Source organism: Populus alba, chromosome 15 (genome assembly GCF_005239225.2).
Source record: "Populus alba chromosome 15, ASM523922v2, whole genome shotgun sequence".
NCBI classification, from domain to species: domain Eukaryota; kingdom Viridiplantae; phylum Streptophyta; class Magnoliopsida; order Malpighiales; family Salicaceae; genus Populus; species Populus alba.
In genome coordinates this window covers 9,992,318-10,063,508 of record NC_133298.1, presented here as the reverse complement: position 1 = coordinate 10,063,508, position 71,191 = coordinate 9,992,318, and the positions used below count along the sequence as shown (strand labels likewise).

At 32.0% G+C, this 71,191-nt stretch overlaps 5 protein-coding genes across 12 annotated transcripts; 2 read left to right on the top strand and 3 right to left on the bottom strand.

The window, feature by feature from the left end:
• Nucleotides 1–920: 920 nt before the first annotated feature.
• Nucleotides 921–18,712, bottom strand: LOC118037325 (DENN domain and WD repeat-containing protein SCD1). 2 transcript variants are annotated; one of them, XM_035043278.2, is made up of 31 exons: nt 18,343–18,712; nt 18,164–18,257; nt 17,438–17,639; nt 17,049–17,190; nt 16,821–16,921; nt 15,731–15,794; nt 15,401–15,514; nt 13,732–13,952; nt 12,842–12,896; nt 12,649–12,732; nt 12,284–12,479; nt 12,053–12,179; nt 11,889–11,940; nt 11,757–11,801; nt 10,983–11,058; nt 10,770–10,843; nt 10,638–10,688; nt 10,212–10,369; nt 9,891–9,938; nt 9,298–9,355; nt 9,116–9,199; nt 6,991–7,246; nt 6,676–6,872; nt 6,247–6,311; nt 6,010–6,133; nt 5,385–5,566; nt 5,216–5,287; nt 4,972–5,132; nt 4,750–4,791; nt 3,718–3,923; nt 921–1,408 (listed from the first exon to the last, which is right to left on the bottom strand). In XM_035043278.2, the coding sequence occupies exons 1-31, from the start codon at nt 18,514–18,516 to the stop codon at nt 1,313–1,315; spliced, it is 3,621 nt and encodes a 1,206-aa protein (XP_034899169.1). In that variant the 5' UTR covers nt 18,517–18,712; the 3' UTR covers nt 921–1,312. The 2 variants fall into 2 exon arrangements, with proteins under 2 accessions (XP_034899169.1, XP_034899167.1); XM_035043276.2 differs by having other exon boundaries at nt 3,718–3,926; nt 18,343–18,711.
• A 12,333-nt stretch (nt 18,713–31,045) lies between these two features.
• Nucleotides 31,046–36,629, top strand: LOC118037326 (heparanase-like protein 1). Of its 3 annotated transcripts, none has more exons than XM_035043280.2 (10): nt 31,046–31,260; nt 31,856–32,155; nt 32,267–32,303; nt 32,422–32,605; nt 33,324–33,472; nt 33,553–33,786; nt 34,274–34,463; nt 34,590–34,715; nt 34,868–34,967; nt 36,046–36,629. In XM_035043280.2, exons 2-10 carry the CDS (start codon nt 31,928–31,930, stop codon nt 36,433–36,435), a joined length of 1,638 nt encoding a protein of 545 aa, XP_034899171.1. In that variant the 5' UTR covers nt 31,046–31,260; nt 31,856–31,927; the 3' UTR covers nt 36,436–36,629. The 3 variants fall into 3 exon arrangements, with proteins under 3 accessions (XP_034899171.1, XP_034899172.1, XP_034899170.1); XM_035043279.2 differs by lacking the exon at nt 31,046–31,260 and adding an exon at nt 31,314–31,583; XM_035043281.2 differs by lacking the exon at nt 32,422–32,605 and having other exon boundaries at nt 31,047–31,260.
• A 1,881-nt stretch (nt 36,630–38,510) lies between these two features.
• Nucleotides 38,511–42,123, bottom strand: LOC118037327 (SNAP25 homologous protein SNAP33). Of its 2 annotated transcripts, XM_073404750.1 has the most exons (7): nt 41,929–42,123; nt 40,830–41,385; nt 40,159–40,252; nt 39,620–39,750; nt 38,962–39,059; nt 38,659–38,766; nt 38,511–38,624 (listed from the first exon to the last, which is right to left on the bottom strand). In XM_073404750.1, exons 2-6 carry the CDS (start codon nt 41,322–41,324, stop codon nt 38,667–38,669), a joined length of 918 nt encoding a protein of 305 aa, XP_073260851.1. In that variant the 5' UTR covers nt 41,325–41,385; nt 41,929–42,123; the 3' UTR covers nt 38,511–38,624; nt 38,659–38,666. The 2 variants fall into 2 exon arrangements, with proteins under 2 accessions (XP_073260851.1, XP_034899173.1); XM_035043282.2 differs by having other exon boundaries at nt 38,511–38,766; nt 41,929–42,122.
• A 1,498-nt stretch (nt 42,124–43,621) lies between these two features.
• LOC118037328 (uncharacterized) lies at nt 43,622–49,861 on the bottom strand. 2 transcript variants are annotated; one of them, XR_012167982.1, is made up of 10 exons: nt 49,718–49,861; nt 48,983–49,077; nt 48,832–48,891; nt 47,441–47,543; nt 46,409–47,003; nt 45,922–46,048; nt 45,597–45,764; nt 45,411–45,512; nt 44,738–45,004; nt 43,622–44,013 (listed from the first exon to the last, which is right to left on the bottom strand). XR_012167982.1 is itself a non-coding variant. In XM_035043283.2 (9 exons), the coding sequence occupies exons 2-8, from the start codon at nt 49,061–49,063 to the stop codon at nt 45,456–45,458; spliced, it is 1,191 nt and encodes a 396-aa protein (XP_034899174.1). In that variant the 5' UTR covers nt 49,064–49,077; nt 49,718–49,861; the 3' UTR covers nt 43,622–44,013; nt 45,411–45,455. The 2 variants fall into 2 exon arrangements, 1 of the variants encoding a protein (XP_034899174.1); XM_035043283.2 differs by lacking the exon at nt 44,738–45,004.
• A 6,342-nt stretch (nt 49,862–56,203) lies between these two features.
• On the top strand, nt 56,204–61,853 carry LOC118037329 (plant intracellular Ras-group-related LRR protein 7). Of its 3 annotated transcripts, XM_035043284.2 has the most exons (11): nt 56,205–56,359; nt 56,479–56,611; nt 57,216–57,285; nt 57,428–57,474; nt 57,990–58,098; nt 58,263–58,348; nt 58,703–58,793; nt 59,902–59,987; nt 60,807–60,893; nt 61,011–61,151; nt 61,667–61,853. In XM_035043284.2, the coding sequence occupies exons 2-10, from the start codon at nt 56,513–56,515 to the stop codon at nt 61,119–61,121; spliced, it is 786 nt and encodes a 261-aa protein (XP_034899175.1). In that variant the 5' UTR covers nt 56,205–56,359; nt 56,479–56,512; the 3' UTR covers nt 61,122–61,151; nt 61,667–61,853. The 3 variants fall into 3 exon arrangements, with proteins under 3 accessions (XP_073260828.1, XP_034899175.1, XP_073260829.1); XM_073404727.1 differs by having other exon boundaries at nt 56,204–56,611; XM_073404728.1 differs by lacking the exons at nt 56,205–56,359; nt 56,479–56,611 and adding an exon at nt 56,636–57,134.
• The last annotated feature ends 9,338 nt before the right edge of the window (nt 61,854–71,191 follow it).

Sequence of the window (71,191 nt, the reverse complement as noted above, 5' to 3'; positions counted from 1 at the left end):
ATTGGCTCTCATATTTCCTTATATAAAAATATATATATATATAATATATTGCTAATAGTTACACTTTTTTTAGCTTTAGTATGTACTCATTGGAGAGCGTGTCTAATAGACTAGTTTCATAAGTCATAATTAAAGCTTGGTGTACCTCTCTATATAGAGGCAGAACAAGTCTAATGAGCCATGGCACTTGTAAAAGTTTAACAAAATTTTCACTTTGGTCCTAAATTTAAGTTTTATTTTAAAACATATCCTTGAATTTAAGGTTGGTTTTATAGAAAATATGCATCTCCCAATAAAATAAAATAAAACCTATTATCATAACTTTATGTTACTTGTTAATGTATCCTGAAATATTTTATATTGGAACCCCTACAGCTACAATCAATCATAGTTCCATTATGGATGATAAGAGTTTCTACCAAGTCATGTTTATATGACGCAATTCTAACCTCAATATACTACCATGAGCTATCTTAAACATTGAACCGATGTGTTATTAGCTACTGAAACATAAGTTAATGAATCAAGTATTAACGCAATTGAACTTTAAAAGATGTAGCTTAGCTAGTTAGATTCTGGATTTGCTTTATAGAGATTACCAGTTCAAATACTATAAACTTCAAGGCTACTAAAAGCTTATATAGTCATTAATTTCAAAGCTTCAGGAGATTAATCGAGATGTATATAAACTAGCCGAACACCCACGGTTACCCCAAAAAGAAAAAGTACAAACCAATTGTTGATGATAAAATTAATGAATGAATAAACTACAGGATTGCATCTCTAATTCCCTAGGCACTCGGGGGAACGATAAAAGAATATGATCATAACATCTGCTTCTGAAGTGAAGTGGAATCGTTTCACCTTACAATGGTAGCAAAGTGGCGGGGGGGCTAGATAAGGTTTGCACAAGGAGCACATAAAGAGGAAAACACATACATGGAAAACATTGATATAAACCAATCGTCATATACAAGTGGTTGAGGTCTATTATTGGAGCCTAGCAAACTCCATCGTGTGTTTTCATAGCACCTCTTGATCAATTTCCTCTTGCCACAAAATAAATCCACTTCCCAACTGATTGTTTTTTGTACAAAGCTGATGTCTTTAGAAAGAACAATGAGATACAAGCACCCTGTGTGATTGTTCATTTTGATACAACAGATTACGGCAGCAAAGAATTGTCCGAGGCAAAATTCATACAATTTATTTACTACAAGGTTGATGTCAGATTGGATAGCGCGATCAACATGCAAGCACTTCTCGCCACAACCTTCAATGGTTCAAACTTCAGCAAATGATATAATACAAATCAAATATTGATGGTCGCTTCCCATAACCTAAGAACTCCATTACGACCACCGCTGCATATCCTTTTCCTTTCAAGGTCAGAAGCCACACATCTAACCTGTATATCACAAACAACGCCAGAAACAGAACAGGTGAAACAAGTTAGATGATGGTACCTATGTTCCTCTAAAAAATTATTATTTCCAAGGACAATAGAAACAAATGCCTATAAATATATCCAAACAAATATTCGGTTTTCTATCATTATGATTTATCTGACTCCAAAGCCTGTTTCATCTTCATTTATTTTCATTAGAGCCACACAGAGAAGGCAGAATCTAAGAGCAAACAAGTTCATATAAAGCAAATATCAAAAGATGCAGAGTAGCCCCATGAACTGCAGCCTTAAAATGCCCTCAGACTGCAGGCCTCAACCAATTGCTATTGTATAGGTGATTCCATTGAATGAAGGCTGCCTTTTGCTTATTTAGCTTAAGAATCGGCTGGCAGTAAATCCCTGACGGAGGAGCAATTTAACTGGATTTGAGCTTGCATCAAATATTCCTATTAATATGCAAAAAAAAAAAAAAAAAGATGCTACACACCAGCTCCAGCTGCAAAATCAACTACTAGTGCTGCTTGTTAAGAAATCAAGGTTATGGAGAAAAATTAACCACATAAACAATGCTGGAATCAATCAACAAACTACCAGAACAGCACATCTGCTTTCTGGGTTTGTGGGAGATCATTTATTAATAGGGCAAAATATGAGATGAGACAAGGCCAAATGAGATATCAACAGGCATAAGGGAAAGCCGAAGGATTGCTAGATTACACCTACCAGGCAAAGGAATTGTTGGATTAAGAAGCAGGCCTAAGAATAGCTTGGAGGTATAAAATATCTTATTATGGCCAATCACTGGATAGAAACTTCGACAATAGAGCAAGTTGAATGAAAATCTTTAGATTGAAGAGAACATTTAATTCCCTTGCAAGATAATATCTAGAAATATTAGATAAGGACAAAACAACAGCTGAATAAGAAGTAGGCTCTACATTATCAAGGGTTCCATTCCACCTGGGCATTAACGGGACACAAGTTTACCTAAGCAAACAACAGTTCAGACAGAAAGTGATCTAGTGCAAAAAGGGCAATGAATAAGCAAATGTTAACATGTCAGTTTAGACATGGAAAACTTCAATAACTGAATTTATCATTCTGAGATAAATTCATGCACACCATCCTCCCATTTTTCAACCTTTGAAGGAAAACAATTAATCTCTAAGGTTATGGGTGGATTGAGGTTAAGTGCAGTTATGTGTTATGGAGTTAACATTTGACCCCCTTTAACCATGTTCAGTATATTTTTTAAGGTGAAGGTAAAAAAGAACATAACAGTTCACCCTAAAAAGGGGGTCAAGTGTTAAGCTAGTGGAGAAGATTTTGGAGCTTGTGCAAAAAAATATTTTTGTTCTTTTTTCTCATATTCATACTTTATTTCCCTCTATTTTCCTCATACCCACCAATTAGGTTCCACCATTATACATTAATTATTATTTTTTATTATAATTAGTTTCAATATTAATTTTAAAAATTCTTGAGCCCCACAATTACACATAATTTCTACACACCATACATTTACCATTCAACCATTATTTTTACACCCTTGACTTCAACCTTAACACTTAATCAACCCATGCAAAAACACTAATCCCCAATCCAAATTACTGCGAGTTTGGAGTCAAAATGCGTGCAAAAACACTAATCCCCAATCCAAAACTACACACCGTCAAAATGAGTTTGGAGTCAATTACTGCGAGTTCAGAGTCAAAATCCCAATCGGACAGGATGCAAACTATTTAAACTTGCCCAACATCTAAACATGTTTTTAGTGGCTCTAGGTGAGTTCATAAGGCTAAGGTTGTGTTTGGTTTGGGGTACAAAGTTGAAGATTAAATGTTATTGAGTCAAGTGTTAAGGGGGTGTAAGAAGGAGATTGAAGAACAGTGTTAAGAATGCCTGCTAGGTGGGTAAAAATTATTTGTAATGGTGGAGACCAATAGTATTTTAATCAATATTAAATTAGAATATAATAAATAAATGAAAAATAACGTGTAATGGTGGGACCCAATCACAGGGTGTGAATGAGAGGGTAAATAAATATTGAATTTGAAAAAAACAATAATAGCCTCCCCCCCCCCCCCCAATTTGGGGATTGGAGGCCCTCGGGAGGACATATTAGTTTTGAAATTGGGAATGCTACCATTTGAATGGGGTTGAGAGGGTTTATGGGATGAGAGAGAAATTCTTGTTGTAGAACACAAGGTCCAGTGTGTGTTTCAATGAACATATGCATGCAAGCTGCAGAATTAACAGTAGTAACTAGGAACAAAGGGACAGTTTGATAGAACTAATACAATTCATACCATAGCAACTGTCCTTTGAGGTGTTCTGTAAAGTTGCCACCCAGACATTTTTGATCCCGTGCTAGAGAAGCCACCAAGTCTCTCTTGGGGCTGGTGAAAGAGGGACATAGAATTGTCAGCTGCTCCAATTCCCAGCCAGTGTTCCCCAGCATTGATGGATAATATAGGAGCAGTATGAATAGTAACATTCTTCACGCATCTTATGCCTTCTGCATACATTATGTAAAAAATGCTATCAGGACATCACAAAAGACACTGAAAGCAGGCCATGACACCACGCTGAAATGATATTCATGAGCAAAGAAACTGTTAAATTTTACAGGAAGAAAGATGATCAAAATGCATTTTTCAGTTGTGTGACTTCCAACCATTTACCAAGGTAAGACTAAAGATAAACTATGTTGCAATCCCATATAAAAATCACACACCTAAGGTTGGCATGCATTATGCTTTTTCCATGTACTGGCACCAAATTATTTTGGTTGACCGCTCAATGTTAGTAAATAAAAGCATTCACATATATGTAGTATATTGGGGGGGGGGGGGGGAATCAATGGAGAGAAGTCCTCTTAAATTAAGGGTTAAATAGATGTCATCCTTGCATTCACAATCCTGTCAATGACAAATAGAAGGGGATTGAAAAATCAAAAAAGTGAGGGTGAGAGAGAGAGAGAATTCGAAAAGGAAAGAATTAATTGAAACAACAAACATGAATGAAAAGTTAACTTATCAGCTAGTAGGGCTTGGTAAATAAAGTACTCGTAACCACAATTACATTCATTAGGATACATGTGTTCAGAGAGTTAATGAACTGAGAGAAGATACTAAGATTTCATGGAGAAGCACTGTGTTACTTCCTAAATAAAAACGCAGAAGCCAGATAGTATCAGCACAGTACTATCCACCTATGCAAGTTGGATGAGACTGCTCAGGTTTGGAAAAATTGCATCTTGCCAGAGCCAGACATAGAAGAGCTCCAAAAAAAAAAAAAAGATATAAAGTTCAACTTGGCAAGAAAAATACTGCTCTTACCTTCCTCATTTTCCCAAAATCGGAGAAGACCATCAGTTGAACCTGAAAAAAGAAATTGTATTTTAGTACACATTTTAGCGGTTCATGTTGGCACTTGAGACATATTTTAGTATGATCATTAGCATTCATGCTGATACTTAAGATATCATATAAACCTTCCTATTAATAATAAAAGATCTTATGCAATCAAATCACAACAAAGACAAAGTAGCAGATATTTACCTGTTATTATTCCCCTGTCTGACATGGAATACTCAACACATAGTATTGGACCAGCATGGCAGGCTAGAACAGCATCACATGTTCCTCGTGAAACGGACCACACTCTTGCAGTCCAGTCATCACTACCAGTAATCAGTGTGTCTCCAACCATTCTAATTGACCTGCATAATGGATAGACACATGGCTCCATCACAACTATAATTAATAGTTATCATGGATAGGAAAAATACTCCACTCTGCTCACCGAATCCATTTTGTGTGCCCTAAAAGCTTGTGCATCTGCCTACCAGCACGGATGTCCCATATATTCGCAACCCTAGCAATGCAAATGTTAACAGGTTTTTTTTCAGTAGTCAATTATAGAATAAAGACTCAAAAATACACTGTAGCATTTGAAGTTTCAGAGTACATACGCATCTCTACCAGCAGCAGCAAGAATTCCAGTGGAATCATCATACTCCATGCATAGGACTGCACTCGAGCAACGGCCAACCGTTGCAACACAAGTATCAGTTCGGACATCCCACATCTTAACAGTTCCATCATGTGCAGCAGTCAGGACACGTTCACCAGACAGCATACGGACACAGCTAACCTAGAAGAATAAATAAACGAATTATTTTCAAATTCAAATATCTTTTACATATGTTTCATTTGTAATCTCAGTAACATCTAAATTAGTTATAATGTTAGCAAAAACAAAAAATTTAAACAAGCACTTTTGTTTGTGTTGCAAGCTTGCAACATGAAAGAGCAAGCATCGTGTTATAGACAGAATCTCCAGAAAATCAATAAAAAGAAAATCTTTGTTAAATTAAGAAAGACAATAGCATAAGTGTGTGCGCGTGTGTGTGTATTCTAACACATATCCAAGCATGACAAGCACAATTGAAAGAACCTTTCACATGGAATTCAATGCTAGACTGATGCAACTTTCTGACATAAAAATATTGGATTAACAATCATGCAACTCTGCAAAACCTTTCTAGTCCTATTCCTAATATAAAAAACTTGCATAGATGGTCTTAATAGGCAAACCTGTGCATCATGGCCTTTCAGCTCTTCAAGAAGCTGGGATGTTTGCTTATCCCATACAATAACAGACTGATCATCAGATCCTGATACCACTTTTCCTCGATCAGAACTTATTGCTCGAACAGTTCTGCAGCCCACAAATGTTAAGGTCAGTCATAGGAGGAATGACCACTGAAGAAGCAGGGTCATCAGCACATACTGACTTCAATAAATCATCACAAATACATAAAAACAAGACACCTGGTATGCCCTTTCAGAGTTGCACGAAGTTCGGAACCACGAATGCTAGGATCCCAGATTTTAACCTGCATGATCATTCAAAAGAAATAAATGTCACATAATACAATAATGCTGCTAAGACTTCACTGTTGCATCCATCAATTAATCCTAGCATGTGACGTCACAAAGGCTATGATCTACAGGGAAAACAAGCAAGCTGGATTACAGGATTGGCAATTTAACTAATCAGTTACAAGGCATGGTTGTTTCAGAGTGGAAGAAGTTTGAATGCTCCCATCTTGATTCCTTCGATTTAGAGCCAAGAAACAGAAGCTTTAACACATGCAGTAAAGAGTGCTCAGAAGGCATGGCTCTGCAGTTAAACTTCCAGACATGAATTGTGTAAAGGAATTATACAGGAAAGGAAATTAATCTGTTATGCTAAATTACCATGCAGTCTGTGCTTCCACTGATAAAGAAACCAGCATCTTCACGGTCACCAACTAGATCCCAGACCTCTCTTCTGGTAACACAATGTAAGGCAGTAACGGCACCACTATGGCCTCTAAGTATGCGAACATTGGTTTGAAGTTTCTTCTGCCCAGCAGCAGATGAATCTTGTTTTCTAAGGGTTCCATTTTCATTTACTGCTCAAATCAGAAATAAACAGCAGTGTTGTAATCACAGAAGAAAATGAAAAAAGGGTGATATAATGGTAGACAAAATTATTGTAATACAGGTGACCATTGCTATTAAAAAACAAACCTGAAGTGCCATCGGAAGCCCCTTTACGAACACGACCAAAAGAGTTTGCTCTGGATGGATCTCTGCTAAACATGCTTTGGACCCAGCTCCTGCCAATAACAGAAGCTTCTGCAGGTTGCTCATTCTCATCCATAGAATCTTTTGGGCGTGGGGAAGACAATCCAGGAGATCGCATGGATTGGGTTTTTACAGAAGAGATTCCCCAGTAACTGATACGAACTTGCTGGATGTGTGACAAGAATCCTCTGAGTTTTATCTGAACCAAAAAACAAAGCAAATTTCAGTAGCATGAAATCATAAAAGATGCAAGGAAATAGTGACAACAAAAAAATGGAACAAGATATTGACAAAATAACTATGTATCAAACCAATTTAAATCATCACCAAAACTCTGGGTTTCATGAGAAATATGTTGACGACTCGATGAATATTGAAGTGAAAGAAAAGAAAGGATTTCTTAAATGCAGATAAAGTTCATTATCTCATTTAGTGCAAGTCCCTAAGCCCGAAGGATTGAGCAACTCCACAGTGGATAGTGATTATGGGACATGGACAATTGAACATAAGAATTATCATTTAGCACAGCACAGTGTCAGATTACATTCTCCAAATATCAAGATATGAAGACATAGGTCTCTGTGACAGATGTGATCTATGATGCCAAGGATATAAAACCTGACGATATAAAGACATAGGTCTCTGTGACAGATGTAATCTATGATGCCAAGAATATAAAACCTGACCACAATTGAGTGTTCACAATAGGTAATTGTACAATTTCTATCACAAAATGTATGAAATGCTTAGCTTTTACTCATTTCTGATATAAATGAATATGAGTTCTTGTATTTCCAGGACATAAGTGGACAGGATAATCATGCTATTAAAAGTCGAATATACCAAACAACCATGATTGAAGTGTCCTCCAAATCTAGTGAAATGCTTTTACTGATTCCTACCTTCACACTGCTTTATGTGTACAGTTGCTTAATTTTGTTTTTATGTCAAAAGTGAGTTTTTCTAAACTTCCACATAATCTGTTAATAAAAATAAGAACTAAAAAAATAATCAAATTGTTTAATGAATGCACTAAAGCAATGAACAAAGACAAAAGTTTCTTTTCCATATGGAAAGCAAAGAACCATTCCATTTACAAGGAAACCAACATCAGGGGCTCTTTTATTGCAAATCTCTATCAATTACATATTGGGGAAAGCACGCCATGTAAGCAGCCGCTTCAAAACAGTTAACAGAATTCCTCTCCGAAGCTGTAAATGCTAGCTTGTTTCTGATGACTATTTGGGATGGTCTTTCCAAAAAGAAGAGGAAAGGCCTACTAACAAGTATATGACTTCCAGAAAATACACTTCTGATAACTGGTGTGGAAATAGTTGAAACACTCTTTAGATGGGTACTTGAGAAGTAGTATACTCGATTGATTGTTTTTTAAAGATACAAGAGCTCAAATAGAAAAAAATAAAGATAGCTCAAATAGAGATTTTGAAAAAGTACAGCTACTAATATAGCTGGATATCCGACTCTACTACACACGAATAGGAAAAGAATGGCAAAATGAAAATCCCTTACTTGGCTATTTTATCCTATATAAAGATTAGGGAAGCATTGGCAATAATTTCCATCTACTTTGGACACTATAGTTCACCTATGTTACTTCTCTTTTTTCAGAACTATAAGTAGAAGTATCAGGATGACACATGCTTGATACATATTTTGTCTTTGAAGTAAACCTAAATTCATTTTGTTCCGGAATCCCTGTGTTCCAAATAGTTTATTCAACACCCACTCCATTCTGGAAGCTATTCTATTTGCTTTAGGACATGGTATGTCACACATCCATTTGTTGTTCAGTTACAAAAACATTCAAGTAAATCAGAACCAAAGGCATTATTGTATCAAATAGTACATTGTGATTAGAAATTTAAAAGTCATGAAAGCTAAAATCACAGACAGCACTGAACACTGAGGTATGAAGAGGTCCAATCACAATGAAAGTCCTGATAAAAACACCTGCATATAGTGGCCAAAAAAGGGGCCAGGGTGCTATTGTGAAATATGGATCTTAATTAAACCATAGTCAAGCAGCGTACAACAGGAGTTAACTTACAAACTGCTTGTATCCAATATTATTCTTCTCTGCTATTGTTTCAATCATGTGCCAAGCATCAGTATCAAGAAGTCCCAATCCAGCCTTCACAATGACATGAAACATGATCACAGCAAGTAAGTGAAGCCTGAAGGAGGGAATAAAAGTCGTGAAACAAAAGAAATACAGACAAAGAAGACCACCATGTGTAATGCCACAAGAATTAGTTGTGTTGTTACTAAAGCTGAATAATTGGCTGACCTGCAATAAAAATAAAAAAGCATGACACCTCAGAAGCTTGGCATGTCCATTCTAAAAGAAAGTGATTATTATAATCTTTCATCAAGGAAAGAACAGAAAAAGGGTTAAATTTCATGCATCCTAGAAGAACTGAAGAAAGTGCCTCCCAGTACTCAGTAGCTGTATGCTCTTGTTTTCCCCCTTTTCTATATGTATGAGTGTGCAGGAGGGGCAGAGAGCAGAAATTAAACACAAAATGGCTTTATCTATGGATGCTCTTTGCAATTTATTATGGCTCTTTCATCACAAGAACCACCACATACTCTAAGCATTATGTTAGCTAACTTCTCCATATTATTGTCACCAATTACTCATAAAAGACAGAATACTAACTTTACCATTAGCTGAAGCTGGATTTTTGACAGACCAAATTTAATGGATTGATGAGCAGTTTTTATAATTTTTTTTTTTAATCATTGTAACAAATATTAGCAAATAGTTAAACAATGAAAATTAATTAAGATTATCACAATTTGTTGAGAATGTGCAGCCATACTTGCTTGAAGGATGCTCCATTAGATACTCAAAGTACCCCTCCCAGAACCTGCAAGAAAATCAAACAGGCCATCTAAAATTTCCATTTCTATGTTCTTTTTGACAATTAACAATTCATTAAAGCAACACCACAACAGGATTACAAGAGCTGCTCTAAAGAAAAAAGAACAGGGAGTTGAGATAAGATAAGATCAAAATATGATGGGAAAGATAGAATGAAAACAAATCCTAGTTTGAAGCAATAGGGAGTCATTTTACAAGAAACTGTAAAATGAAGTAATGACAATAAATGAAATCCAGCAGAAAATGACTAAATGCATACCGTAGCTCCTCCCATATAGACAGAGAAATAAGATGACGCTGGACATAGTCAGAAACATTATTAGCATCTCTTTTATACATCTCAGCAGATACTTCAAGGGCATCTCTAATGGTTGACACATCATTCCGGGAGGTTGCGCGACTAATTGCTGTTTTAAGCTGAATTTACACGGATAAAATATAGGGAATTAGGTAACATGAAAGGTCGTACAGGGAGAGGCAGAGTCAGGGAGGGTAAAAGAAGTTAGATTCTGAAGCAACAATTTACATGTAAGTGGTAAACCATCATGGATATTCAACAAAGAACTTAATCATCAAATCCACTATGATTTAATTTTGTAATGTAATTCAGAGATACATTTAAGAAATTTCAACCAATAGCAATTCTCTCATGCTAAAAGAAAGCCTTGATGCATCTTCTACATACCAGTTCTTTCACAGCAATAAATTGCTCATCAGTCAATTGACAGTGCCATCCCTACAAGAATAAAATCCAGCAAAAAGTTAGCTTAATCATAAGCACAGAAAACATTAAATAAATTTATTCTCTCCTACGTACTGAGTGTATATGCTCCCTTATACATTCAACAAATCCACTACCACCAATCCCCTCCGCATCAGACTCAATCAGTGCTGCAAAGCCAGTAAACAAAACACCAATCAATATGCAGAACTCTTTTGAACTATAAAGCAAATAAAATTGAGAATTGAAAGGCATAAAATGTTGTCTAAAAAATGTCAATGAAAGGTTTGACCTCTTGTAGAAGCATACCAAGGATAGTGCCATATTCAAAAGATGAAAGTGGATCATCAGTTGCTCTTAGTTTAAGAAGACGCAGCCACAAACCCTGTATAGAAGTAAAAATAATACTTCAAACCAGAAGTACACGATTATGGAAAGAAGACCGACATAGTAATTTCAGCATTGTTGTCAGCTTGAAATTCTACCAAATTACATTTTGTCTCTACAACACAGAAGCACAGAAATAGAAATAAGATTGAACACCTAAATTTTACCTATTCTTGCATAGTTTATTCATAATATTATATTGCATGTAAGTTGCATCTTTGAAAAGTGAATTGATGTCTCCTAGCCTCTACAAACTTAAATTAATTGCATAACAGGTTCCATTACAGGCAAGGAATTTCTTTTCCATCAAGAGAAAACAGCAATGACAATACCCATTCCAAACCCATGAATATGGGAGAAAATAAAGACAACAAAAAAGAAACCTTCTCAGATGAAGTTGGACCACAATACAAACACATATTCTAGCAGCTAGGATGATAGGCTGCATTCTAGAGCTATGTCCGGTATTCTGATTGATTACAGTGAAACTCTAAATGGGAAAAAAATCCTTCAACTCCCAATAATCTAAGAAAGGAATGCTTAAAGGTTAAATCAAGTTAATACGAGTTACTACGTTTTAAGATTATAACATGATGAATTGAAATATAAAAAATCTACAAACATTCCTATATGTGTTAAATACTGGAACTACCCAGAAAGTTCATTAGCATTCAAAAAAGAAAAAAAAAATTATACCTGCAGCTTAACTTTAATGTCCAAAACCATGCGCTCCCTTTCTGCCTGTGAAACATAAATATTCACTGTTCAGGATAACCCAACTTCAGAAACAGAGCCACTGCTGCACCATTTATGATATAAAGAACTTACAGCCCTCTCCATGGGACTAAGAGAGTCCTTGCCCACTTGCACAGATGGTGAACTGGTCCGGAAATTAGAGAGATTAGGAATTCACTATTACAAATCAAACTACCATAATGAAAATTAGAATAAAGTTACGTGGAACACACATACAAACTTAGCAAAATACACACCTAGGAGCATGCTTTATGTAATCAAAAGCCCCACTTGCTGCTGCAAGAATTTGCTTCCTCTTCTCCTCATGTTCTTCTGACCTGATGTTTGCGGGAAACCTATCATAAGTAAATTTTGCGCCTGATCCTGAAAGAAACGAGGACATCAATGTTACTATAATGTTATAAAATCACTTGAGATGTATTTGTATCAATTTCACAGATTAATATACATTAAGACCTCAAATTTACCCAATATTCCAACATCTGGATCTGATATGGTTATAATTTCAGGCTCTACCCACGAAGAGGGGAGAACTGAAATGGGATTCTGACCCCTTCCAATTGCGTCTTGTAACTTGTCAAGAAGATTATAATTGTTTTCATCAGAATCAATAACTCTCTCCAAATAATCCAAGAAACCATGGGAGTCTAAGAACTGTGTTATCTGCAAGCAACAACAAAGTAAATACAAGGAGAACCAAATCAACCAATAAAAAAAATCAATGCAAGAATAAAAATAGATTTAAACACAAAATATCAAGTTCAATAATTTTCACAATTTAACAATGCAGATTTTTCTAAGTTGGTAAATGATGATGGGAAAAAAACTTCACCATGGCATCTGGTGGTTGGTTGGTTGATCGAGAGCGCTTCCTCAAAAATGCTTGAGTGTTAAAGGCATGATTTGCAGTGTTTTCCTGCAAATAGTTAACTTTGTAAAATTAATTTGAAGAAGGTCATGGTAAGAATTTTTCAAATTAACTCAATGCGATAATAAGAAAAAGGAAAAAGACAGGAGAGTTGTACAATGAAATTCCGGTATCCACCTAAAATGGATGCAAAGAACTTTAGGAATATTAACCTGCATAGAATGCACAAATCTTACAAGTATTAGAATAAAAATAAGAACAGAAAATAATTAACCTCCCCATGTAAGACTATCCATCCTGAATTTTTGTATAATGGAAGCACCAACATGATACAACACAGGTATTTAAAATCAAGTTCCTGTAAAGAGCAAACAGCAATCGCCAGATTAACCATTATAAATAGCTGGACAAATACAGAGTCATACTACATTGTTATAGAAAAAATATAAACTGTACCACCAGAAAACCTAGGAAACACATTATATCTGATAACATCATAATCAAATGGGAATATTATATGGGATAAATGTATGACTACAAGTAATTATAGAGCATCTTTAGGAGAGTTTTTGTCCTAAACAAACAACGCCAGAAAATTGGAAGCTCCAGGATTCCTGGAATAACCAATACACTGGATTCTCTTTTACCACCAAGAAGGGGAAATAACAAAAAAAGAGGAGACAGGTGGAGTGCTGTACATTATATGTAATTACATGCTTAGCAGTGCAATAAATAAACAAGCATTCAAGCTCAGAACTTAATGGCTGGCAACAAGCATAACCATCATTATTGCATTTTCATAATAATTACATGTCTTTATGCTTCTCCAATTCTCAGTTAAGCAAATAACTGAACATCCATCTCTTATATATAATAAAGACTATACCAATATAACAGAAATGCAGAGCAATTACAAAACCTATCAATTATATATAGAGAATATTGTCAAAAGAGCTTTGATGAACAGTTTATGTAAACACGCAGTAAATTTTAACAAGGAAAACAATGAGTACTTCATAAAGATTTCATGGTGCATCCAAGTATCACCTAAGTTGAAGGTCATGATCTTCTCCCCAAGGCTTGTTGCAGCCTTTAAAATATTGCTCAGATGAGCTAACCAGACCAGCTTTCATTTGATCTATTCCCATGACATTGGGGTACAATAGCTTCAGTATCTCACCCCGCAAGGTACTTAATTCTGGCTCTGGAATAGGGGGTATTTCCTCTGAGGTACAAATTCGGTTGTACTCAAGGTCTACAACCACTACCTGCAATACAATGAAAAAGGGACAGAATAACATAAACCATAGCTCAAGAAAGTGACTTAACAATAAAGCTGAAAGTATTTCAGACAATAAAGATGAAATTCTGACATAAAACAGAAAAGGAAAGAAGATGCGAATTTGATTGAATATCAGTCTGTATAAGCAATAGAAGATCACGTAGCAATACTTAAAGCTAAAATAAACCTCAATCCAAAACTAGTTAGGGTCAACAAAGGGATCTACCTCCACTCAGTTCTGTTCAGGGCTAAAAGACCATGAAGAAATCTGCTAACATGTAATAGTAATGAAAAGTGTATTAATGTACATAGCTGCCTCTCAGTGCCACACATGAAAATGATAATTATACCAGACAATATTTGCACAGCCCCTTAATTGACAAGAGAAACTGCACACCAATCAAAAAGAAAAATAGGAGAATGGGGGAGCCAAGATCCTAAGTACTAGAAGATGAAGATGCAAGGGAAACACCTAATTATGGGCTTTACATGATCCTATAGTCATTTAATTTAATGACTCATGTTGTGTAAGTTCCCAGCATACATCTGAATCAAATAAGATTACATGACAGAATTCTCACAATTATATCACTAACCCAAAATGTGATAAACTTTAATCTTAAACTGTAAAAGTGATCCCAGCCCAGACATGTCATTATATCTTAGGTTGCCAACCAAACAAAAAATTCAAGAGTAATATAAAACTCACTTATGAAGTATTTTAGCAGGTAGATCATACCTGCATTCTGCATTTGAGCTTCTACTTATGCAATGTATGCTGTAAATAACCCTACACTATTTGCACCATTTTCCAGGAGAATCCATCCACAGTTTGCACAACATGGCAATCACAGTTCTATTCATTTCAGGCATCAATTTCAAGTTACATCATATGATGAATGGATCCAGTATTGTTTTGAATTGTGCACACCTTGCTCCTTCACTAGACACTCACTCCTCTTTCCTATCTACTAACAGCAAACAGAAATATCAAACCCTCTACGTAGACCAACTCAACGCTGGCCATGCAGAAGTAAAGGCATGGGATAGAGGCTAAAAAAACATAAATGGTTACAGAACAGGTAACAGTTCATCTGTCAAGGGAGTAACCTGGCAAACAAAAACTCGGCGATCTCTATTGAGTAGAATGTGTATATTAATTGTTCTTTCCAAGAAGTTTAAAACACATGGACCAGTTCATGCTATGCATTCTATAAAGCAAAACCAGAAACCATATCATAGCATTTTCAAATTATTCTACTCAGTTGAGCTGTCCCTGACACAAAAGAGCTGATAGAGAAAATGCTGCCAAATTCCATGCTAAGAAAAATAATATATAAACACAAATATTAAAGAATAAGGCATGATAAAATATTACCAAGAAAGACATAATTTATTTAGCCAAACAACCATAAGTTTAAGCAAAAAACTTACACCATCCATTGCAAGGTAAGATGTATCAACAGCTGAATGGAGACCCATCATATAAGGTGTAGGAGCATCAATATAGTCAACTCCACTGAAAAATAGTAATGGAATGTAGACATGCTTCAGCACAACAAACATAAAAATAATTAGAAGTGAGCTGATAAGAGAATCACATGAAGACATGAATATACCATCAGCCAATCCAGAGAATGAAAAACATTTTAGCTGCAATTTTCATCTATGAAGATGAAAAAGGTTCAGCATTAGAAGGAAAACCTAGAAGTGATATTCTAGTCTGGTAAAAGAAGAGTGAACTTCCAAATAATTAAAACTCACCTGCCACCTAAGGGGATAGATCAAATGACATATGGCCTCTGACGCTAGGGTTAAAAGTGAATACCTGCCTCAGAAGAATATAGTAAAATTAAAAACGCAAAAGATATTAGCAAGTATTATTTGAACTAATGCTTCAATGGTAGATAAATCAAGAATTTGCAGACAAACAGCTGCTTTGGTAAAGAATGCAGACAACATTTTAGTACAGCCTGTGGCCTTGATTAAGAGAGCATGGTAAATATGGAAAGGATTTGCAGCCATTTAATTTCAAAACCAGTCTTCTTAATAATTTTATAGAATTTCTATCTTCAGAAAGACTGCCGACTAGAAATTTCAGATCATGATAATTGAAATCCACTTGCACACTACAAGAACAGATCCATTAAATTGCTAATGTACTTTTCCTTGATTGTATACAAACTCAGGGATTAACAATTGGAAAAGAAGGCAATCAAATAATGGGAGCTAGTGGTTAGAGCAATGCATAAACACATCTAAATGGAGACCACACCAATTATTAATAACATAATTGGATGTTGACTCCCCTAACATTCCCAAAAAAGTTAATTCAAACCATGTCCTGATAGTGGTAAACCAAAGCATACAAGATAGGTTCAACTGAAATAATAATCAAACCAACAATATCACTCACTTTGAAATAATTATCAAACCAACAATATGGATTGGTTATTTACCATGACCTCTAATAATACACACCCATGGAGGCTTGTTGATTATTTCACAAACTGAAGGCATCTCTGCCATTTAAAATGGATTTAAACAGATATTAAGCACCCAACATCACTAGCTGAAATTCACTGTATCATTCTTGTATGCATAACATACCAAAGTTGAAGCAGATTTAAAGGTTATTACTACATAATCGAGAACCTAAAGTTAAACAAATGATGATGCAGAAACTTGACCAATAAAACCAATGCACAAGTTTTAATAAGCATGCAAACATACCCCAGATGACTTCTGAAAATTTTCAGTGTAGTGAGAATAGTAAAGAGAATCAAATCAATGGTGATTAAATTTCATAACTTCTCTTAAACAATTATTATTTCTGTAAGGGTCAGAGAGATACTTGTTGGAACGAAGTAAAATCCTCCTTTCAAGTAACACGGCAGTAAAAAGTTTGAGCAAGTTGTCCACATCCAAACACTGTACCAATGGCTGAAATGATATCTGCATTCAGCAAAATCAAAAGTCATTTACTGTATAATAATGTGAATTTTTGTTAACCCTCCACTACACCACACAATCAGCAAAGGCAGAATCCAGCTAACAAAACCAAAGGGATAGGAAGTCATACCTCAACATGGGGGAGTCCATCTTTGGGTGGAGCCTCCACAGAAAGCAGGCGATTCTCAATGGCAAACAAGACCCGATCCTTTCCAGGAGTAGGCAAAGGTACATTGGAGACCATGTGTGATATAAGATCCCATAATGGCTTGCTGAAATTTTTATAGAGATGAGAACATTAAATGAAAAAGGATACAATGGAATTCCATTTTTTTAATGAACTGATAAACTTAGCCATACTATAAAATCTTATAGCTATTAATTCATATTTTGATATTGTAAAGGTTGAGTCATGTGTGCATGTATACCAGGAAAAAGCCAAAAAGTTGGTAACCGAGCTCCAATTCTCACCTATTGCTAACCATATCAGAGAACCTTCCATAACTAAAAGATACCTACCTACTTCCAGCAGGGGAAAAGCAAAGTGCAAATAACTCCTCCAGTGCAGTTCTAAGAACACCAAAACTAGGAGAGCGGGAAACAAGGCAGATACATTTGTCAGCAAATGAATTTGGAGGTATACGGTAAGCTTCAGCAATATCCTCACTAACTGGATCTCGAAAGGCAATGCAACTAACATAAATTTTGGATCCATCACCCTCTGCAGAAAGATTTTACATTAAAAAGTAAAGTATTTTTGAAAAAATCTCACAAAAAAAATAGAATTACACAAACAAAAAAGACAACACAGAAATAAATCAAGCTTTAAGAAATTCATATACATGAAATAAAACTGAAGCCATTGAGAGGTGAACAGACACTAAAAGTGAATGGCAGTAATGATTTCTGCTGTTCGTCAAACATAATTTCATGAACTAGAGTTGAGTTTTATTGTTTACTTTCTGGCACAGTAGACGCGAATTCCACCCTAGTGCTTACATCTATAGAAATCATAAGAAATTTAAACACTATAAATCTTCAAAACAAACCCAGTGAGATTTATCAAGAAAGACAAAATTCATAAACATAAGGTTGGATCATGTTGCATGCTCTTCATGCATCAAAGTTTCAAGGAAAAGAACAACTTGGAAAAATTCCACCCATTCATAATAAATCTGATTTACAGAAAACTTTAATTGTGAAATAAACAAATAGCTGACAGAATAAAAGGAAAAAAAAGGATACCAGTCAAAACAATGGGGTAACTTTTAGGAAATGTGGAGGAATCATTTGCATCAAATCCTGACGGGTAAAACTCCACACCAGCAGGAAGCACACACTGCCAAACACCAATAATTAAATAATCAAAATCAGATCCACATAACAAAAAAAACAAAAACAAAAACAAAAAAAAAAAAACATACAGTTGGGAGTTGAGGAGGAGGCGGAGGATAAAGAGAGTGATTATCTGGAGGATATTGATCGAGTAGAGAAGGCATATACAACACTCGCATTCCATGATATCCTTTGTTTCCATCCATAGTTCTCATCTCCGGACCCAGCCCACACACTACAAAATACTCGAAGATCCCTCCCATTTTCTTTTCTTCTCTATTCTATTTCAACCAAACTTAAACCTTAGACAGCACCAAACCCACCGCCACCATGGAATCCAAAATCATCACCAGATTGTAAACTCTGACATCATCTTTGGTATTGGAATAACATAACCCCTATCTCTCTCTCTCTTGAAACTCTTCCTTCTCCAGTTGAGGACGGTTTTTCTTTCGATGGTCGGGATCTTTATAGCTATCACACCGTGCCCGGGTCAAGTGGTGGTCGAGTCAACTCTTGAATTAGTGTATCAAACCGGATCTATTATAACAAAAGCTAAATGACGTGGAGAAATTATTATAAATTAAGAGATATTTCATTATGTATTGTAACAGTAGTTATACTTTCAATTTTTCATCTTATCTTTTTGTAAAACCTTACTTTAGTTGTTTACGTTTTTTTCTTTTCTTTTCTCTTTTCTAACAATTAAAATACATAATTATCTGATGTTAATTTATTGTTTGCTTGATTCATGTAAGAGTTGTGAGACCCAAGCACCATGGGTTTGTCTTAAACATGCCAGAACCAAGTTAACTGAGGTGGCATGGCCACCAAACCCAAGGTTTTTGGGTTTGGCTTGGCCGTCAAACTTAAGAGTCTTAAAAAAATTTTTAAAAAAATAATTAGTATTTCTGTTTAGGATACTTTAATAATAGTTTAAATATTTTTTATAATTTGAATACTTAAATGGTAGTTTAAATATTTTTTTATATAAAAAAACAACAACAAAAATTAATTAACATTTTTTTATATAAAAAATAAAAAACATTTATGAAAAAAATTATTTATAATACTTCAAGGATAATTTTAATATTTTTTTTATAAAAAACTAAATGGAGTGAGGAAATCACTGTAGATTAAAAGATATTTCAATGTGGATTGTAATAATAGTTTTACTTTCCATTTCTCATCTTATCTTTTCGCGAGACGTTACTTTAGTTGTTTGTGTTTTTTCTTTTCTTTTCTCTTTTATGACAATTAAAATGTACAATTGTCCTTCATTTGTTTATTGTTTGCTTGGATTTGGCAAAAACACTAGACTCAACACTCTTGCGTTTGGCATGGTATCCAAACCCAAGTCTCTTAGGTCTAGCATGATTTCCAGACCTAAGGCATGGGTTTGGTTTTGCCGCCACACCCAAGAGTCTATAAAAAATATTTTAAAAAAATATATTTGCTAGACCCATGAGCTTATAAAAACATTTTAAAAAAAAAATATTTTAGATACTTCAATGATAGTTTTAATGTTTTTTATATAAAAAAAAAATTAATTAGCATTTCTGTTCATCATACTTTAAGGGTAGTTTAAACTTATTTTTGTAAAAAATAAAAAAATAATAATTAGAATTTATGTTTATGATACTTTAAGGATAGTTGAAATGCTTTTTAATAAAAAAAAACAATTTTTTTTAAAAAAAAATTAATTAAGATTTCTGTTTAGGATACTTCAAGAATAATTTAAAATTTTGTTACATAAAAAAAAAAAGAGAACATTTATAAAAAAAAAATTATTTAGGATTCTTCAAGAGTAATTTAAATGTTTTTTTATAAAAAAATAAAAAATAATAATAATTAGCACTTCTGCTTAGGATATTTTAAGGGTAGTTTAAATATTTGTTTTATAAAAAACAACTATAAAAAGAATTAATTATCATTATTGTTTAAGATACTTCAAAGATAGTTTAAATGATTTTTTTATAACAAATAAAAAAAATAATTAGGATTTATGTTTAGAATACTTTGAAGATAGTTTAAATATGTTTTTTATAAAAGTAAAAAAATTATCAAAAAAATTAATTAGTATTTCTATTTAGGATACTTTAAGAATGATTTTAATTTTTTTATATAAAAAAAAATTAATTAGGCATGGCCGCCAGACCCAATGCTCTTGGGTTTGGCATAGCCGCCTGACCCAAGTCTATTGGGTTTAACGACCTAATTCTCTTTGATCTAGCATGACCACTAGACCCTTTTCTTTGGTCTGATATGACCAATGACCACTAGACCCATAAATTTGATTTGAATAGTAAACTTAAAAACTAAAAGAATTTTGGTTAGGCATGTTTAATATTATAAATATTATTATTTTAATTAATATTAATCTTATTAATATAATTATTAATAAATTTGAAAAAAATATATTATTACTATTGAAAAAAACCATAGATTTGATTTGAAGAATAAAATAATAAATTATTATTATTATTATTATTATTATTCTCTTGGGTCGCTTGGATCTGATATGGCCGCCAAACCCAAGACTCTTAGGTCTGGCTTTGTTATCAAACCCAATTTGCTTGGGTCTGGCATGACTGCGAGACTCAAGGGACTTAAAATACTTTCTATATTTTTAATAATTTTTTTACATTTTAAAAATGAAAATGATATTAAACCGCTGCGGAGCACGGAGCTAATATAATAGTCTATTCTAAAACAAAGACATTTTGAGTTTTATTTTTCAAATAAAACAATATCATTTGGACAAAAAAGCTAAAAAAATATATACAAAGTTTGACTACATCCAAGTTGATTTGTTGGCTCTTCCAAAGTTTATATAGATCATCTCCTTGCTTCTTCAAAAACAAACTAGACCCAAGTTAAACTAAGTCAAATCACTCACTTAATCTCTCGATGGAATCATATTATAAGAAACTCTAAATGTTGGGGGAGAATCATTGTAGCAAAAACATTATTCATGCTCTCACATTTCACTTCAAACTTAACTATTTAAATTTTTTATTTGTTTTATTTTAATCCTCAAACTTTTATTTTAACCTTTTATGATAAAATTAAACGACAATTACTTCAAATTTATTAAGAAATGGCAGGATTGAAAGAAAAAAGACCAAAGTGAAAAGGACATGGGAAATAGAAGGAAATTTTGAGAATAGGTCAAAAAGTTCACTTTGGTTCTTTAACTTTTAAAATTATGAGCTTTTGGCTCCAATATTTTTCAAAAATTTAATTTGTATCCAAAATTTTATTTTTTTTATTTTTTTAGTCTTTGGTTTGATAAATAAGAGATAAATTTGTCGAATTTCATTAATAGAAAAAGAAAATCTCAGTTTACACCGATTTTGACTACAAAATAGGTTACTTTTGGTGTCGGCAGGTTCCATTAAATAAGAAAAGTTTATTCTATATGTTCTTTACCCATCACTTTGCCTCAAATAATAGATTTGGGCCAGAAAATTTCTTAATTTTGGATTTTTAGTTTGTTAGATGTCATATATGAATAATTAGGGTGTTTGGGTTGTTTTTATAGGTGTTGTGGGTAAAAATATGATTTGAAAATGGGTTTCTAGATTAAATAACAATTACCTTTGATTTTTCAAATAAATCATTCTAATTCATCTATAAATTTATATATATAAACTTTGTTTTTTAATAATAAAAAATATTTATTTTTTAATAATATTTTCTAATACATGAAACCTTGCTTAATATTTTTTTCCCTTTAATTTTATTCAATTAATTTCATATCTATGTCTATTTCTATTATCATTTTATTAAATTAAAAAAATTATTTAATAAATAAAGTCATTAAACGTACCGGTTAAAAGGCTCGTGTTCTGAGATCAAATATTCTAATTTACATCTATCTCTTGATTTTTCTATTTTTTATTTTTAGTTATCATTAATATTTTTTTTTATTTATTGACACAGATGATTCTTGATTTATTTAATTAAATATGTATAAGCTTTTTTATTTAAGCTAAAATTTATGTCCAAAAAACATGTTGGAAAAGCCTACATGTTCACTTTTTTAAAAGAATTATCCAATCCATGATGGAGCATAGATATAATAGCTGGTTGATAACTATAACACGGATTTCTTTGTTATATAATGGAAAAAAATGCAAAAGTTTTATGATTTTCAAAAATTAAAATTTTCTGATTAGATAAATCTTATTTTGCTTTTGCAAAAATAAGACAAGGATAACAAATATCAATACATGCTTTGATGAAAAACATTTTTACCAACCAAATAAATAAATAAATATTCTTGATATTTGTTCAATATAAGTATTTTTTTCTATTAATTTATTTATGTATATGGACTTTATTTGTATGTTTGATATTTAGTAACATTAGTTCTATTTCTTTAATTTATATTTTATACAGTGGATGAGGAAATAATTTAGTATAAATTCTTGTAAGGTTTCCTAAAATACATGTACGTAGCAAAAATGATAAATTAAAAAACAAATAGAGTGTCAAGATCCTATTAAGGTTTATACGAAGATTACCTGAAAATCAAATGGTTTTTTTAGCTTTGAATAATTGATTCAAGGTTGGGTTGTTACAAATCACAAGCCGTCTAGATATCCAATCTTTAATGGTAATCCATACGAATCACTAGTGAGAAATCTTCTAAACCCTTTTAGGAATGTCTAGCAACATGTCATGATTCATTAAATATTAGAAAATTCATAAGTGGTTTAACATAATCTTTTAATGACCAGTTTCTCAATATAATTATTATTCCTTCATCAACAATATTTCAATGAAGATACTATAGCATGGAAGGTGTCTATTATGTCAAGTCATGCTTGTTCTTTAACACTATAGTCATTGATTATTTGAATAAGATTTGAAATTCTTTTCAAATCTCATTCCACATTGCGTAGTATTTGAGAGCAAATTGAACATTTTTTCTAATTTATCTAGGGTGACGAATCTTATCTTAATTATTCAAATGCCTTTATATGGTTCATATTATACCCAATATATATTTGTTTGTTAACATTGATTAGGGAAATGACACAATCAAAAGATTGATGCTTTATCCCAAGTGCAAGAGTGTTGAAGTAATAAATAACCCGGCAAGACTGTCGAAGTAATAAATAACCTGGCAAGACTGTGGTCAAACCACATGGAGGTGAATTATATAAAATTATAAATAACTAATAAAAGAAGTTGAAGAGAACTTTTAAGATGTGATATTAATGTGAGTATTAATCAAAGATTAAAGCAATTGTCAAGGTTAAAAGATTCACTAATAGTATTAGAAATAAATATAGTATAAACTCTTCTTATTAATCAACTGGAAACCACACACAAAACAGGTTCCAATCAGATGATTTATCCTTAATAGTTCATTATAAAATTTTTAACATAATCATATTAATCATCTTATTTTAGTAACACTATACTTTTAAATATTATCAGGAATTCATAATGTTAACTTATATTAACAATAAATCAAATTCCTTTTATAGCACAAGTGTCAGTTATACCATACAGTAGGCTATGAAAGTACAAAGTACTTATTGTACTAAGGGTTGTACAACACAAATCTAGATTAATCATTGAACAAGCAAGGTATTAAGAATTAGTAAGATAAAAAGATAAGACATGTTAATAACAAACTTTCTTGGATATAAACATTGAAGTCCATGTTGAGTTTATATTGTACCTATTTTAACACTATTAGTGAAACCTTTTCATCTTAACATAGTAAACTTAGCTAAACATTGTGAAAAAGAGAAACATAAATAAACTAGATAACAACATAGTTATGATGAAAAGCATAAACAAGAGATTAATGAAAGCAAAACTTAAACATTACAAAAATACAAAGAAAGAAAGAAAAATATGATATTGATCTAAAAATCAAGCTGTCTAAATGTATGGCAAATGCCTCTTTTTTATAGACTAAAATTCAAAACTATTGACTTGATGATTAATTATTGAGTGGGTGGCCACCTCTTGATTTGGTAACAACCATTATTTTCTTGTCTGAACAAAACATCATTACCACCATCAGAATTAGAATAGATAGTCTTCATGAAAGTTCTGGAATTTGTCTCAGCTTTCCAAATAAACAAGAATGAGCTCATTTGAACCTTTAAAACTTGATATGTGGGCTGAACACTGAACAGTGTCTGGGCTGCAGAATAGATTCCGACTTCTCTTTTGTTGCTACAATTTGAACTTGAAAACGACCATTTTAAATGTTAGACTCTCCATGAAAGTTTTAGGCTTATGTCTTAGCTTTCCATACATTTATACCAGACCTAAATCCATGTTCTACAACTCTAGTTATGATTCAATAACCAAATGATGTTCTCGTTTGAATTGAACCAACATCTCTTCTTTAAGCTTAGTCATCTCTTTATCTTTTCACTTTCAATAGTTAAACACATCAATCAATCCTTTAAATTGTGAGATATGCTGCATTCAAAATGAGCATTTACCATAAATTAAAGATATCTTACGTTATCAAACTTGTTCTTTTAAAACATGCTTAAGTTAGGAAATTTAATGATACTTTAATTTCAATATGATGATATAAAAGCTTAATAAAAATGCACTTTTAAGTATTAATCAATATGCACCTTCTTATTGTTACTAAATAGGTGACGTGTATTACACTGTAGGTTAGGTCAAATTTTTCCTAACATAAAAAAAAATATTAAGAGAATATCATTATTGTTAAAGAAGCAATAAATATTCAAGACCCATGTCATTGACTTGATTGGATTCAATAAGCTCAATTAATTTAATAATATGATTAAAAAAGGTATCAACAGTAAATAAAATGAATAAGAAAAAATGGCAGTAATGAACTATAAATAATAAACTTTCAATATCACGCTAAAGAGGAGAAAAAATAAAAGATTGTTGGAGACTCACTGTTATTTAGTTATGGATATCAGTTCACCACCAAAAAAAGCTCACTAAGATGATTCTAACACTATAATGAAAGACTAAATGACTAGAAAAAGAGGTTGTACACGCCATTAGATTAGTGACCCAAAAAGCAAGCCAGATAAAGCATAATAAAATAAGCATCTCATGTCTATAATTACTTAATTTAATTTAAAATCAAATTTATTTTTTAAAAAAGATAAATTTAACAAAAAATGATAAATAAAAAGACTCGAGATAACCCATGTCATTTTTAAAATTAATGAGAAATCATATAGAAAGGAAAAAAAAAAAAACAGAACCCCATCTCTAATTAAATAAATACTAAAGGGGGAAGCTAAAAAATATGAGCTTTAAAAAAGTAAAAGAAAAAAAAATCAAACTCGGATGAATCTCCTAAACTAGAGTTAATCTCCCAAATTGCAACCCATTAAATCCTAGACTCGAGCTTAATCAAGAAGCTCAATTCCTAATCAATTTAATGTTGAAGGATGAAACCAGAAAAAAAAATTAATTAAAAAAACTTACCATGGTAAAAAAACAACAATCAAAAGAATAAGAATTAAATCTAATAGAATAAAACTAAATGAGGATGAAATCATAGAAAAAATACAATTTTAAAAATGATCTTAAATAAAATAAATAGCAATAAAAAGAATAAGGACCAAATATGACATATAAAAAAACTAAAGAAAGATGAAATTAAAAAAAAAATTAATTTTATAAATTATTTCATATAAAACAAAGAGTAATTGAGCCATATTAACTGCCCCTTTAAATATATTTGGATGGACCTAGCTAGGTCCTTTTTCAAGAATCATGACTAGGGTGCATTTACTTTCAAAAGCTAAGTGTGGGGGTATTTGATGCAACCATATTATTTGATAGTTTTATCCATATTTACCTGATATTTTCCCTATGTTTTATATATAAAGTGTCTTGATATTTTTTGTTTTATGTTTTGAAGACACTTTTGGATGTAAGATTCAAAAGGAAGTGAGTTGGAGATAATTGACAAATTTGACCTCTAATCGATATTTTGTACAAAACTTGAGCTCTAGAGGTTGAAACGAAGTGATTCTAGTGGCATTAAAAAGATAACATCCATAACTTTCTTTACATATATGGAAAGAAAAATAAAAAGAGAAAGAGCATGGAGATCGCAGCTTTCAAAGAAAAATCTTGTATTCTAACAGTGTTGACCTTTAGTCATTCGAACTTGAATATCTTGAGCTAAAGAAGTCCAATTGATGTAAACTTAATTTTTTTGGATTCATGACTTGAAGACCTATCATCATACAAAATTTCAATAGAAACCAAGTTCATGTGAGAAAGATATGAGTTTTCTAAGATGCCATATGAATTTTACTAACAGACAGGTTTTGTAAAAACAAAAGTCCAAATTACTTTCCTAAACAACATCCAAGTCTTTATTTTGGCAATTTAACTTTTATAAGTCCAAATTCAAAGTTTGAGGATTTTATACACAACTATTTCTCTTTTGTTAGGAAAATAGTTACTTACACGACCAAAAGATTAATGTATTTTCCCAACTGCAGGAGTGTCGAAGTAATAAATAACCCGGCAAGACCGGGGTTGAACCAAAAGAAGGTTAACTATATAAATTATAAACAACAACAACAACAACAACAACGATGATGATAATGCGGTAAAGAGGACTTTGAGATGTAAGATTAATATAAAGATTAAACAAGGATAAAATAATTATCAAGATTAGAGGATCCACTAATAGTATTAAAAATAAGTATAATATAAACTCTTTTTATTAATTAACTGGAAACTACACATAAAAGAGGTTCCAATCGGATGATTTATCCTTAATAGTTCATTATAAATTTTTAACATGATCATATTAATTATCTTATTTTAGTAGCACCATACTTTTAAATATTGTTAGGAATTCATGATGCTAACTTATGTTAACAACAAATCAAGTTCCTTTCATAGCACATGTATAGGTTATACCATATGGTTAGCTATGAAAGTGCCAAGCATTTATTGTACCAAATATTATACAACACAAATCTAGATTAACCATTTAACAAGCAAGGTATTAAGAATTAGTAAGATAAAAAAATAATATATGTTAATAACAAACTTTATTGGATATAAATATTGGAGTCCATGTTGAGTTTATATTATACATATTTTAACACCATTAGTGAAACCTTTTCACCTTGACATAATAAACTTAGCTAAACGTAATGAAGAAGATAAACATAAATAAATAAAATAAGAACATAAGTATAGTAAAGGAAATAAAAGGCATAAACAAGAGATTAAGAAAAATATAACATGAAATAAAACTTAAACATTACAAAAATATAAAGAAATAAATAAAGAGCATGATCTTGATCTAAAAAACCAAGATGCCTAAATGCATGGCAAATACCTCCTTTTATAGGCCAAAATTTGGAACTATTGATTTGATGACTAATTGTTGAGTGGATGACCAACTCTTGACTTGGTGAAAATCCTTATCTTCTTGTCTGAACAAAACATCATTGCTAACATTAAAATTAGAACCATTTGTATCATGAAATTTCTAGAAAATTGTCTTATCTTTCTAGAAAAAAAAAATTGAGGTCATTTGGACTTCTAGAACTCGAGATATGGACTGAACACTGAATAGTGTCTGGGCTGCAGAACAGATTCAGACTTCTCCATTGTTGCTATAATTTGGACTTGAAAACAGCCTTTTTAAATCTTAGACCCCATGAAAGTTATAGGTCTATGTCTTACCTTTTCATCTATATAAAGAAAACCTAAATCCGAGATTTATAGCTCCAGATATGACCCAATTACCGAACAGTGTTCCAGTTTGAACTGCACTAACATCTCTTTTCTAAGTTTGGCCGTCTCTTTGTCCTTTCAATTTTAGTATTTAAACTCATCAATCAATCCTTTTATTTATGTGATAGGCTTGCATTTAAGATGAATATTTACCATAAATTAAAGGTATCTTATATTATTAGATATGTTATTATAAAACATGCTTTAATTAAAGAGTTATTGATACTTTAAGTGCCAAATGATGATATAAAACCTTGATAAAAATGCACTTTTAAGTACTAATCAGTTACTAAACTACTTAAATGTAAATTTTCTATTTAGGTAAGGACTATTTTATAGGAAAGAGATATTAGGGTTTCCTATCAAATAAAAAGAAAGAGAGAAAGGAAGAGGGGGTGGTCAATTAAAAGAGAAAAAACTGCACATTCCTTTAAAAAAACCCAAATCATGCATTCTTTTTTTCTTTTTTATTAGTTGTTTAATAGACATGCAAGGCTAAGCTCTTTTTCTTGGTTGCAAAGACACAAAAAACTTTGGATTTCAATAATTGTGAGATTTATTTTATGCTTTTCTTTTCAGTTTATATGATGAATATGTTTGTTTTTCTAAGCTTATTTTCTATGATTGTTTATTTTAATTGCTAGAGCGGACTCTAAGTTATTATTATGAACAATCTATTGTTAAGTTTGATATCAAAACCAGAGTTGAGGTATATAAACTTGTGAAGCAACTGAGTTTAATAATTATGGTGAATCTATGTTATTAATCTTATAGAGAACATTTGAACAAATCAAACATGAACTATAGACAGTTACATTGTCTAGATTAATCAATTTATCTAGTTCTTAAGGCTTTCATTGAATTAAATTACTAGTGCGGACACTGTGATTGTTTGATGGTTAGGGTTAGTTATACGACAGATCTGTTAACTAACCATTGTTAACAAAAGATAAAGTTCATAATATAAATTGATATTTCGTTTCAATGATCGATTCTGATTTCTGAAGGTGGATGTTTATTTGAAACCAAGATTTATTCTCTTGATAGTTTTTTGATTTATTTAATTTCGCTTAATTGATTATTCTGCTATAACCTAGATAATTTCAATCCCCCCCAATTACATATCATATAGCATAAAAATCTAAACTAAACTTTTCTCGTGGGATTAACCTTTTGCTTGCTCTATACTATTTTATTTATTTAAGTTGGGGTAATTAATTTGTGTGACCACGACATCGCAACAAACCCTAAGAATATAAATATTCAAAAACTCACAATCAAATTGACTTTTTCGAAAGAAGTTAAATTCAGGCTTTTAATTGAGTTTGACACAATGATGACCTAAACCGAAGCACTAAGACTAGAAGTAACTAAACCCTCACCCAAAACATATAAAGAGGCACAAATAAGAGATATAGAATACACCATGAAGCTTGGTTAATTCTTTAGTAAGTCAGAGTAATTCAATAAAGAACCAAAAGGTATAAGCAAAACCTCTCATACACAAAATAATTGCTAATATCAAAATAGGTCAAAAACAACTAAATACAAGCTAAATAATCCTATTTATAATAGGTGAAAAAGATCCTAAACAATGCTATAAAAATAATTAAATAGTTCTAAGTAAAATAGGAAAAAGAATCCTAAATTAATTAGGAGACTAATACAATTCTCATATAATAACTTCTATACCTTATCAAAAGACCTTTCAAATGTCTGATTGCCTTGAAATTTTAATTCAATATAGAACAAAACCTTTAAAAAATGCTAATAAAATTTTAGTATGATCCAATAGTTAGATACAAAATTACTCTTGCTAGAGTAAAATTGTGCATTGGGAGAAATAAGTCTTTTATTGCCGAAATTGATTAGCCCATAAATTAGATGGATTAAGTGGCCCCTCTTGTAATAGATTAAATTAACTAAGGTCTAATCATTACTCATTGAAGATATAGCCTTTTTAAAATTCACCTTGGTCAAAATACCTCGAATAAGCCTATTGAATGGATCTTTAAGCTTTTGCCCCTTATATTTATTTTATTTGGACCAATTAAAACTTGCAATGAATTTTTTAGTGTATTCTTGATCATATTAGTTTCACTCTCTCTTTTTGAATTTTCATTTTTTTCTCTTTCATTTTGTTGCTCTTCTTCTTCTTCTTCTTCTTTTGTTTTTTTTTTGGCTCAAAACATCTTTATTTTCAACTCAAAACTCTTTTTTTTCTCTCTCTCAACATTTTCTTTTTCTAACATTGATCGTTCCTTTCCTTGTTTTTCCCCTCTCTATTTATAGGTAAGATAGAAGCTCCTAGAACTTTTTTTGCTGATATGATCGTGGCCATTGGTTCGTTTGAGTTAATCTTACTCGTTCACCATGGTTGTGCTTTTTGGCCATTGAGTCTGTTAGCCTTTTGTACCACTTTTGCAAGAACTTCATAGGGTCAAAACAATGTTTTATTGGCTAAGCATGTAATAAACATGGAGCGGAAAGGAGTGGTGTTTTGTTTTGCATTTATGGAGAGTGTCGGCGAGAGAAAAGTGAGGCCATAATCTAGCCAAAACCATGAAAAAAAACAAAAGTTTCAAAACAACAATGATGAAATCTAGCCATAATGTCTTTTCTTTTTTTCATCTTTTTCTTGCTTTTTTTTTAAGAGTAAAAAATTAGATTATAATAACACCTATCTTTTTTTTTTTTTTTTTAATTTGGTAGTAAAATTTTACTATTTAATATAATGACTCTTTAATCATTATTTGGAATGTAATAATCATCATGTAGTTATTCCAAACTATCAGCTAGAATGCAAATTATAATTTGAAAATAAAGTGAAATAGCGAGTAAATCACATCATTCATCCAAAGCAACAGCAAAGAAAGGAGGGGAGTGATGTTGAGAATTGACATTTCGTTCGTTCTCCCTTGGCATGAAAGAGAGATCTGGTGGAGGGCATCACTTGCAGCTAAAGCTAAGAAGTTTCCTTGTGAAAATAAATTAAACCGGCCACATGTCGGTAAGACATACCTACCCAGCCAACGACTCATAAAGTTTATGCTTTACACTCAAACCTTAATTTAAACTAAACTAATGGCTACAGACAAAGGAATGAATGACTCCTGTCTCTCAAGACTCAAAAGATAAGACGCCAAATATAAAGGACAGCACTGCACTGCACTGCATGCATTATTGTTTTGCTTTATCTATCTTCATTTAAAAGACTGTTAATTTCCTTCACCGGGTAGATTAGATTTGTTGCTTCTGAGGTCAGTTCTCATCTCCATCTGGGCTGCTTTTTGCTTTTGCTGAATTCTCTAAAGCTAGTATTAGATTTGGTTGTTGATCTAAACTATTTTTGAATTCTCTAAGGCTAGTATTAGAAAATCAAAGCTGCATGCTACCCTTTATTTTATGTAGTGTTGTCTTGTCATATTGAATTCTGACGTATGCTACTCTCTCAAAAATAAAAAAATCAAAATCAAAATCAAAATGTTCTCTTGAGTTTAGAGATCTGATAGTCTTTTTCAGATGGAAACAATGTTGATGTCATTCCTTATCTCTAGTAGATGGAAACGAAGGCACTTGTATGGTGATGATTATTGCTTTCATTCTTTCTGCTTTCTTTTTATGTTATTTGCTTTGCTCTACATCTTTTTCTTTCATTATCAAATCATTGATGCGATGATAATAGCAACAATAATTTCTCATACATGAATTTTTTATCCCCTTGATTCTACATCTGAAACCTGTTACCACTGATTTTTCCCATTGCTTTGTTCTTTTACTGTTTTCAGCATCTTCGATGCTTGATTTATGAATACTTCAGTAACATTAAAATTTCTGATGAGTTGTTAACATCAGATATAGGCAGGCGATGGGGAAAATAAGCTCTTTTGATTACAGTTCATCTGAATAAGTCGGGGTGGTGAGGCTATGATCAATAATCAACCAATGGGATTTAGCTTCTCCCTCCTTTTGTTTTTGGCTTCTTTCCCTGTGATTTTGGCTCAAGAAGGAACACGTGCTACAATTTCTATTGATGGAACTATTGCAGTTGCTGTAATCGATGATAATTTTATTTGTGCTACTCTTGATTGGTGGCCGCATGATAAGTGTAACTACAACCAGTGTCCATGGGGCTATTCATCCGTAACAAACTTGGTAAGTATCTGGAGATTCTAGTTGAAAAGGCTTTTGAAGGATTTAATTTAATTTGCTTTCTTTTTTAGAGGTATATTTAAGAATTGCCTAGTTTTCTTTCTTTATTTTCAGGACTTATCTCATCCTCTTCTTGCCAAAGCCATCCAAGGTTCGTATCATTCTTGATAAGCTTGATGGTGAATAATAAACCTGTATCTTTCAGAATTAGCATTGTGTTGAAATATTGCTAGTCTAAGATGGTACGGCATTCTTTGTGGCTATAATAGCCTTCAGGAATTTGAGAATAAGAATTGGAGGTTCTTTGCAAGACCAAGTATTGTATGATGTTGAAAGTTTGAAAGCTCCTTGCCATCCATTTAGAAAGATGAAAGGTGGGCTCTTTGGTTTTTCAAAGGGCTGTTTACATATGAACCGGTGGGATGAACTGAACCATTTATTCAGTAGAACTGGGTGAGATTTTATGCTTGGCTCCTCCTTTTCCTTTCTTTTTTTTTCTTACATAAATTTTCTCCCATTCTTACCATTACAACTAGGTAGCTAAAATGTCCATTAAACCAATTTCTGTCTAATTAAGGTATAACTTTATCACTCAAATTGTTCATCCTAGCATAACATCTGTCTCATAAAAAATAATAAAAAGAAAAGGCACAACATGTGAAACACAATTATCTAATTCTGAACAGGGTGGTAGATTCTTATTCTTTAATGCTTGACAGCTGTATTCTGAAGCTCAGAGTTTGCTGTTTGGGTAATTTTAAACCTCTAAATTTAAGGCATTGTTGTGGATTTAGATTGCTTCAAGTCTTTCAACTTTTCTCAAGTCTTCAATGTAGAAGTTACTTCAAGCAAGAAGTCCCTCTAATAGATGTGTAAATGCCTTCTTTTGAGCTATGTAGCAGTGCCAGCCACCAGGCTTTCCATTTGTTTATTTCTTTTCAAATTAAGCATTTCAGTCCAGTTTACAAGTTATGTTCTAAACCTTTCTGTCAATCAGATCTATTCTGATAACATGTTATCCCAGTTACTTATAGTCAAGTTTACTTTTTTTAAAGCATTCAAGTTTAATCAAACATTATTTGTTGCCAAGAAATTTTGCCTTTGGAATAGAGTAGGAAAGGCTGAGGTTCTTCATTGTAGGGTACTTAACACTTGAATCATGCATATGCAGGGCCATTGTGACATTTGGTTTGAATGCCCTCTATGGAAGGCACCAGATTAGGAAGGGTGTTTGGGGAGGAGCTTGGGATTCTAGTAATGCTTATGATTTCATGAACTACACTGTCTTGAAAGGATACAAGATAGATTCGTGGGAATATGGTATAAACCTCGACAATGCTCTTTACTGTTTTGATTCCATATGCTTTTCCTCACTGCTGGTATTGCCTTCATTATGATAGGTAATGAGTTGAGTGGAAGTGGTGTAAGTGCAAGTGTAAGTGCTGAGCTTTATGGGAAAGATTTGATCAAACTTAAAGATGTTGTCAACAATTTGTATAAAAACTCTGATCTGAAACCTTCACTAGTAGCACCGGGAGGATTTTTTGACAAGCAGTGGTATGCTAAGCTTCTTCAGGTTACAGGTTCAGGCATAGTCAACTTTGTAACTCATCATATATACAACTTGGGAGCAGGTGGGTTGTCTTGGTTTAATTGTACTGACATATGCTTATAATGTTATTTCCAATTAAAATTTTTAATCAATGACTGTTCTGAAATGATGTGCATGTAATGGATGAACAGTTACACTAAGGCTCTTTCCAAAGTCACCTTCCTTGTCTTCCAGGCCTTTGTTTTCTCCCCTCGTTCCTGTGAAACAAAGAACTGATCCACCTTCTATGTCAGCCGCAAGTAGTTTAAAAAGGCTCACAATCTAATTTCAGTGTGCTATTGCTTCCCTTATGAATTAACCTTGAGAATAAACCTGTTAGTTATGTTTTCAGAACTTCTTACCTCGCTTCTTCCCTTTTATAAAAATTATAATTATCAGATGGTTTAGGTCAGCAATAATAGTAAGAGTCTTCTAGAATCATATCTGACTTGTGTGTGTGTGTGTGAGAGAGAGAGAGAGAGAGAGAGAAACTTCTCTACTTGTATTTACAATTCATTTTCCTATTCCAGGCATGGATCCCAACCTTGTCAATAAGATATTGGATCCCCATTATTTGAGCAAGGTATCAGAAACCTTCAGTAATCTTTCACAAACGATTCAACAGAATGGTCCTTGGGCTTCTGCTTGGGTTGGGGAATCTGGTGGGGCCTATAACAGTGGTGGTCGTCATGTTTCTGATACATTTGTGAACAGTTTCTGGTAATCTTTCTTGCCTATTTGTTCCTTTCTTTTTATTGAATCCCCATTATTTTTATTCTTGTAATTATTGTGCTTTTTTTCAAAGGCGGATCACTCCATTTCCAGAGGTCTTTTTATGAATATCAGGTACTTAGATCAGCTTGGAATGGCATCCAGGTATAATACTAAAGTATACTGCAGGCAGACACTAGTTGGTGGCCACTATGGTCTCCTCAACACAACCACACTTGTCCCCAATCCTGACTACTACAGGCAAGTGCACAAAACTCCTTTTATGTTGTTAGAATAGTAAAATATTTGTCTCGTTGTGGGGAGAGAATTTGAAAGAAAAAAAATGAAGTCATTGCTTCTCTACCAGAGATCTAATCTTAAGTTGCTTTTCTTGGATATTTGGTTTACAACAGCGCCCTTCTATGGCATCGACTAATGGGAAAAGTTGTTGTAGCTGTTGGAAGCAATGCTTCGCCATTTCTACGCTCTTATGCCCATTGTTCGAAAGGAAGAGTAAGCCACATTCTTTTTTTTTAACTTCACAATGAATTGTTAGTTGTGATAAGAGTATTGAGCATTTGTAGTAATTTTAAGACAACTGTGATATGAAGAGTTCCATTTTTTTTTTAAATATGGTCTTCAATGGGGCAAGATAGAGCCTTGACATAAATGTGGTATTAAACACTTCACTTTTGTACAGTTGTGAGTTCTATTAATTACATGTTCACTGGGACTTCGTGAAGCCGCTAAAATCAGTGAATGAATCTTAACTTTCTGAAATAGTTAAATCAGCTCCATGTATCTTTTTTTTTATTCCTGTCCTTGTATTGTGTGATTCTTTGTACTTCTCTAGTGACTTTCCCATGTGTTACAGCTTATTTCTTATGGGTATGTTTTCAATCTCTTGAGATCAAACCTAGATTTGGACAGCGTTCATGGCATGCATCATCGAGCTTGCTTTCCGTGTAATGTTTGTATTACATAGCCTGGAAGGCCTACATAATGTCATGTGCAATATGCATTCTTTTATATAGTGGAAAAAGAAGAAACACGGAGGAGCTTTGTGATCTAGAACTTCTTGTTTCTTCTTTCCTCCATGGCCTTCCTCTTCAACTTCCATTCACTATCTGGATAGGGGAATTTTGTTTATGAAAATTTACCTAGAGGTCTCAAAATTTTACATGACCTATATGATGCACAAACAGTCAGTCTAGGTGCTAAAATTGCTGGATTTTGGCTGCAAGTCAAATTTCCTGTCATTCTATTTTTGTCGCTTTTGGTATTAATTTCTCAAAACAAGGGCTTTTGGTTGAATCCTCTTACAATGTTCAGACATTATTACAGACTGAATTCCCCCCCATATCTAGGTCATAAAAGAAGTTTAGTGTTCTCATGCAATGGTGCAAGTGGTTTATATAGCATCTGTCATCTACATGTAGATACGTGTGCTTGTGCATGCATATGTAGCCCTTCTCTTTTCTACAACTGTTCCATGCCTCAAAACATTCTGCAAGCTTGCATAAAACACAATGGTTTTCTTGATTATCCACCAAAAATAAAATCTGCGCTTAATATTTTCATCTTGATACAGGCAGGTATAACGTTACTGCTGATCAATTTAAGCAATCAGACTGATTTCATAATCAGTGTTCAAAATAGCATGGACATGAGATTGACCGTGGAAGAAAACATATCTGGAGAAAACTCTTTCGTGCGTGGCCTCAAGAGATCAGTTTCATGGGTTGGGAGCCGAGCATCAGATGAACCAATGTACAGAGAGGAGTATCATTTAACTGCAAAAGATGGGAACCTTCGAAGCCGAACCATGGTTCTTAATGGAATCCCGTTAGAGCTTACAGAAGATGAAAACATTCCGAATCTGGACCCTGTCCGTCTTGATGTGAACTCTCCTTTATACATCAATCCTTTGTCGATTTCGTTCATCGTATTCCCAAACTTCGATGCTCCAGCTTGTGCATAAATCTTTGAAGCAGAATTCGAGCAATAAACTTCACCTTGTTGTGTATGAGATTGCAAGGCAGTGATATAATGATGTGAGCTTAAGGTAATTGTAATTATTGCAGGTGATATATAGTGATAATGAATTGTTCATCAGAATATACAGCTTAATGTTTTCAGCTTTTTATCTCGAGAATAAATTGTTTCTTGCATGTATTTCTTCGCCCCCACCACAATTGTCCCATAACAAGATAAACCAAGCCCGAAGAACCAAAGGAAAAAAAAAAAAAAAAAGAAGAAGGGGGAAAGATCTGAAGGGAAGAAACCTAGTGAATTGTTGAAAGAAACCAAAAATGCACTCTTTCATCTGCTCTGGTTCCGCCGGGTTGAAAACAAGTGGTACAAACTACGAGGTTGGATATATTATAATTTTTTTATATATAAAATAAAGCTTATCTATACAAAAAAAAAAAAAAAATTAAAAAAAATTCTTCAAAAATTAAATACAAAACAAAATATTTTTTCTTAAAAATTTATCCAAAAAATGCTTCAAAACTCGTGGATAAAGTCATGAATCAGGATAAATTAATAGAAAAAAAAATTAAAAATAACAAGAAACCAATCTTTTTTAAAAAAACCAATTAAGGCAATATAATAAAATCTTTAACCATATCCACTCTTAAAACTTGTGTTCCATGTTATTATATCGGAAACACGACAAATAAAAAAACTCAAAGCTCAATCCCTAATAAATCAAACGTCAAGTGATGAAATCAAGGAAAACTTTATCAAACAAAAAAAAAATGTAATTAAAACAATGAGGCTGAAAATGAAAAAAAAAATTAAGGGTATAAAAAAAATTAAATTGAAGGGTTAAATTTAAAAAAAAAATTAACAAAAGAAAAAAAAATCAAAAGAATGAGGGCTAAACTAGAAGGAAAAAAACAACATAAATTATGATTAAATAATGAAATTAAAAGCAACAAAGCTCTAACAAAAGAGTCAAGAAAAAAAAATCAAAAATAAAAAGAATAAAGATCAAATTAGAAAAAAAAAAGTAACATGATAAATTGCAATTTAAGAACTAAATTGAAAACATTAACTTTTCTAAATGAGTCAAGAGCCAAAATAAACAATAGAAAACATAAGGACCAAACTTCAAAAATGAAAAGAAAAGAAGACATATGTGAACTTTTTCTCAAGAGAGAGAGAGAAAGAGAAACCACCATCAACAACAAAACGTTCATCAATTATCATCACACGCCACACCAAGAGGAAGAAAGAGAGGCGGTGTTTCCAAACGAAATGACGAATCAGTAGATTTTGCTACTGGAAAGCATTGTATGAGCTGTCCAAATGGTACGGGTACCTCCTATGCACCAATGCATATATCCATGTCCTTACATTTTTTTTATTAAAATAATAATTATTAAGATTAAAAAATCCAAAATACCCTCCATGTTTTTGGTATTAACATAAAAACCTATGTGAAAAAGACAAAATCACCACCCTTCAACTCTTGCTTCTCTTTTTCCTATCTAAAGGCTTAAAAGTCAATGTATAATTTTGTATAAAACGTAAAGGCATAAAAAACCCTTGGCCAACCGCTCAATTTTTTTTTATTGGGGAATAAATAAGTATTTTTACTAATCATAAAATATAGAAAGAAGAAAATAACCTCTTATAAATATTTAATGATTAATTAGCCTTTTAAAAAAAAAAAACGAAACCACCCTCAAACATAATTCCACTGTTGCAATGAATAGTATTTTATATCTGCAGCAGACAGCCTTATGCAGTCTTATTTGACTACGCGGTGTGTAACGTGTTTTTTAAAATTTTATTTTTTTTATTTTACTTAAGGTAAAACTTTTTTATATATTTTCATATAATTTTAATATAATAATGCCAAAAATAAATTTTTAAAAATAAAAAATTTATTTAAATATATTTTTTTTAAAAAAAAAAAAACACTTTAAACCACAACCGTTAATATAATCTTAAACACCCCGTGTAATAAATCAATATTACAGCACGTTTGCCGAATATTAGCGTTGGCATCTTTTTTTGGTCAGATGTTGGGATAACAGAAAGAAGTGTCAGTTCAAAATTCCACTAAAAAAATGCGTTGGGTAAAGTCTAACCAGGACATATTGCCAAAAATCCCAAATGTGTGTAGGAATTACATAAATGGTAAAAGGAGAGAAACCAAGCAGATCAGTACTGCATGCTACCGTCACAACCACCTATCCTCTACTTTCCAAGCAAACGACGACCACGTTGATTAGCACCCCTGACACGGTAATTTAGCTCATCTACATCATGCTGGAGATGATCCAGAGACTTGGTTTGCCTGCAATTATAGAGATAACACAATTACAGAAGGACTATTCCTTTCTTAAACACATAATTTCTGAAACAACGCATTTTGACATCATTTTTGACAATCAGAGATCACACAATCCCGGATGGGAGAGACCAAAGAGAATAAGCAAACATTTGCACCAAATCAACAAATGCTGCTGAGATATCACATAACAAAACTCACCTGTCAATTTCGGACCCCATGTCAACCGCCATATTCTTCAAATCTCCTAGTATATTACTCAAATCAGACAATGAATCATCTTGCTTCGACTTCTCTAACTGTTCCAGAAGAATCCCAAATAATCAGAGATGGGTGGGATTGAAATAGCAGATACTCATGGCAGACTTTAGTTCTCTTGTACATTGATAAGACAGAAACCCAAAATGAACAAATTTGACTGTCCAAAATAATGAAAAAACATTTGCACTAAAATTGTGGATACTTCTTCCAGACAGTACATTGAAAAAACAAAAACCAGAATCAACAAATGACTTGGTGACTGGGTATTACCCTTCCGGAGATGAGGGAAAAAGATGGGACACACTTGCCAATATATAAAAATCCTAACCCAAAGTGGAAACCCTAAATTGATCTAGAAGGGACAAAAACAGTGCATTAAATCTCATGTTTGAAAGAATAGGACAAAGGTCTCTGTCACAGCCCCGCCACCAGATGGAATGGAGGAAAGAAGAAGGGAAACCATCTACAAAGTTCATAATACCAAGAAAGCTTCATCTATTGTCTTTTTTTTTTTTTGAAATTATCTGTTCCACAGCCACATAGCAGTGTACCTTTTATTTGCTATGAATAATGAGCAAATCACAAAATAAAAACAAACCTCAACTTTCTGGAATGCGTTGTTTGGCTCAGGAAGGGGTGTTTGCGTGCTAGACTGTCCCTTAGGTCCAGGATTCAACCCCAACTTCTCCCTCTGCTCCAAGTGGTTACCTCTCCTTTGAGGTGAAGCATCTGCAAAAGATAGCAAACCACATATACATTAAAAGACCAGAAAAAAAAAAAAAAAAGAAGAAAAGAAAAGAAAAGAAGAACTCTGATAATTTTATATTATTTCAACTTCATGCTTTTGAGCCTCTCCTGCAACTCATAATATACTCTACATGTAGAAGGGTGTCCTCATCTCCCTCATTGTTCTTCCCCGGGGGCTTTTTCATCTTTAAATTAACTTTTAGGTAGCCAATAAAAAAAATGAATGAAAAAGAGTATAGAAAAACATGTGTCCCATAGAAAGAAAAAGAAGGTTGAACCCCTCAACCTTTTTCAGAAAATAAACAATAATAGGTAGCCTAATGTAATATCAAGTTTTGAAGGGGAAAAAAATTGACTAGTAGATCACAGCAAATAGGGATAGAAAGTAACCTCTTGTGATAACAGGGCCTGTAATTGGACGATTCTTTTTCGGCTTCCAAGTTTTAGAGAACATGCCCCCAAGACTTCCCAAAAGCTTCTCACCCTGGAAACAGAAACAACCATGAAATTCCTTTTAGTCGATAACATCAATGGAGAAATATAAACTAGGAAAAGAAAACAATAGATTGCAAGGGCACAAGAACTGATATTCCAGACTAAAGTTTTAACAGGTTTAAACAATGAGTTTTCCAGTACACTGCTGTTTTTGGTTGGTGGCAGGGGTTTGTGTCCAAGAGTTGAAGCCTAGTGGATAAGGGGGCAATGGTTTTCACTTCTGTTAGGTTTCTTCAAAATACCCCCCCCCCAACAAACTAAACTCACAGGGCTCAATCTAAATAAGGAGCTCTGAAATTTCAAGTCTTATTGGAAATCATAAAACACAAGAGTAATAGATCTATAAAAATTCATGCAGTATGCAAAAGATGATCATGTTATAGCAAACTCATCAAACAGGATCGTGCTTCCAAAATAATCCAACTAAAATAGAAAAATTCCAAACACCATTTTATAGATTAGTGTTAACATCGGTTATGCACTAGCTCATCTCATTAAGTGAGAAACTCTAAGTAGCATGCATTAAATTCATGAACCATAAAGTAAGATCTCAAACTAAGTCCTACCCGACTAAGATCATGATCGATCTCGACAGCAGCATCGTGGGTCTTGGTAATTTGCTCACCCTGTTGATGCAAGGTGATCAAAGTTCTTGTTGCTCCCTCTCTCATGTCTTCAGCAATCTTCAAGCAGCCATTTACTGATTTTGTGGTCTCCTCAGCCTTGTAAACAGCATAATTCTCCAATTCTTGAACAGATTGGTTCTCCAGTCCTCCTGAATCACGGAAATCATTATTGTACTTGTGTCTTGCTGCTGAAGCAAGGAAATACGTGGATGAAGCCGACGACCCTCTTTCCTCGTCGCCATCAAAAGGATTAGTGCTAAAAGAGGGTGCAGTTAGATTGGGTTCAGAAGAAGTTTTTCTTGAAGGTTTAAGGGTTTTCTTGGTGTCAAACTCGTCATCAGAATCAAAAGGGTTTGGCCGAGAAGGAGCTGGACATTCAGGGTCAACCCTGGTATGCTTAGAAATCTTCAAGGGAGATTTCTTTGAACCGAACATTATGTGAATGAGTGTAACGACGAGTTTAATAAAGGAGATGCTGAGCAATCAATTGAGATTCCTGCATAAAATGAAGAAACAAAAAACATGTGAGATAGCGATGGTTGTAAAATAACAGCATTCAACACAAAAAGGAATCCAGTGCAGTTCGATTTAAGCACATGAAATTTTGATTTCAATAAAATCACAATTGGAGATCAAAAGGGATCGCCGTAAAGAAGGAATTCAAAATTCTATTTGTGTAACCAAAGCAGAGAGTCAAAAATACAGTATTTTTCTTTAAAAAAAAAAACCCTCAAACCTACAACTGTAATCAAGATTGATTTATTTTATTCACTTTCTTTATATAACTCAAAAGAAAAGAAAGAATCTTGAGCAAGCAAGTAGAAACAAGAGGATCTTTTTACTAAAAGAAAATTACACAAGATTTATTCACTTTTATTTATTTTATAACATTCATAAAGAACCAGAAAGAAGCTTGAGTTTTCCGAGCGTGCACGCAGAAACATCAATTCTCCGTTAACAACCCAGAAAGCAAGCACACAACTAGAAACAAAAGAAAGCCATATGAGAAATTAAAACAAAAAACAAGCATAATACATACCTAATAGAAATTAGACTGGTGCAGGTAACAGTAGCAGTTGCAGTCCAAAGGAAATCCAAACAACCTCTTGTTGTTTATACAAAGAGAAAGCAAATTTCAACGCGGAGGCACTGCAAAGTCTTGGGTGGCCAATTGCCTTTGGGTCAGCGATAGGATGCAAAGAAACCGGTTCTAATAATAATAAATAAATAACAAGAAGAAACAGTCGTGTAATGTGACCGGCCCTTTTTTTTTAATCAACAAAAAAAACAAATATATATATATATATATATATATATATATAAGTTTTTCTATGTATTTTTGTAGAAAATTAAAAATTTTATGTATATATATAATTAAATAAATTAAATATGTCTTAATAAATAAATAAAAGTCATAAATTATAATAAAAAATAAATTTAAAAATACCAAGAGACAAATATAGATTAAGATATTTCATCTTACAAGACAAGATATTTCCCCGGTTTATTTATTAAAATAATTTTTTTTATTTAATCAAATGAATAATATAAATAGATACATATTAAATTGATTTAGTAAAATAAAAGAAAAAAATATCATGTAAGACTAAATATATTAGAAATATTATTTAAAAATAATAAAAATAATAAAGTTTACCCATACAAAAAAAAAAAAAAAATATAGAAGAATAAGAAAAATATTTTTAAAAATTAAATACATATAAAATAATAATAAAAATACAATAATTTAAAAAAGACTATAAACAAAATAAAAGGGAGAACTAATATTAATTTAAATATAAATAAAAAAATAATTAAAAAAAAACATATAAAAAAGCACATTAATCTTAAAAAACTAGAAGAAAAAAACAAAAAGCTAGGCCGCGTGCTTTCGGCCAATATATTTGTTTTGTTGCATCCGCACCAATATTTTTTTTAAAAAAATAATAAGATACGTGTCATCTAATTTTGTTTAAATTCTATTCACTATTATTATTAGCTTTGTAGTTTAAGAGGGTGTTTGGGAGTGTGGTAGCTGTTGCTTTTCAAATAGCTTTTCGTGCCGAAAAGCATGCCAATAATGTTTTTTTATTTTTTAAAAATTATTTTTGATATCAGCACATCAAAACAATCCAGAAAGTACAAACCGAACTCAATTTTAGCAAAAAAAAAAAAAAAAAAAGTTTGAATTTTTTCGAAAAGCAGGTCACACCTCAATCCCAAACAGCCCCTAAAACTTCTGAAACATGTTTACGATGACAAAAACTCTTATAAGTATAAGCAGGCCAAACAAATACACAGCAACCTTAGACTATTTTGATTTTTTTTTTTCTCCTTTCAATTTTAGTACATGCAAAATCTTTCATTTAGTGGTTGGATAAATAAAAAAAAGGTATTTAAAACCAAAATTTAAAGATAGCTCTGTGTTGTTGCTTAGAGTTGTTGTTCATCGAAAAAGACTTTTAAAATGGTTGAGAAGGTCACATCACCTCCTCGAAAACTTGCTTCCCGAACAAGACCAAAGAGGTTTGACGTTCGCAAGTGGGGAAAGACACCATCTTTGAATTTGTCCAACATTGACCTCCACCATAAAGACATCATAACCTCTTAATAAAAATGGTGTCTCTTTCGAACTATGAGGTATCGATGATGCATAAAACCATGCCGCGAAACTTCGAGGAAAAACCAAACACTTTGAAGGATGCCTTAACCAGTAAGATAATAAGCTAGAAAATTCAAATGACAGATTTCTGGTTGATTAATCAAAGCATCCCAAGCCACGGAGTGGTCAACAATAAAACAAATGGTCAAGGCACAAACCCACACCCTATACATTCAGATTAATCTATGGTGTTCCACTCAAATGCGGTGCAGAATATCATTCAATGTTGCGTTCATCAGACCCAAAAAAATATAGCAAAGAAGTAAATATTGCTCATAGCCCTTCATTTGTAAATGTAATACTATTTCCTTCCTTCATATGGCTGTCCTGTAATCCGATGAATCTTCAAAAACCATATTCACAAAATTTGCCTTCTAAGATGTTCTTGTAACTGATATGTATTGACATGTTCCCTGAGACTCCATACTGTACGGATTTCTGTCAGAAATCTCAAAAATCATCCTGCACACAAGCATACAATATCATCAATCAATTCTAGTAAAACCCAACATGCAGCAGTGAAGGTGTTGATAGTTTAGTGGAAAGAATTTGAGTTTCATGCACAGATATTGTAAAGGGTGCCAGGGATTCTTAATTTCTTTACTAAGACTTTGTTACTCGATGATGTGACAGTTTGTGATTGGTGATTTATTAGCTAATTCATTCCATAATTATCATCATATCTCTAATTGTGATAAGTTTCACATAACAAGGAAGGGTTCATAAGGCAGCCACAAGTTAGTTGAGGCTAGAGTTTCTTTGAGTCAAGCTCCATACATGGCTACTAAGTATCTCAACCAGATTGCACTAGTTGGAGAAGAAGAGAGCATATAAAATGAAGGCTTAACCTGTCATGGAAGAAACCCTACTAGTTGGACACACTTCTTTGGCTTGTATAAATTGTAAATGAAGTCAATACCTCTTCAACAGAAGCTTAAATCAAGTAAGAAAGCAACTGCAATCTTGTTTCTATTTTTTCCCCTCAATGCTAGAGAAAGGCCATGACCCAGTTATGATCCAACCACAGCAGCATGCCAGTACAGAGAATTCAGAGATAATCGATACCTACAGCATATATGCATGACTAAAAAAAACCTGTTCTTCACCCCATGGTTGAAATATTAAGATGATTCCTAAGCAACCATCCCTCTTCCCAATATATGACATATGTTCTCATAGTTCTTACAGTTGATCAGAATTAGCTGTCTGGACAGCTGAACGCATGGCCATGGTAGCTTTTGCTGGACCCCCCCACCCATTGAATTTGGCATGGTAAAGATATGTGGCAAACCAGTGCCCCAAAACAATATAACCTTCGGAAGATGATGATTTGTGAAACAAATATGGTGTAAATGAACTCTGATGAGCAATTTTTTTGTGAAAATATCTCACTGCACGTCTCTCTCGAGCATCAGGTCACAATGAGAGCTGGATGAAAATCCAAGATGCGAAACTACATACCAACAAAAGTTTAGCCAGTATCATTTGAGGTTCAGTCAGCATTCTCGGTGTAACTGTGCACTGAAATGCTAAAATGCTGGAGACATTTTAATACATGCTACCCTTATGAAATAATAGCACCTAAATGGATATATTTTTATATCATTGATGCACATATGGTAAATACATTTTTCACATGCTTGCTATCATATACTGAACCCTGCAGTTGATTTATCTCTTAGGCAGCTATCTCAGAACCAAATTCAGACGTTATAAAACAAACAAAAAATATCAAACAGCATCCTCAGGCGTCACTGAATAAAAATAAATGCAATCCTGCCAACACAGCACACAACAGCACCTTAGATGCAGGAATACCTGCAGAGCATTGAAAGAGGAAGGATTAGATAGACACAAACCTGAACCCTTATTTCCAATTAATGGATTTCCACAGTTCTTAATGCCTATGCTTCATGGAGATGCCCAACAGCAGCAAAAAATTTCCTCCGTTCTCTTTCAATCTTACTCAGAAAAACAAGAAAGACCTTCAGAATTATGTAAGCCTCTATGAAGTAACATGATGACTGCAAATCAACCATCAATACCTGTGCCTCTAGTTCAGATATTCTCTGCAAAGATGCTTGTTCAATGCAAGCACGGCGCTTGCACTCCTCTTCAAGTAAACCCGTCATTTGGTACCTCAGTTCAGCCATTTCTTGTGCTAGGTCATCCGCTTCTTCCTTTGCCTTTGATTTTTCCTCTCTCAATTCATCCTAGTAATAATTCACATGTTAACCTCAGCAAGCTAACAAAAAGATACAAAATTCAAAACACTGCAAGTACCAGAACAACTTAATTATGTAATTAAGTTTATCAGCATCTTAGCAATCTTTAACATAATTATAGATCTTCATAAGTCAAAATCCATACCTTAAGCTGCTTCACAAGAACTTCATATTTTCTTATCTGATGTGACATGCTCTCCATCCACTCCTTCAAATTTGATTCTGGTCTCAATAGTGTTTCAAGCTTTGAAAAGCATGGACCTAAGGCCTCTCTGCATGCATTTTACAAAAAAATAGTAAAAGCATCGCGAAAAAATCAATGAAATTCTTAAACAAAGTCATATTAAAAGAATTAATGCCTATCCTCTATGTTAGAACTTAGAGTTAAGGAAATGCCCATTGTTTAGAAAGGCAAGGCATCCAAAATACATCTTTGGAAAAAGCTTTCAAAATAAAGTGTTCAATGTGTCTTTTTGTGGATACTAAAGCCCAGAATTCTCAAAGGGAATAGGTTAGTATCTAAGAGTTCTTAGCCTGGTACAGAAAGTAGTAGATATTGAGTAGCATGTAATATCAAGAATATAAATTTATGATCTAACAGCAAGCAACATTAAATGCATGTTTGAACTTACCTCATTTCTTTTGACATATTACTTTGGTTCTCTATCTCACTTGAGTATGATTGAGTATCAAGTTGTGATGTGTCCTTGTTTTCAAGCCAATCCTCAATCTGCTGAAGAAATAATTTAGAGTTCACATCAGACGTAAGTTTGTCCCTCAATTCTATGTTCTCTTTCTCTACACATTCAATATTTTCCTTTGCCTCACGAATCTGAAATTCAAGTTCTTTAATTAACCCATTCATCCTAGCATTTTCTTGGATGGTTTCTTCCTGGGTTTTTTTAGCTTTAAAGCAAGCCTGCTCCAAAGCTATCATATCAAGCTTCATGCTCTCTATTTCACATTGGGAATCTAGAGTTAGAGATGAAATCGACTCCTCCAGCTTCCCTATGCACAAAGCTGACTCCTGCAACTCTATTTCTTTGCTCTCTAGTTCCTGTAACAATAACAAGTGCTCTGAATCACACCTTTTCAGTTCCTCCCTTAACTGGCCAGTGTTTGCTAGTAAATGTTCCATATTTGCTAATTTCAACTCAAGCTCATGCACATGCTCCCCCAGGGTGTATACCTCTGAATTCCTTCCATTTAGTTGATCCTGCAAGTAATCTATGAAAGGTGCGATGATCAGGTTAAAGCCAAATCAAAGAATCACATGAACATCCAGTCAGGAACTGAGGGAAAATGCAGCCATCAGTGACATACATATGTAGTATAAATTCAATTCTCATTCAATATCTACCTCAAGATGGTAATGAATATAGCAGACAACAAATATTAAAACCCTCTTGTACAACCATAGCTATGAAAATCATTTGATGGAATTTTGGACATAGGTGATTATTTGTCTATGTACAACTTCACTATTAATTATTTGAAACCTCAGTTTCAACAATGAACTTAACAGAAGGAGCTCAAAGCTTAAAATTATAATTCTCAGTATTAAGACAGACCAAGTGTAGCATTTGATATTGGACAATTAATGTTTAATTTTGACATGAACCTATTAAATGTTTAAGATATACCAAAAAAGGAAGGACCACTACCTATCTCTTGAGAGCAGTTCAACAGCTCTCTTTCCAACTTCTGAATGTGTTTCTTGTCTTCAGTTCGAGCCTCTGATAATTGTTTCACATGTAGTTCTAATCTCTGCATCGACAAAATCTGAAATTAGATCTTTTTGTTCATGTTGCATTCTCTAGCTACGTTTTTCAATTCTCACAAGACAACTACAAGCACATAGTAGAAAGCAGAACAGAGGACGAGCTATGAGATCAAACGTGCAGTGTTTTCTTCTATTTTTGTGTAATTTGTCTTAACCCTTGTTCTTCAATCACTAGAAAAGTAAAAGTGAGCGGTTAAGACTGCAAAATACAAATGAAATAAAGATGATTTGAAGATTAAATGATTAATGCCAAAAATTTGTTAATTGAGAGTTGGAATTGAACTCCTGACTGACTCACCAGTTAAACAAGAGAACAAATGTCCCTGTTTGTGGAGGGTAAATTTTCATCAACTAAAACAGTTTCGATTGATATGAATGGTTTAAATGCTGTTTTCTTAAAAGGATTTCCAAGAATGGACAAAAAGATTTGGGCCAGAGGACGTATTATATAAGTGATACACAACATTTAAGCTGGTGGAGTTTTAACTTCGACCATCTATGTGATCCTTTGATGGGGCACGCTGGCAGCAGCCCCCAAAGGCCTTTTGAAGGCATTCTAAGAATGATTTCAACACTCAAGCATTGATTTGGCACATGGCTAATGATGGAAAACTTAGTTGGGAACTTGATTAGATCTTAAGGGTATTTTGGTAATTATTGGATCTGCTGGAAAACCTAGAAATTACAATATTTTATTTTATTAGTCTTAGAGTTATTAGGTTTTCCTATTCCAAAAAGGAATAGTTATGTTGGAGGTTTAGGAATCCATGTCTTATTGGATTTGGACTACCAAAACTCTATAAGCATGTAGTCATTCAACATTTTGATTACAGTTTATATAAAATTCCAGCAATTTGCTTGTGATTGTGTGTCTCAATCTCTCCTAGGTGTGACTCTTAAGAACCCTTGTGTGAAGCTTAGGTTTTCCTTTTCCCTAGCTGTGGCTCATAGAAATCTATAGTTCCAGCAAAAACCCCAACAATACAGCCCTAAACAGCCTCTGAAGTCAGATCCAGAACAGCCCCCTAAGCTGTCCTGCATCATCCTTCCATGTGATGCATATTTGCTAGGCAGGTCATGGAATGGCCTGAAGCAAGGTAAATCGAAAAGTTCTTCCCACTTAGGCTAAATTCATCTTGAACACACTCCAGAAAATGAATACAAAGCTTAACCATATAATATGAATATGAATACAAGTAATGACTTACATATCATAACATATATTTTGCATAAAAGGAATAACAATCAATATTGCATAAAATAAAAACTCACCCTGATAAGTTCAAAGCTCTGGGGTTGTGAATCTCTCAACATTTCTTTTTCTTTTCGCAGCTGCAGTGATGCAAGAAATAAATGGTTGAAGAGTTAGCTGCTATGAGAATTTAGACAGAACAACAGAGTTTTTGGTTGATGAAAAAAGAACCTCTCTGCATCGAGTCCCAATATGCAAAAGTTCCTCAGCATCAAAAGAGCTGCCACCATCACTTTTGGAGCTACTCGACATTTAAACAAGAAAGCCTGGATTGCAAGCACAAATGAATAAAACAGAGATAGATGCCTAAACTATCAGCAAGCAAATCAGAAATCTAAGAAAACACTTGAAGCATAGAATGCATGTATATGGTCATGTCAATTAAAGGAAAATCTAAAGCCTTCACATTTATCGAAAGTCGGACAAACATTCTACCAAAAAAAGAAGGCAAAATCAAATGAAAAGTGCAAAAGGATGGAAACTTGTTATATTCATCATCTTCTTAAGCATAAGCACGAACCCTTTTTACGTTTCTAGAAATCAACATTGTTTTGCATGATTCTCATAACATTGGTTGATAGCTAAAAAGGGGAAATGCTCAATTTTGTAAATAATAATAATAATAACAACGATGAAAAGGAAATGATATAGAAGGACTCCTGCTTCATTGCTTGTGCTGGTATAAGAAACATTGCAAGATTATTACTAAAACTAACATGGGTTTTCTTCATTTTATGATATAGAGTGAACCAGTAACAAAACAGAGTTAAGATTAATAATGGGGGAAGACATAGTAATCTATGAATTAGAAGATTATCAATCGAGACCCAAACCCCATGAAATTGAAATGTAAATGAGGCAACTTCGAATGAAAATAATAATCAAAATCATGACATAGAGATTTACCTGAGAAATAACTCTGATAATATTAATAAGAGAAATATAGATTTAGGTTCAGTTTTTGGGGGATGATGAATTAAGAGATTACCGACGAGTAACGATAATAATAATAGCTGGGCTTTGCTTTGATTTGTTTTGCTTGGGATTATTAAAAAAAATTTATGCCATTTTAAACTCAGGTCAGGAGATGAGTTGGCGCTATTTATGAAAAGCCCCAAACGTATTACCCTTCTACCATTTAAATCTCAAACCTTTAATGTTATCAATTATACCCCAAAGCTAAATAAACCTTTAACAATATCATCCCTTGTTAGGGTATATTTGGGAATATAATTGCGGTTATTTTTTAAAATATTTTTTATTCTAAAATTTATTAATAATTTTTTTTTATTTTTAAAAAAATTATTTTAAAATCAGCATATTAAAATAATTTAAAATATATTAAAAAAATTATTTTTTAAAAAACACCAACATTTCCAAATACTTTTTTAATTAAATATTTTATCCATTCAAAAGACACCAAAATACATTTGAATATACTATAAAATATAATCTTAACATCTAATTATAATTTTCTCTCCACTTAACCAGCTTGTATTTATATTAAATAAAAATTATTGTAGTTTTTACTTAAATTATTCATGATGACATATTAAATTTTATTTTGAGACTTTTAAATAGCGTTTTGTTATTATTTTAGAACATAAAAGACAGGGCAAGCTAGGACAAAAAAAAAAAAACTTTTCATAATTTCAATCTATATCCTTATATTTACATCTAGACCTCTGATTTTAATTAACTTAATTCTCACCATCATATTTGATAACTAGAAAATTTAAAACAAAAATCATAAAAATATAGGAAATATAAATAAAAAGGAGGGAGGGAGGGAGGGAGGGAGGGAGGAGAGAAAATGTTGACCAAATATTTTATATTTTTTAATTTACTCATTTTCAAATATATTTTATCACACCCACTCACGTATCAACATTTTAATTTTTAAAATAATTTTAAGAATTGTTATATTAAAAGTTTCATCTTATCAATTTCATATAGAAAACTCAGTTGCTCAAAATAAATAATAATTATTTTATACAAATTAATAATTTACTATAATTAAAAATGAATGAATTAGAGTGAATTATTTTTTTAATAAATTGTTTTAAAGAATGATTTTTTTAACATTATGAAAGAAAATAAATATCATTATTAAAACATTAATATAATAATTAAAGCATATAAGATAAAGATAAATGAAAATGAAAAAATGGATTTAATGATTAAGAGAGGGGGGGTAAATGATATCAAAAAATATATATATATATATATATAGATGAAATCGTTATCTTACGGGAAGTTATCTTACATTTTCCACTAGGTTATATTTTAACTTTATGTTTGTGAAAATATTTTATTCAACACATGATTAGTTTTGTCACAACTCAAATTTTGATTTTCATTTTCAAATTTTTTTAATATAAAAAAGCCTTATCAATAAATCCAGTTAATTTTAATAATTCCATTATTTTCATCCTTTTGTTTATTTTATTTCAAGTGTGAAGTTAAGATAATAATAATAATAATTAGGGGGCATAATCTCAAGCAATGAAAAGAAAGATTACCAAATCAATATAAAATTACAGATTTGATTGATAAAAAATAAATGAATATGAATTACCTTCCATAATGGATAAATTCTCATATAGTAGCTATTTAAAAGGAATCAAATCTATTAAGGAAAAATCAATATATATATATATATATATAAACCCTTTCATAAAGAAGAAATTCTCAAATGGTAGCCATTTACCAAAAAAAAAAAAAAAATAATTATGGAAAATCAATAGTTGTGGAAGAAAGAATAAAATACCTGCATAATCAGGATTTCTTTAAAGACAAAATTAAATCTATAATTAATTTCCTAATATAATTTAGCATTGTTAATAGGAAGAAGAGAATAAAGAAAAAAAAGGGAGGAACAACAGGCAAGCAATTAGAGAAAAGAAAAGAAAAAGTGTTGGGAGCTATCTATTAGCTTTGTTTCATGGATCAACTGAATCAAGATGTTTTTGTCTATTTCATCTTTTCAAATGGATGAATTGACATGCAAAATCTTGGCTCTAGCTCATGTGAAGAATTCATTCAATTTCAAATATAAATACATGATTATTACCTTAGGTTAAAACATCATGCATACCTTGTCTAGTTTATTTAAAAACATCATCAATTTTTTAGCCCATGTATAAGATCAATAACAAATCCATAATTGTTTCTTAGGCAATGCTTGGGCTTTATAGTTTTAACCCTATTATGAACATAATTTTATCCTAAGAAATTAGCTATGATTGAGTATGTGTCTATTTTGTAAATGCAAAAAAATGTTATGAAAATCCTGAAAGGCAGCTCAATTGGTTAGATCTTGAATTTATTCCTCAATGATAAAAAATTTGAGTCCCTTCAGGACCACTGGAGACTTACATTATTCTTAACTTTAAGGCATGTAGAATTAGTCAAAATGTACATAAGCTGGTCTAAACATCCACGTTAATAATAAAAAAAAAAAGTGTTATGAGAATCGATCATAATAGATATATTTTTGTACCGTTCACATTATAATTATAAACTCCTGTCTAAAATCAGTGAATCAGTATTATATAGTGAAATTCTTGATGGAAAAATAATAATGAATATGTTATGATTATGGGTGAGGGTCCTAGTGAGCTAGTTTAAAAATATATATTGATGAATTAAATAATAAAGTGGTATGCAAAGGTATTGGTGGGTGAGTTACAAGTCTCGCGATAAATTTCATAAATTCCAACTAGAGAGAAAATGATACATTTAAGAGAAAATATTTGGTGCGACAATGGGTTTAAATCCTTAGGGAAAAAAGATTAAACTAGAACCTTGGATGGAATAAGAAAAGGAATTGTGCATGGAAAATATTGACGGGTCAAAGTTAAACTGAGCATAGTAGAGTAAATTGTAACAAAAAATAATATAAATTAAGAAATTGTTTTTTATTATGACTTGTAGAGGAAAGATATCAAGTGAATTAGTCGTTACCTTCTGTGGTAAGAATTTAGGATCAAGAGATTTTTTTTTCCTGTGATTTCAAGTTCGAGCCCCATGGTTGCTAATATGATGGCTATTAGAGGTTTACATGGTTGTTAACTTTAAAATTTGTGAGATTAGTCGAGGTGCACACAAGCTGGCCGGACACCCACATTAATAATAATAAAAAAATATCAAGTGAATTAAAATAATTTTGGATGATATGATGTAAGATTCAGTGCAAGAAAAAATATAGACGAATGAGTGTTTTTACAAAACTATTCAAGAAATGTTAAAATAGTGGTAATCTTATAAATAAATGAAGAGAACTTTCTTCCCCGTTAAAGAGATAATGAAAGGGGTTGGCTGCAATATTGAAGGCAATAATTACCTTGAAAAACTTAATGTCTTCTATTTTTTCTCCATTTCTTCAGGATGTAAATTAAAGGGGTTGTTCTCGAAGAGGATTTTATCTAAAGAAAACAACTAAGTTAGGAATCTAGAGAGAGAAAGTGAGGGAGGGAGGGAGCAAAAGGAAGAAAGAGAAATTTAAAGAAATGGGTGAAATTATGAAAGAAACTACATTCTAACTCACCAAATTGAGTTAATTTTTGTTAGGTAAGATGAATTTTATGGTTTTATTTCATTCAATTGAATTTTTAGAAAAAGATTAAGAAAACCCAAAATGTTGTTTGTTAAGGTTTATTGATGTTTGTGGAAATTGTAAGTTGTGGGATGAAATTATGATAAATATGTGCTTGAAATTTTTAAATTATAGATAAAATGAAAGAATTAAAGAATAAATTTTGGGTTTTTAACCCTTTTAGTGGCCACCTATAAGTGTGGTTTCGGGGGGATTTGGGAAAATTTTGTAAATTATGAGATTGTATGTAAATCGATGTATATGTAGGCATAATTAGTTGTGATTGAGATATAACGTTGAATGATTACATGCTTTACATATTAAAATGAGTTTTTGAAAGTTGAAGGGAATTCTGGAACATTGACATGGAAATGTTAAAGGAAAATGATGAAATGAAACAAAATTAAAAGAGGAACATGATTTCATTGCTTGCTAAGTGACCAACGATATTTGAAAGTTGGGGATTTTTATAATTGGGGGATAAATTGTTGAATTGATTTGTATATTCTGTGTTTGGTATTGAAATTAATATGTTTGAGTAATGAATTGTGAAAGTTATAAATAATTATGAATTTCATCGAAATTAGTTTAGTAATTAATTTAAATAACTTTGAAAATTTTGGGAAGTCTATTGTGATTGGTTGTTAATTTATGTTATTTCTATGCTTTGCATGATTGATGAAAACTTTGAATGAAGTTAGATTCAATTAACAAGTGAAATAGAGAGTTTGAGTATATAGGTTTGGAAAGAATTGTCATGTTGAGTTGGATTCATTTGGTATGACTAAGTTATAAGTCTTTTATGGGTTTGAATTGGGCTATCAATACTTAAATTAAAAGATGAAAGATTGAATTAGTATTACTGGGTTTTTTTCATTTTTAACATGGAAGTTTAGAAATTATATTTGTTATGAAATCTTGAAATAAAAAGAAAATATAAATGTGTTGTACCTTATAGAAGAATAAAAAATTGATTGTTAAATGCAAATTATAGTGAGAAATAACTCAATTGTAAATTATGACAATTTAAATGTGTTGGAATTAAATGTGGATAATTATGATTATGAGATGCTTTGGTGTGGACAAAATTGGTTAATATGAATATGAACTTACAAGTTAAGATAGTGATTTATTGATAAAGATACCTATCTTTGAGTTAAAAGGAGTATACGGAGCCGAGACTTCAATATATAAAGCTCGTTTGACAGGGGAATCAAGTAGGTGACTAACTTTCTTTTTATTAATAAAAAACATTTTATTTAATTGTTTGTTGTGAGAATAAAATATGCAAATTTGTATTCGTAAATTCAAAGTGAATTATGTAATGTGAATTCATTATGAGCACTATGAATATGAGATTGTTATGTAGAGCATGGATACAAATTCCTTATTAGCAGGGTCTAATTTGATTAAATCAAATCTTCCAAATTAGCATAGCAGGGTCTAATTTGATTAAATCAAATCTTCCAAATTAGCAGGAACTAAATGAATAAAATTGAGTTGGCCACATGAGAGAGGACTAATTTTAATAAATTAAACCGACTACAAAAACGGGTGCTATTTTGAGGGATTAAACCAACCGCGACAATGAAATTATTTTATGTGATTAAACCGATCATATTGATATAATTATTTTATGTGATTAAATTGATTTTAACAACAAGATTAAATTATGTGATTAGACTGACAGTAATAACAGGATAAATATATAAAAATTAAATTGGTGGCAATGGTGGGATAAAATATAGAGTTTGAACGGACCGCAACGATAGGATTAATAATAGGTGATATCTAAATCGGTCGAAATAAAGGGCCAATTATGCTAGTATTTAGCCAACCGTAGCAGTGAGGGGTATTATGTTTTGAAGCATAAATCACGAATATTTTAAAAGAAATGATGAATAAACAAACCAAGTTATGAGTAAATGTATCGTATTGGGTTGATGAAACCAAAGTCGAAGTAAAACATGAATTCATCGCATGGAATGTGGCTAATGGACTTACAGATGGTTGAAGTACGAGTTGTAAAAAAAATAAAATAAAATAAAATATTGAGCAGCATTAATATAAATAATAAGCTAGGAAGGAGTATGGAAATAAGTTGGCTTGGCGGGGCTACTTGTGCAGTAGTAAAGGGATCAAAATGATTCTGTTAGAATTAAAAAGGATAGACCAATCGCATCTTCGAGAGTCTTGGGAGAGATAAAAAGAAAGGATGTCGTTTCATGTACTTGGCTCTGAGAGGCCCAAGACAACAATATTATAATAAAAATAATGTATTGCACGAACCTTCCAAGAAGTTGTTTTAATAGTATCTTTTATCTTAGAAATACCAAACACCGTGACTTGACAGTTATAAAAAAAATCAAGATGAAATGACAGAAAAGTCCACAGATGCAGGCCTCATAAAATACATTTCAAGAATAATTTAGATATTTTAATTTTTAAATTAAAATGAATTTTTTAAAAAAATCCTAGAAGCATGAATTTTGTTTTTAAAGACTGTTTACTAATTTTATTGTATAATAAAAATATAAACAGTACAAATATAAGATAACTGAGATATTTTTAATTAATTTGATAATAATAAATTGATCTGTTAAAAACACCGTAGCACATCTCAAGTTAATTATATAGTTTTATTTTAGAACGATAAAATAATTATTTCACATATAAATCTAAAATTCGAGTGTGTGCATATAGTAGAACACCACCTTTTTTTTAAGTTTTTGTTTTAATTTTAATAATATAGTTATAAACATCCTAAAACAAAAGGTAGACAAACTTTTCAGGATTAAGTGAGAGTAATATAATCAAGAGAAAACAAAAGAAAAAAGAAAAAGCAAAAGAGGGGAAAAAAGAGAGAGTCAACGACAACGCGGTTAAGCTTAGAGGGGAGGGGAGGAGACGGGAGAGGGCGGGGGTGGCTCTGTTGGTCATCTAAGATTGTGGTTTCCTTTCTAATACTTATGCTCTTACCATCTCTTCTTCTGCAAACATTTTATTTGAATTGGCTTCCACCCTTCTACCTAAACCTAAGAAACCTAATCCTTTTTTTTTTAAACATAAGCATAAGCTGATCATCTTTGACGATAACGAAGAAGATGGGTTGCTGTGCAAGCCAAAACGTGGATTCTAAAGCTTCTAGGATTGCCCGCTGGCGATCTACCGGCATTGTTGCTTTTCGCGACGCCAAATTGAAGGCAATCACACACATATATTTTTTATATTTATTGTTTCCTTCTTGTTTGTTAAGGTTAAATAAATAAGTAAATAACAAGGATATTGGGTTTTGTTTGATTAAAAAATTAAGAACAAGCAACTCAACGTTGTAATCAGGTGTTTATCTGCAGAATGAAATGAATGGTTATTTCTGTTTTGATGATATTATTATGGCATGGCTAATTTGCTGAATACGATGATTTAAGCTAAGTGGTTTCGACTTATGATGTTTACTTGGTTGGGTGTTACTTTACTTCGATTAATTTTAAAGCATTTACTTGATAGAAAAGAAATGATGATTGATTTTTCCCCTTTCCATCAGTACCTTTTGGAGCGCACGTGCTTGTATAAGTAAAACATGGATACCATGCATATGACGGATCTAATAAATTCGCATCCGAATTTCATACTCAATGTTTTCATTTCATGATTCGTTCTTTTAGCATTTCTTTCTGTACTTTAAGTAAATCGTTTAGAAGTCACCAACTTTTTCTACCGCAGAAGGTGAGTACTGATAGTTTGGATATCAGCGGTATAAACGCAGTTGTTCATATGCCTTTTCATTCTCTATTTTTTCACGAACAGGCTTTTCCGGATGAGGTTCTTGATCTTGACAAAGCGGTCCGCACCCTTGATTTAACACACAATAAATTGGGTAATAGTTTATTTCATTTTTTACCTTTTGTTGGCTTTTCTCAAATCCATTTTGTCAGATGATATGGATTTGTAGTGGCAAAAACTGCAGTTTTTCCTCACCTGTGTTATTGTAAGACTTGATGGCCATGTTTTCACTGCAGTTGACATTCCAATGGAGATCAGCAAATTGATAAACCTGCAACGCCTGGTAAGAATTATAATATTTTAGCTTTAACGGCCTTTAATTTTTTTTTTTTTTGAGAACTTGTATTGTAAATACAAACTTGCATAAAAAGCCCTTGTATGTTATCTTAAAGCTTTAATTTGTCAAATTTGTTTTTAAATTGAATTTTATGGGATATGGCATTCTCCTTTTTACCTTTCCCCTCCTGTGGGCTGAATCTGCAACTTTTTGCATTTTAAATAGGAAGGTGTACTGCTTACCACAAAGGCCAATGGTTTTTGGTGGACTACCAAAGTCTATAGGGCCATAACCATGAAGAAAGTATTGTTTCATTTATTTAATTTTCATACACCCAGAGAGTTTACTCATGAATTGATGCTTGAACAGCTGCTTCTCATATTCTGAGCAGATCAATTATTTTTCTAGCAGTTGTGTCATCCATAGTCATAGTGTCACGAGTATATGGAAGTACTTGTTAGCATATTAGCTAATCTTATGGAATGCCTGGATTACCCATCAAAGCAACCTGCTCTTTTCAGGTTTTAGCTGATAATCTTATTGAGCGATTGCCAATGAATTTGGGGAAACTGCAGTCACTAAAAGCTATGACGCTTGATGGGAATCGAATTGCTTCCTTACCTGATGAATGTAATATTCTTCTCTAAATAAGTAAGATGATTTATTATTATTTCTTAAATCTATTTCCTTTACCTTTGTGGTTGAATCTGACAGTCTTCATGGCGTTATCTGCACACTTCCTACTGTCCTTGTTTCTTGCGTAAAACCAAAATTGATGAATATTTCCTGTTTAGTGGGTCAGCTGGTGAGGCTTGAGAGGCTTTCCATCTCAGATAACATTCTAACATGCTTGCCTGAGACGATTGGGAGTTTGCGCAATGTAAGTGGCTCTATTTGGTTGTCGATATTGAATTAAGCTATCAAAGGATTTGAGATTGCATAAAATTTACCAAGTATGAGAATAAGGCAATTTTAATGGAGAAGGTCTATACTTAGATTTTCAAAAGAACTGCCTACCTAAGCTTTTCTCAAAACAAATTAAATAGAATCCATGACAAAAGTTAGAGGATGCAGATAGTTAAGAGAGTTGAAAGTCTGCCTAGTGGGCAGTTAGAAATTGACCAAAATACTTCCCCTATTACTTCATTAGAATATGGCACTACTGGTTTTCAGCATGATGCATTTATCTTATCTCTTTAACTTCCATGACAAGAGTTAATGTTTGATGATGCAGTTATCACTTTTAAATGTGTCAAATAACAAGTTAAAGACTCTTCCAGAATCAATTGGGAGTTGTTTCTCTCTAGAAGAATTACAAGCAAATGGTATGCTAATATCTTTGGTTTTCTTTTTAATCTTTTTCCCTGTTGATATTTATGCACAAAAAAATTACTGTAATTGAATATAATGTGAAGCATTCCATAAACCTTTTTTTTTGTTACCTGTTCTTCATTCATGGATAATGAAACTCTTCAAGTTTCCTATTTGAAGAGGATTGTCGGGCATGAAAGTTTGATGGCATTGGCCCTAGATTTGGATAATGCCTATTGAAATGATTCAGTTGCTGGAAATTCCATGTAAATTTGATGCTCTAAACTCACTGACAATCTGATTCTACTGGACTAGGATTTTTGTTCATCACTCTTATGTTGTTTCCTTTTTTTTTTTTTTCCTTCGCAACAATTGTGAAGGATTTATCAAAAGTTAACAACTGGTAAATTATGTTTAGAAATCAAATTGATTGTCTTAAAACTAATTGGATAAACTCTCCTGCTTGGTTCTCCCTTCAAATAATTTGGAAAACGTTAAGGTGTCTGGTGGTTGGAATAAATCTTTGTTTTATGTTCATGCCTAGAAATTGATCTAAATGTTTGTAGTAGATAAATGCTTCTAGAACTGCAGCGCTGGATATTACTAGGAATGAAGCATAACATCTTGGTAATTTTTAAGCACCTTCTTGGATTACATAACAGGTAAATTGTACAGATTAAGTTATTGATAGTGTTTGTATTAACATTAGGCTTATATACACAACTTTATGCTCCAAGAGGTTTTGTCAAGATACATAAATTGCTGCTTGCATTTATTATAAGGGCAACTTGTATAGTTCCATAAAGTGTCATTTTATGGGCATTAGTTGGATGCTTTTTCATATATTAGTCTTGCACATGGATTTTTTTTTTTTTTTTTTTTTAACGAATCCAAATCTTATTTTGAACCACTTGTATGGTTGTTTGGAGTGTCATTATATGGCCATGAGTTGGATGAGATCTTGATACATTTTACTTGTTTTCTTGCACATGGATTTGATTTTGTTTCGCCTATTTAGAAATAATACGAGTAGTTTGTTCTGTTTTAGTGCTTCTAGATATCAATAATCCTACCATTACTTCTCAGAGTTCTCACAGCTTATTATCTTGGCCAATTTTGCAGATAATCTCATTGAAGATCTTCCGGCATCTGTTTGCAATCTCATTCACTTGAAGTCTCTTTCCCTGAACAATAATAGTGTGGGCCAGGTAATATTTAGTTCAAATCTTGTCTAACTTCTCTGAAACTGTCCATAGTGGTAGATGTGGTAATTTGATACTGCCAGCCTCTGCCAGCCATGATGGCCCACTTCCAGAATGCCTTCCAGTTTACTAGTATAATGGTCATATTGGGCGTACCAATTGTATTTAATTTTTTTCTCAGAAATGATAACTAGTATTGTAGAGTGTTGCTAACTAGGTTTCAATTGTAATTCTGGAGAGTTCGTTGATTGTATCTTTTCAATGTGCATGCCATTTCTTTCTTCTTTTAATTGCTTACAGTTTCTTCTATATTTATTTCCCTGTCGATTGAAAGCAAATAGCTGTTTTCCTGATGTCCTTCTTCTTGAATCCTTAACCTTTCTTTTTTAACCTTGAAAATCTTCTCTTCATTCCTTTTTTCTTGTAATCTGAGAAGCAATTTCATTTTCCCCTGATTTATAATTTATAACTTGCAAAAGTTCTCACTCAAACTTTCAGGCTGTGGTTTAGGAAATAATAGTTGTTTAGTGGCTGTGAATCAAATTGGATTAACTGTTTTGAGCTTAATTATTTATTTATCCAGATTAGTTAGATTGAATATAATGATTTGAACACTAACTATTTTCTGGCCAGCAGCACTAGTTTCTTTCCTTCTCTTCACAGACTAATCCATTTTTTATGTTCATATTTTGGTTTATGCATGCATTCTATCAGTTGAGTGTATGCTTGTGACTTCCGAGTTAGTACTATGATAATTTGAATCATCAATGTAGGTTTTATCTGTCAAACAAGAGTATAGACAATTTTGTATTCCATGGTTGACAGATTCCTCCAAATCTTTTGAAAGACTGTAAGGCTCTTCAGAGTATTTCTTTGCACGACAATCCAATTTCTATGGATCAATTTCAGCAGGCAAGACACAGATTCAGCTCTCTACTGCATGGTTGATTTTTTTTTTTTCCAGTTTAGCAGCAGGGTTAGTATTGTGTTTTTCTTTTGTATTTGAAATGTTCAAAAAATTACTTGTAGATGGAAGGATTTCAAGAATTTGAAGCCAGAAGGAAGAGTAAGTTTGACAAACAAATAGATTCAAACGTAATGATGGGTTCAAAAGGCCTTGATGAGGGTGTTGATCTATGATTACTATTGCCTTGATACTCCAACACCATAGTAAGTTTCACACCATAACCTTTTCACGACTTGGAAGTTTTTTCTTTTAATTGCCCCCCCACGCCAAAAAAAAATAAAAATATCAATGCATGGTACAGTGACCGAGTGAAATTGAGCACACTTCTAGAACAACAATAATTTTACCAACTGGTGAATTCTGCAAATGTCATGTTCCTGCCCACCTTCATACCCTTCACCTTCCCTCACATGTCTTGTTAAGTTAGAATTGGATTAACGTATTCATTTTTGTGGCTATATGGGATGAGATCATCAATATCTATTGGTTGATTGTCTGCAAGACCTTTTCTTTTGGTGCATGACAAAGTAGAAATTATTTGGCATTGAACAAAATCAAAACATACATGATCACAGCACACATGCGCGCACACAAGCAAGTGTTCGAATGTGCACATTTGCTGTTTCATTTTGATGTGATGCTTCCTCTGTAAAAACATTCCAGAATATGCTTTCTCTTGAATTGTTTTTAGCAAATTAATGTACTTTCTCCTGAACAGAATGGACGTGGGACATCTTTAAGGGGCTAAAGCAAGGGAAACAAAGGGTGTTGAATCGTGATGGTTGTAGTTTTAGAGTAGCTATCTCCTTTTACAGCCTGAATATCTTGTCACCTATGGAATATAACGTATCGTTGTAAATGTATTCTCCTTTCTCTTTTAATATTTAATGATGGGTGTTTTGGTAGTTGGTACATCTCTTTTCATTTTGTTTTTAAGACCTTAAAGTGCAACCTGAATTCATTTTTTAGATGCAAACTGGTCCAGTATGTGATTAAAAGAACAAGAGTAGACGAGGGTTTTCAAAAGAACAAGAGTAGACGAGGGTTTTCAAAACTATTTAATTCTCAGAAATATTTGCTCATCTTAATTTGCACTGTTCATTGTTTCTGGCCTAAGAAAGTAAAGGGATGCCACCAAAAAGGGAATTAAAAAAACATATATATTCAAATTACTATATATTCAAATGAGTAATCTCTTAATTGAATATTTGTCCGTGTGACAGAATCCAGTCTATCATATCTGATTGATAATAATAATAATAATAATAATAATAATAAAGTAGTTTGCTAGGGTGCTCATGAACTACAAATCCATTTAAAAAGTGTGCTAGGTTCAGCTAATAAAAAACGGGACCGAGCGTGCTTTTCCCAGATTCTCAATTCTAGTGGGTTTCATTTGATCATGATGTTTCTCTAATACACTTTCCCTCCTTCTCATGGACATAATTATCTATGCTACTTCATTATCACCATAAGCTAAAAGAAAACTGAAGTTTACGTTAGGTCAACTGACTATCCTCTTACATTAACTAACCTGTTTATCCGTGTCATAGCCAATTCTTTTCTTCTAGATATTTGAATTTTCTGTTGTTTCACTTTGGTTTGAAGTTATATTTCTATAGTTTTTTACGTTAAATTTATTTTATTTATTTTATTTTATATGTGTTGGTAAATATTATCATATTAAATTAACAATTTATTTTATGAAATACAGTTTCCACTATTTGTTAACAAATAAATTGAAGAGACAAGAACTAAAATTTATGTATAAGAAGAAACATAGCTCTTTTCTACAAAAAGCTCATAGAAGTTCTATTTGATCCACCAAGTTTCAAGATTTTATATTTCTTTTAGGTTATTATATTTTAATTTTAAATTTTATTTTATACTCTTTTCAATTCTTAAAGATTGAGAAAAAAGAGAGAAGTCATCGGAAAAGTTGAGGAGAGAAAAAACTCTTGAGTTGATAAATTTTGACCACCAATAATTTTGTATTTATTTATGGATTTGTCTTTAAAAGAGAAAATGAGTGGGTTTTCACCTTTAATAATGTTGAAAAAAGTATATCAAGCTTTAATTTTTATTTAAAAAATTAGTTTGATTATGAGTTTAGGTTGATTAAAATATGTTTTGTAGTTGGAAATGAGGTCTTATAGGTCCATAAGATTTTTTTTATTTTTTATCATGTTCTTTCTTATCATGTTTTTGGGTGAAAAAAATGGTTGAAATTTGATTTTGTAGGTTTTAAAATCATGTACACTGATTTGCTTGTAATTAGAGACAAGTTCCGTGATCATAAAATGTTATAGAAGGATAACACGTTGTTTACCGAGATAGACTACACGTCACTCATTATCTTTGAAAAAAAAAACACTTGGCCTTCCCTCCAAAACCCATGAGTGTAGGCCTAAAATTTGGGCCCAAATGTACTTGGTTCATCTTTCAGGGCCTAGATGCACCTTTGTTTATTTTCTAGTTTCTCATATGTATTTTTTTTAAAAAATTATTTATCTTAAAATAAATCCTATTTAGATAATTAATTACAATTATATTTTAAAAATAGTTTAGTTAAGTCATTTTTTATGATTATGTACGAAACTTCCAAGCACAAGTTTTATACAAAAAGCACACAACTATTTAATAAAAATATAATATATATATTTTTTATTGTCAATTTTTATATTTCCTCCAACTAATTATTTTTCTTAATTTTTTATAAAGTCATAATCAAAATATTATTTTTCATTTTTTATAAGCAATTACAAAGAAAATAAAATGAAAAATAATGTTTTGATCATTTTTATGTTATAGCATAGCATGAAAAATAATCGCCAGGCTTGAAGATCAATAAGTTATCTTATATATGAGATGTTATATTTTGATCATAACTACATATTGCATTGATCAACGGTAATAAGTTGAAAGATATTGGGTACAACATAAACTATAAAAAAAATATTGGAGTAATCGAAAGAGAATTTATTACCTTATGTGAATTAATTTTTTTTTTTTTCACATGTTCTAAAATAACAATGGTAGAGCTAGGTTATCAACATGCCTAATGACACAACGCAAGGTTGATGCCTCATGTTGTTAGCTAGCAATAATAATAACCATGGCTACCATTGGTAGTTATTAGTGTGCCTACTTACCATTTTTAGAGTTTTAAGGGGTAAAATTATGATTTTTCCCCAGCAACCGATTCTAAGGTTTTAAGAGGTAGAATTATGATTTTGTCCTTACAATTTATACCTTTACTATTGACCTCTAGGTCACACATTTATGTTTTTATATATCTTAATGATAACAGTAAAGTGAAAATTGTATTAATAAAATACTTGGTTGAGAATAAATGTTGAATAAGTTTTATACAAAAATCACATTAACAAGCATGAAGGATTTCATGAAAAAATCAATAAAAATAGTCCAAGAAGAAGTAAAGTGAAGACTTAGAATTTAAGTGCTCATTTTAGTGGTTTATGTAAATTTAAATATCTTATATATTGATAGCACAATTAAAATAAACGCACACACTTTACTGTGCGTTATTATTTAAAAGGATTGATTAAAAACCTGATAGATGATTCTAAGAATTTACCTAGGGTAAAATTAATAAAACTAGAATTCTGCATTAATTGGTTGACCATTTGGTATGATCAAATGAACCTGTTGACCACTTTTTCATTAGCGATGAAGACTTGAAAATTTTGCAGGAACTGGTCGACCGATTAGCCTAACCAATCTGAACCGGTCGACCATTCAGTTGTTAATGGGACAATAAAGGCTATACACGACTAATGTTTGCTAGAAACATATATATACCTTGTCTAATTGTAAATTTAGCAAGACAATATGAAAATATATCATATAAAAGTTATTTTAAGATTGAAACAACTTTAAAATCATCAATCCTTAATTATACTCATTTGTGCAATCAAACCTTCATAATCTAGTGCAAGAGCATACATTCTCATTCTCACTAAACTTAAACACTTTCTAATCCTAAAGTACTATATAGTGAGATATAGAGATACTAAGATTTTCAATTGTAATATTCACTCTATCAAAAGAGTAAATTCATGATAACAAAAATCATATTTGTAAAACTCTTAAGAGTTAGGGAAAACTCCTAGTATTGGTGAGATATTTTTCACAAAGAAACTTTTTTTTGAAGAGAACATATCTTTAAAGGAGATAAAAATCTTGAAGAGGAAACATCTTCAAGTGGTGTAAAAGTCTTGGTGTAGATTTATCAAATGGTTATTGTACTCTACAACTTGGACAAGTAAAAGAATACAATACTCAAGTATGATTTAGTACTTGAAGTGTATATGTAGACTTGTTGAACCATATTAAAAATCAAGTTTGCACATTTTCTCTCTTATCTATTTATTTTAAGCACTTTAATTATTATGTTTATTGAATTATTTTTAATATTAGTGATACACCTGATTTATCCCCTCTTAAGTGTTATAGTTGCCTTAATCCTAAAACAAAAATTGGTATCATTGCTTAGTTCTTATTTATAAAGTTTGTTTAGACTTGAAGTATAATGACAACCACTAGCTATAATATGTGAAATGAAGAATCATCTACCTCTAGGCTACCTTTCTCTGATGGTAATGTTTATGCTTATTGGAAGGCTTGAATGATTATTTATCTCCAATCAATTGACTATGATTTATGGTTATCCATAGAGAATGGTCCTTATAGACCAATTAAAATTGAAGATGGTATTGAAATTCTAAAAACTAGGAGTGAATATATGAATAGTGATAAGAAATTGCTTTCTATAAATGCTAAGGCTATAAACACTCTCTATTATGCATTAAGTAGAAGTGAATTTAATGGAATCACATCTTGCAAAAATGCTAGAGACGTATTGCATGCCTTAGAGGTAATTCACAAAGAAACTAACCAAGTTAAATAATTTAAAATCAATATGTTAGTTCATCAATATGAATTATTCAAAATGCTTCATAGTGAATCCATAACTAGTATTTTTACTAGAATGACTACAATAACTAATAGTTTGGATGCTCATGGTAGGACTTATACTAATGCTGGAATTGCGAGCAAAATTTTTAGATCCTTATCAAAGATTTAGAAAGCAAAGGTGATAGCTATTTAAGATGCCAAGGATCTTACCAAACTTCCATTGAAAGAGCTCATCGGTTTTTTGATAACACATGAAATCACAATGGACAAACAAGAACAAGAAGATAAGCCAAAAAAGTACTTGGTATTCAAAACCATTCATCATGTTAAAGATGATGATAAAGATGATTATGATAATGATGATGAAGACATTGAAGAGAACATTGCTTTAAATAGAAAGCAATTCTAAAATTTCCTAAGAAAGAAGCAATGGAATAAAAGATTCTCAAACTTGAAGAAGGATGGAGACAAGAAATAATCAAGCAAGGAAGTCTTTAGATGTTATGAGTGTAACAAAACATGACACATCAAGGTAGATTGTCCACTTCTTCAAAACATGAAACATAATCATCATCACAAAAGAGTAATGAAAGCCATATAAACTGATGAGTCAGGCTCTAGTTCAAGTGATGAAGAAGAGTGTAAACCCCGATTTTTTTTTTTCAAAAATATTAAAATATTAACCCGTTGATAGAATGAGTTAAATTAAATTAAGGATATAGAATTAAATGAAAAGTGATGAAATTAAAATAAATAAAAGAGTATATAACACTAGTTGCTAGAAAAGTAAGATGTGGATAAAAATGAAATAATCAAGCAAATAGGGTCAATATGTAAATATCAAGAGATTGGGCTATAAATACCTCAATTTTTCCTCTCTACAGCCAACAACAATAGAGAAGAAAATGGGGGGGGGGGTACTGAAGCTCTTACACCAAAATTTAAGAGAAAAGTTGAAGGAGTTTGGGTAAGACTTAGACTAAGTAGTGAGGGAAACAACTTCAAGACAAGAATTAAAGGAGAATAAGTGAAAGAAATTAGGAAAAATGGTTAGCAAATAAAATTTTAAAATAGAAGTGCGAAAGATGCTCGAAAAATAAAAAAGTTCAAACTATGAATTAAATTTAAACAAAAGTGATTTATGAGGAAAGAAAGGTACCGGGGTATAAATTAATGAATTTTGATATCGCTTGTTGAAAATTGATATTAAAAATATACCGGAACGAAGGAAATATTACCCGATAAGTATAAAATTACTATTTAAAGGGACATAGTGGGAATTTGACAAATTGTTACCTATATAAGGCTAGTAGTGGTTGACCATAGAGAATAGAGAAGCAAGAGAGGGAAAAACTCCATTTTATGTGAAAATTCTTGAGAAAATCTAGAGAATACAAGGAAAAAAATCTAGAAAATACAAGGAAAAAGAAGAGAGTTAGTGATAGTAAATGATTTAGGCAACAAAATCCTTTAGATTTAAAGTGTTTTGAGAGAAGAAATTTGAGAACAGAGTGAAGAGAAAGTGGTGGCAACAACAAGCAAGGAAGAAGAGGTGAAAATCCTTGAATGGTTAGGAATTGGAGCCTAAATTACTCTTTGGTAAAGTGTCCCAACATCCATTTAACAAGTTCTTACAATAATTGTTAAGTTTCCATTGAATTTTTTTTTATTTAATTGAGATTAAACTTTATGATGAATTTTGGGAGAATTGAGAAATTGAATTGAATTGATGTTTGTGACATAAAATAAGGTTGAAATGAGTTGAAATAACAAGTAATTTTGAAAGAAAATTTATAGCTCCTTACTAAGTGTGTGGCCGATCATTGATGTAGAAAAAAGAAGGGTGTTTTATTTGAATCTTTGACTTGATGATGTGAGTTTATATGAATTAAAATGATGAGAAATGCATAGAGGAATAACAATGAAGGTGTTAGAGAGGGTTGGAAAGAGTGTTGATTAATAAGTTAATGAAATTGGACAAACTAATTCTTAGAAGGTGTTTTGGGAAACATTACAATGTATATAAGTTGGTAAGGAATTGATTTTGACAAGGATACGTTAAATTGATGATGTGTGAATGTTTATGATAATGTCGATGAAATTGGATAGTTTCGTCTCTTGGTCTTCCAAATGGAATTCAAGCATGAAAATGAGGAAATTTGAACTAGGTCTCTTCATAGAAATTGTGGCCTTAGATGTTAGCTATCCAAGGAAGTTGACCTTGCTTAAATTGGAGTTTTAGAACTCCAAATAGGAACTAAAACCCGATAGAGGGTCGAGACAGGCTCTACTAGATAGTTAACCAACTTCTCAATAACGAGTAGTTTTGGGGGATTTAGAAGAAGAATTGGGTTCTTCTCTCTTAGTTGACTTGTAGCCCCGTGTCTTATTTTTCCAAGGGATTAAGCCACACCTTAAAATGGACTATATAATGTTAGTTATGGATGAAAAACAAAACAATGCTCAAATAAGGGAATTATGTTGATTATGATGTAGGTTTACATTTTGTTAAAGAACTTAAAGAAAAAGATCTAATGGGAACATGAGAAATAAATTTAAAGAAATAGGGATAAAAACAAATGATATGATTAAAAAACAATTGTATAGATTATCGATTTAGAAGGAATAAATGCTCAGAAGTAATGGCGTGGTATACTTGTTAATGCAGGGGGAGCCACATAACCCAAACAGTAGCCGGGGACTATCAATCAAGCTTTTACAATAGGCAGATGCCTAATACCTATGCATTTTTATTTTCTACCATTTTAAATTTGCTAGGTATATAAGTTATTTGAACTTGGTAATTTATGTATATGATTTGAATTGGGTAGTCTATGTCTATATGATTGGTATGAATGGAAGGTTGTGATGAAATTGATTAGCTATCCTGAACATTAGGATAGCTAATGGTATTAATGGGGTTTGATTAGTAATTAAAAGTGCATATTTATCAAGGTTTTATATCATCATTTTGCACTTAAAGTATAAATAACTCCTTAACTAAAGCATGTTTTATAATAACAAGTCTAATACTCTAAAATGCTTTAATATATGATAAATGTTCATCTTAAATGCAGGCCTATCATATAAATCAAAGGATTGATTGATGAGTTCAAGTATGGAAATTGAAAGGACAAAAAGAGGGTCAAACTTAAAAAAGAAATGTTGGTGCAGTCCAAACTGGAACACTATTCGGTAATTGGTTCATATCTCGAGTTCTAGATGTCAAAATGATCTCAAATTTTTACATAAATTCAGTAAGACATAGGCTTACAACTTTCATGTTTTCATCAAGATCTAAGAAGGCCGTTTTCAAGTCCAAATTATAGCAACAACAAAGAAGTCTGAATCTGTCCTGCAGCCCAAATACTATTCAGTGTTTGGCCCATATCTAGAGTTCTAGAAGTCCAAATCACCCTCATTTTTTTTCCTGGAAAGCTGAGTTAATTTCCTACAACTTTCATGTTTTCAAGTGGACCCAGTTCTAATGCTAGCATTTTTACAAAGTCAAAAGTTGGCCACCCACTCAACAATTAGTCATCAAATCAATAATTCTGAATTTTGACCTATAAAAGGAGGCATTTGCCATGTATTTAGGGGCTTGGTTGTTCAGATCAAGTTCATGCTCTTTATTTCTCTTTTTATATTTTTTGTAATTCTTAAGTTTTGCTTTCATTAATTTCTTGTTTATGCTTTTCATTTCCTTTCCTTTCCTTAGTTAACTTGTATCTTATTTATATTCTTGTTTTGTTTATTTATGTTTCTCTTCTTCATTATGTTTAACTAAGTTTATTATGTCAAAGTGAAAAGGTTACACTAATGGTGTAAAAACAAGTATAGTGTAAACTCAACATGGACCTTAATGTTTAATATTAACATGTCTTATCTTTTTATCTTACTAATTCTTAATACCTTGCTTGTTAAATGGTTAATCTAGATTTTTTTTGTATAACACTTGGTACAACAAATGCTTGGTACTCTCATAGTCCAACCGTATGGTATTACCTACACCTGGGCTATGAAATGAACTTGATTTGTTGTTAACATCATGAATTCCTAATAATATTTAAAAGTTTGATGTTATGTAAATAAGATAATTAATATGATCATGTTAATAATTTATAATGAGCTATTAATGACAAATCATCCGATTGGAACCTCCTTCGTGTGTGGTTTTCAAATTGAGTAATAAGAGTTTATACTATATTTGTTTGAAATACCATTGGTGGATTCTCTAACCTTGACATTTGTTTTTATCATTGTTTAATCTTTACATTAATCTTCCATCTCAAAGTTCTCATTAATTTCTTTCTCCTCTTTTTTTTATTGTTATTATTATTATTACTACTAATATTGTTACCATTATTATTATTATTATTATTATTATTATTATTATTATTATTATTATTATTTACATTCTTGTTATATTTTATGTACGTTAAGTATGCTTTGTGTTTGATCAAGGATCCTGATATTGTTGGTCTTGCCTTATTCATTCGCATCAGAAATCTGTTTATATTATATAATATATCTCTTGGATCTTTTCATAAACTCAGTATATAGGCTGGAAATCTGTGACTCGATTTTTTAGATCATTCTCAGGTATAACAATGCCACGTACTGAATATTATTACTATTACTATTATTCTTATTGTTGTTATTATTGTTGTTGTTGTTGTTGTTGTCTTGTTATTTATAATTTATACAATTAACCTCTTTGTGGTTCGACCCCAATCTTGCCGAGTTATTTATTACTTCGACACTCCTGCACTTGGGAGAAGACATCAATCTTTTGGTCGTGTCAGGGTTCCTTTGGTACCAACATTTCATATGACATTAAGTAGTCATCCAGGTTTAGATAATTAATGGTATCAATGGGGTTCCATTGGTGCTGACATTCCTTAAATTGATTAGTCAATCCCGGTTAATTGGGTGAGTAATGATGTTAGTAAATATTACTAACATCGGCATAGTTACTCCTAGTTAATGGAAAAAGATAAATTAATTAACTATTCTGGGTTGGAAATAGTTAATGATATCAAGGATCGTATTTGTATCGGCAACCATTTCTTGTGTGATTAGCTACTCCGAGTAAGGAGGCTAATGATGTCAAGGATTCTTGACATCAACAACTTTTTTGGTAAACCAAATGTGGATAAGAATTGATTGACTATTCCGAATTAGAAATAATTAATGATATTAATCGATTGTATTGATTTCAGCACTTGAATGAAATTAATTAGTCTAACCCTATAATGAGAGACTAATGATATTAATGAGATTCATTAGTATGAACAATTACCTT

Coding starts and splice junctions, on each gene's coding strand:
- LOC118037325 (XM_035043276.2), bottom strand. CDS start 18,516: ATGGGAGGGATCTTCGAGTATTTTGTAGTGTGTGGGCTGGGTCCGGAG. Junction 11,802..11,888: donor TTAGTCCCATGGAGAGGGCT/GTAAGTTCTTTA, acceptor TATGTTTCACAG/GCAGAAAGGGAGCGCATGGT. Junction 10,689..10,769: donor TAAGGGAGCATATACACTCA/GTACGTAGGAGA, acceptor TTATTCTTGTAG/GGATGGCACTGTCAATTGAC.
- LOC118037326 (XM_035043280.2), top strand. CDS start 31,928: ATGATCAATAATCAACCAATGGGATTTAGCTTCTCCCTCCTTTTGTTT. Junction 33,473..33,552: donor GATAGATTCGTGGGAATATG/GTATAAACCTCG, acceptor TCATTATGATAG/GTAATGAGTTGAGTGGAAGT. Junction 34,968..36,045: donor CCCATTGTTCGAAAGGAAGA/GTAAGCCACATT, acceptor ATCTTGATACAG/GCAGGTATAACGTTACTGCT.
- LOC118037327 (XM_073404750.1), bottom strand. CDS start 41,324: ATGTTCGGTTCAAAGAAATCTCCCTTGAAGATTTCTAAGCATACCAGG. Junction 39,751..40,158: donor AGGCCCTGTTATCACAAGAG/GTTACTTTCTAT, acceptor TATCTTTTGCAG/ATGCTTCACCTCAAAGGAGA. Junction 38,767..38,961: donor ATGGGGTCCGAAATTGACAG/GTGAGTTTTGTT, acceptor CTATAATTGCAG/GCAAACCAAGTCTCTGGATC.
- LOC118037328 (XM_035043283.2), bottom strand. CDS start 49,063: ATGTCGAGTAGCTCCAAAAGTGATGGTGGCAGCTCTTTTGATGCTGAG. Junction 47,544..48,831: donor AGAGCTTTGAACTTATCAGG/GTGAGTTTTTAT, acceptor TTGTCGATGCAG/AGATTAGAACTACATGTGAA. Junction 47,004..47,440: donor GAACTGCTCTCAAGAGATAG/GTAGTGGTCCTT, acceptor CACCTTTCATAG/ATTACTTGCAGGATCAACTA.
- LOC118037329 (XM_073404727.1), top strand. CDS start 56,513: ATGGGTTGCTGTGCAAGCCAAAACGTGGATTCTAAAGCTTCTAGGATT. Junction 56,612..57,215: donor TTCGCGACGCCAAATTGAAG/GCAATCACACAC, acceptor TTTCACGAACAG/GCTTTTCCGGATGAGGTTCT. Junction 58,349..58,702: donor CGATTGGGAGTTTGCGCAAT/GTAAGTGGCTCT, acceptor TTGATGATGCAG/TTATCACTTTTAAATGTGTC.